Source organism: Bradysia coprophila, unplaced genomic scaffold (genome assembly GCF_014529535.1).
Source record: "Bradysia coprophila strain Holo2 unplaced genomic scaffold, BU_Bcop_v1 contig_232, whole genome shotgun sequence".
NCBI lineage: Eukaryota > Metazoa > Arthropoda > Insecta > Diptera > Sciaridae > Bradysia > Bradysia coprophila.
In genome coordinates, this window is record NW_023503493.1 from 2469048 (window position 1) to 2540853 (window position 71806).

At 38.6% G+C, this 71806-nt stretch overlaps 3 protein-coding genes and 2 long non-coding RNA genes across 8 annotated transcripts; 3 read left to right on the top strand and 2 right to left on the bottom strand.

The window, feature by feature from the left end:
- Nucleotides 1–5546: 5546 nt before the first annotated feature.
- On the bottom strand, nucleotides 5547–6588 carry LOC119075939. Its single transcript, XR_005087509.1, has 3 exons — nucleotides 6393–6588; nucleotides 5921–6063; nucleotides 5547–5769 (listed from the first exon to the last, which is right to left on the bottom strand). It is a non-coding gene; the product is annotated as an uncharacterized LOC119075939 (long non-coding RNA).
- Nucleotides 6589–8863: 2275 nt separating this feature from the next.
- Nucleotides 8864–36750, top strand: LOC119075893 (arrestin domain-containing protein 17-like). 2 transcript variants are annotated; one of them, XM_037182466.1, is made up of 9 exons: nucleotides 8864–9032; nucleotides 9098–9226; nucleotides 14672–14880; nucleotides 14940–15134; nucleotides 15204–15392; nucleotides 15460–15679; nucleotides 15733–15866; nucleotides 33442–33447; nucleotides 36738–36750. In XM_037182466.1, exons 1-7 carry the CDS (start codon nucleotides 8918–8920, stop codon nucleotides 15852–15854), a joined length of 1179 nt encoding a protein of 392 aa, XP_037038361.1. In that variant the 5' UTR covers nucleotides 8864–8917; the 3' UTR covers nucleotides 15855–15866; nucleotides 33442–33447; nucleotides 36738–36750. The 2 variants fall into 2 exon arrangements, with proteins under 2 accessions (XP_037038361.1, XP_037038360.1); XM_037182465.1 differs by lacking the exons at nucleotides 33442–33447; nucleotides 36738–36750 and having other exon boundaries at nucleotides 15733–15947.
- On the top strand, nucleotides 18542–38124 carry LOC119075867 (protein polybromo-1). Of its 2 annotated transcripts, none has more exons than XM_037182424.1 (17): nucleotides 18542–18911; nucleotides 19101–20037; nucleotides 23772–24313; nucleotides 24393–24691; nucleotides 24752–24887; nucleotides 24953–25170; nucleotides 25254–25409; nucleotides 25469–25655; nucleotides 25720–26558; nucleotides 26632–26752; nucleotides 26828–26879; nucleotides 26946–27121; nucleotides 29845–30405; nucleotides 35129–35403; nucleotides 35517–35659; nucleotides 37673–37757; nucleotides 37833–38124. In XM_037182424.1, exons 1-17 carry the CDS (start codon nucleotides 18804–18806, stop codon nucleotides 38053–38055), a joined length of 5058 nt encoding a protein of 1685 aa, XP_037038319.1. In that variant the 5' UTR covers nucleotides 18542–18803; the 3' UTR covers nucleotides 38056–38124. The 2 variants fall into 2 exon arrangements, with proteins under 2 accessions (XP_037038319.1, XP_037038320.1); XM_037182425.1 differs by having other exon boundaries at nucleotides 23793–24313.
- A 1360-nt stretch (nucleotides 38125–39484) lies between these two features.
- LOC119075883 (putative pyrimidine permease RutG) lies at nucleotides 39485–43046 on the bottom strand. 2 transcript variants are annotated; one of them, XM_037182451.1, is made up of 10 exons: nucleotides 42923–43046; nucleotides 42778–42866; nucleotides 41757–41849; nucleotides 41653–41682; nucleotides 41364–41423; nucleotides 41111–41311; nucleotides 40542–41047; nucleotides 40398–40485; nucleotides 39799–39942; nucleotides 39485–39737 (listed from the first exon to the last, which is right to left on the bottom strand). In XM_037182451.1, exons 2-10 carry the CDS (start codon nucleotides 42863–42865, stop codon nucleotides 39541–39543), a joined length of 1407 nt encoding a protein of 468 aa, XP_037038346.1. In that variant the 5' UTR covers nucleotide 42866; nucleotides 42923–43046; the 3' UTR covers nucleotides 39485–39540. The 2 variants fall into 2 exon arrangements, with proteins under 2 accessions (XP_037038346.1, XP_037038347.1); XM_037182452.1 differs by having other exon boundaries at nucleotides 41757–41854; nucleotides 42923–42957.
- A 5772-nt stretch (nucleotides 43047–48818) lies between these two features.
- On the top strand, nucleotides 48819–62588 carry LOC119075931. The gene is made up of 3 exons (XR_005087502.1): nucleotides 48819–48952; nucleotides 57580–57584; nucleotides 62578–62588. It is a non-coding gene; the product is annotated as an uncharacterized LOC119075931 (long non-coding RNA).
- Nucleotides 62589–71806: the final 9218 nt, after the last annotated feature.

A 71806-nucleotide genomic window follows, 5' to 3' on the forward strand; every position in this document is an offset into this window, starting at 1 on the left:
ATCAGGTTAGATTTCAGGTAAATTAGGTTATTTTCAGGTAAATCAGATTGGATATCAGGTAAATTTGGTTGGAATTGAGGTAAATTAGGTTAGATTTCAGGTAAATCAGGTTAGATTTCAGCTGAATCAGGTTAGATATCTGGTAAGTATCGTTAGGTTTCTGGTAAGTCTTGTAAGTCTGGTTTCTAGTAAATCAGGTTAGATTTCAGGTAAATTAGGTTATTTTCAGGTAAATCAGATTGGATATCAGGTAAATTTGGTTGGAATTGAGGTAAATTAGGTTAGATTTCATTTAAATCTAGTAGATTTCATGTATATCAGGTTAGGTAAATCTGTAATTTTTTAGCTATACCTGAAATCTGGCGTTATTTACCTGAACTTTTCGAGCCTTATTTAGTTTTAAAGTATCGCCAAGTGTTTAATGCAAAATCTTTTACTTCAATTGCTTTAGTCTTAATACAAAAATCTCTCACCTCAATCAAAATCACAAAAAATGTGTTCAGAATCGCAAACAGCAACTGCAGCGAAAATAATTTATTGAACCTTTTCGTAAACGTCGAAGCTTTATAGTAGATGTAACTGATTTGATCGATTTCGTCGCCCAATTGCCTATACAACCGATGTTTTATCTTACAATTCAAGTCGTTGTTGTGCACAACCGACAGGACCTCGGTTATTTGCACCGCTTTACTATTCAGATTGCGGTAAAACATTAGAATGAACAACATGCCAGCATAGAATATGCCCGATATGGTAATATCAGTGAGGTGCATGTAACTGATCAATGTAAATGTTAAAATGTCACTTTGAAACATGGTCGATGTAATTCGTCTGTATAAGCTAATTATGTACGTGATGGTGATCAATTGAACGAAAACTCCGGCTACCTTCGAGACGTAGCAACGGTAAAATATTCGGTCGAAAACCGGAGTATCATTCATCAACTGTCGTATGCTTCGATGTAAATGTACAGCGTCTGCGAGAATATTTCGGAAATTTTTACGATATAAGAATTGCACAATGTACACAGTGATCACTCTGTAGGCGGTTATCAAATTTTCGGCCGCGTAAACAAAGATCAAAACCACTTTTGTAGAGACGACGAAATAGGAGAGTTCCCACACAATTTTCATTATTAAAACTTGAAGCGATATAACGATCAACACGGTATATACGCCGCTATACGCACATAACATTGGTGAAATACTGTACGAACGATTGAACACTATCAATCCTTGCAGTTTTCCGATAAACAGCAGTATCTTTAACGGTAAATGAAAGAAATAATTTTTAATTTTGGACAACATTTTCGCTGAGAGCACCACTTCTGTCTGCCTGAAAGCACCACGTGTGTTTTATAATTTTGGTGGAGTCATTGTGCACAGTCATGGAATGAATTCACAGAATTAATAAATTGGTTTCATCGATTTTCGACCTGTAGTAGAGGTTACACTATACGAAATTCGATTGCATATTGAACGAGCACCCTTAAAGGTTTTTGAGAACCCAAAAAATTCTGAAGTTCTTGATCTGGGAGGCTACTGAACCATGGGGATTGATGGAATTTTAGGAACCAACCCACTACTTTGTTCATCATCCCTTTAGTACAGAAGAGAATCAAAAAAAAAGAGTTTTCCCTTAAAATTCCAGAGTTCTAGAACTGAGAAAATGCTGGACCATATGAAGTGTTTGAATTTAGGAACTAGTACACTGTCAGGTCAATAGTCCTAGAAGAAGCAAAAAAAATCCAAAAAAATGCAAGAAAGTCCTTTAAAACTTTCAGTTCTAGAATTTGAAGCTGAAGAAAGAAGCAAGAACTATACCGGTCTGTAATTCTTCCTTATTTAACTTGACAAATGGAGCACTTTCAAGAAATCCCCGAGAAACCAAAAACATGTGTCGCTTCCAACCCAGTTCCTGGCTATATCCCATCAGGATAATAAGCTAGGATGTCAGGGATTATTGAGGAATCATGAAATTTTGGGTACTTTATGCTGAAAAGCTTTCGAAAGTTCCAAATCCAGAACACATTCCAAAATTACACTGAAAAGTCGTAAAATTCCAGAGTTCTGACTAGTGGAACCTCTGGATGAGGAAATGGGGACAGCTTCATAACAGCAAGTTTCCTGACAGACTAAAAATTTGTCTTTAGCGAAAATCTTGAAAATTATTTTTTTTTCATTCTCAGCATTGTATTTTGCATGAGGGGAATGGGGAAAATCGGTTCCAGATCCGCCACCGTTAAAGATAAGGAAGGACTGCGATACCTTATTTCTATAGAGAATTTCATGGAAAACAAATCTCCTGAACATCGTTTCATTGTAAAAATTAAATTTGACCAGTTCCTCTTTCATTTGAGCTAAATATAGCTATGGTAGGAGTCATGGCGACCTCATAATAATTCCTACCGTTGCGCCGTAAACATTAAAGTGGTGGGAGGTTCTCACAGGGAAGAGAAGGGGAAAGGCTAAAATTTTGGGCTACACATCGCATTAGACTCTGTAAGGCCATATTTACCAATGGTCAAACTTTCAGACTTTTGTCAAAAAATGAACTGTGCAATCGCTAAGAACCCCCACTACTGCGTAAACACCGTTCTACCTATACATGGGGGAAACGAGTTTATTAGTACATTCTGTAGCAAAATTATTTTATTGCCCGCCCTACGCGAAAGTTGACTATTACAGAGCAATTTGCTACCTGCGAAAGTGACTCATTACATGAAGAACATTTTCGGTTTATTTTTTACGTTAACTTATTTCTGATAAATAATCAACTTTCGACACGACAGACAGACAACCTCAAAGAACTTTGTGATTGTCGTAGTAGACTCACTTGTGTGTTTAGAGCACCTTCTTCGCCGAAGTCACCGAAGCTTGGTGCTCAAACAACACACGAGTAATGATTAGATCATCACCACCGCAAGGTTAAGATTTTGGGTTCGTGTCACACCTCTGCACGCATTTTTCATTTCAAATTGTCATGTCCACACTACATAACACTGACTCATATGATCCTCCAAAGGTCCGTTTCCAACGCGTAACATTAAAAAATAGATTGTCCTGCTTTCGCAGCGTCTAATTCAATTTTAAAGAGATGTTCAACGAGATGTTCTGGGAGTCATTCCAACCGTGTATACCAGAACATAACTCGATGCTAAAAACCAAAATTGTCGACATGTATCGATTTTGTGAAAAAAATTCCAAAATCGTGCGACTCAACTCAATTTATTTCAAAACATCCCTGAACACAGCAAATGATTGATATGCCGTTCTGCATATCTGAAAAAGTGAAGCAAAGTTATGGTAATTTAATGACAAACATCCTAATGGCTGAGATGAAGCCCCTTAGCCACAATATTTTACATGCGTCGAAAACCGTACTTTTCATAGTTCAAGCACTACTTTCAACGCCCTCAGCATGTGGAATCCATTACATAACTTGGGATAAAAATGAAGAGTCTCGTTGCCGTGTGTATATTGACCTCGGCTTCGCCTCAGTTCAACAAAATTCAGACGAAAACTCTACTTTTCAACTTTTTATCCCTAGTCATGTATGCACCAGACAACATTTTAAACAAAAGTAGAGTTTTCGTGTGAAATTTGTTGATCCGAGGCGTAGCCGAGGGCAATAAAAACATGCTGAAGGCGTCGAAAGTAGTGCTTCAAAATGTAGCATGTAAAATACTATTTCTTCGTGCGGGGCTAAAATATTTATCTCATTCAAAAGTACCATGATAAATGACTCGTACGTCAATTTAATGAATCGTCCAGCAGTAACGATAGTGGGACGTTTGGTTCGTTCCAGAAAAATTAAAATACTTCGTCGAATTGCTGAAGTGTGATTCCGAATCGGTTGACCACGGTGTCCACAAGTGCAATTCAAATTGTACCATTCGCACAGATAAATCGAAGTGAAGAGGTTGGTGGACTGAAATCATTTTAGCGAAAAATATTTTTCAATTGTTAATGGGCCCGTGTATGTCTTTCGCTTTTTATTTGTCATACCTCATACTGAATCTGATTTCCATAATACGAATAGTAAAATATTTGATTGAGGAACGCCATCAAAATGATAGTCACTTCGAGTAACTGTTCGGGTTCAGCGAAAAAGTCGAGCTGAAAATAAGCATCGATGAATGGATGTTTAAGAGCAATGGACCCTTTGCAAATTTGTAGCCTATTTTTAGGCGGAAAAATTTTCGTTTTTTTGATGATTTCTCTGAACTAAAATCTTTAATTGAAAAAGTAGAACCATTAAAGCACGAGAAAATGTGTTACTTTTAAAGGGAAAATTGGTTTGTCAGTCATACTTAACCCTCTTGGAGAAACCTTTGCAGATTGTGTAAATTTTTATAATCTGAGCAGGTTTCTCAATGTGGGTTAAGTTATGACTCACAAACCAATTTTTTCTATAAAAGTAACACATTTTTTCGTGCTTTAATGGTTCTACTTCTTCAAAACAAGATTTTCGTTGAGAGAAATCATAAAAAAAAATATTTTCCGCCTAAATGTAGGCTACAAATTTGCAAAAGGTCCATTGCTCTTAAAAAATCTAAGCTCGATTAAGATACGTTTAAAAATGTCCGCGTCATCGTTTGAACCAATGTATGGATATTCTTAACAGAACATTTTAAATGGAGTGAAAGATTTAAGTGCCACAGAGGTATAATTTAGTGTACAGAGCAGAAATTGAGGGTCTGTCGTACGACTTAAATTTGTTGTAGAAACTCGGTAAGGTTCCACTCAAAATTATATTTCACCTCAGTTGATAGGAATCTACACTTGACTAAATTGTTGCCTACATTTGGGGGCATTTCTTTTATTTTGATGATAATTTTGGAATTTCAAATTTTGAGTTTTCTCGGAGTTAGGTTACACCACAAACATTTAAATTTTTACTGAAAGCTAACACATTTGAACACCAAACGATGGTCGTACTTTTCCCAAAAAGAATGCGAGTCCAAAATTATCATCAAAATAAAAATAATTTTGCCCCGAAATGTAGGCTCTTAAGAATGGGCCCTTTGAAAATTTGTATCCTACTTTTAGGCGAAAAAATATTCGTTTTTTGATGATTTCTCTGAACCAAAATCTGGTTTTGAAGAAGTAGAACCAGCTTTAAAGCACGCAAAAATTTGTTAACTTTAAATTGGTTTTTGAGGCATAGCTTAACCCACTCGGAGAAACCTGTGCAGATTACATAAATTCACACTTACAAAAATTGCCTTTAGCAAGACGACACAAATCGAGAATACCGATAAGCAGCATTGTGCAAACAAGGCAAAACTGAAAATTTTTTCGCTGTCTGCAATAAATCTGAAAAAAAAATTTAAGTACTAGATTACACTGGATGCTCATTACGTGAGGTAACCATTTTGTAATTTAAGCCATCTCACAAGTGTATTTTTGAGTAACAATCTTCTGTAACTGGCTTTTCAACGAGTGTAGAGGAGTTTGTACGCAACCACACTTTTTGAAAACGAGTTATCGAAGAAAATTGCCCAATAACACCACACTGGTTGTGTGCCCCATACAAAAGTTGAATATCACAAAGTAATTCACATAATATGAATCGAAAATATTCCTTCATATAATGGCACATTTTCGCAGGGGGCAAACTTCTATGTAATGGTCAACTTTCGTATGGGGTAGGAAATAAAATACTAAACCATATCAATGATCTGTTACTTATACCTGACCGTATCTGTGTGAAAAACCACTGCAGTTTTAATAGCTTTGAAGTTATCGATGCATTTGTAAAATGAACCTGCAAAGACACCGATAAATAAATGTCGACTCGAGAGCTGATTAATGTGAATCTACTCATAGAAAAAACCATGGTAAAAAGTGAAGTAATAGATTTATCATCAATTTCAATTTGTTAGATCAAATACGTCGACTACGTAGATGTTACTTACATAGCTTTTCACATTCAAGTCTCAAAATTTGCAATTTAATAGCACCACAGTGTAACAACGCAGCGATAACGATGTCCAGATGGACGCTTGTTTGAACAAGGTACATGGCGTAGATTAGTTGGTACGAGAACGCTATCCAATAGCTGTCAAATAGTTGAAGAATACCATCAAATGTTGTAGTCCTTTCAAAACGGCTATTCATCTCTACTATCTACAGCGGCGATTAAAAACATCGTTAACTTACGAAACATTTTCTCTAATAAAGCAAAACGATAGATTAAACAAATGAAGTAAAAGATTTTGTGTTAAAGACTACTCGTAAACTTAAACAGATGAAGTAACAGATTTAACAGTTTTACCAATATACGCTAGCCGTTTTTGAAAGGTTGAAAACACATCAACTACAAGCTCAAAAGTAAGATGACCCAATACATAAGACACACACACACACGTAATGATAAGCTAAGCATACCCCTGTAAGCTGTATTCATATCGCGTTTCAAACGGAAAGTAACAAAAGAACATCAGCTGGCGATTCGAAACCGTTGTAATGGCTACTGCAATAATAGCCAAATAACACACCGATAAGTACAGCCCAGAAGCCAGACGGATATGTCGCATTGTTTTAACCAATTCACCGTGGTACAAATGATTCCAATCGGTTGGCAACATCTGCTTATCTAAATAATTATGATTTTCTGTAGAGAAAACTGTAGAGGGGGTTGCGGGAATTCGCCATTCTTTAAAGAACTTAGAAAATACTCAACATAACCTCAAACTGTACCTAATCTCAGACACGTTAAATATTGAAAGAAAATTGTATTTCAATCAAAGACCGAAATGTAAATCCGTAAAAAATACTTCGAATTCCCGCAACCCACCGGGTGAACTTTCAGTAATCAAGACGAACCGTTTAATGCACCGATCATGGCGCTAACTTTATCTCGATGCGGTAAGAAGCCGGATAATTTACAACAAGCCACCAAGTAAATGCTAATAACATAAAGCAAGTCGGTTAATTGTTCAGTCGTCTCCAGGTACAACAAAGTGATGGTATGTTGAATGGCCATGAGAATCATTAGCAGGACAAATTGCGCCTAGAATTATAAGTGGACTCTGCCGATTAAAACAGCGTTCCGAGAAATGAACTTAAAGTTAATCCAACCGAGGCCAGCTTGGAAACGTTATATTTGTCATACACAAACACTCCGACTAAGCTCAACCAACGTAATTCGAACGCAATGCTATCAGAAATACGTAGAGTAGTCATTGCACTGTGGTTTGATTTACAGTAACTAACTCTCAATAAATTAATCGAGATCAAATGCTTATATTCTGCTTAAGAGACCCAGTGACAATGATAAATGTGGTTCGGAAAAAAGTCCATTTTATATGAACGGCATAACGAGTAATTGTTGGATTTTGTGTGTAAATAAATTGGTTTTTGTAAACAGAAACTTTTGTACAAACTTTTCCCATTACGAATCAATTAACCTTATGCGGTCGGCATTCATCATCTGTTAAACGGTTAAACGACAATGGGGACATAACTGAACGACGAATTCTGAGAGCCAATTTAGCTCAGCTAAATATCGTCTTATTTCCCTTGACTTAAAAGGTCAGGGTCTTACGACAAGAAAATCATGTTCGTTGAGCTTCATCATAGCACTGATTCTGGCATTAAAACTGAATTAACAAGCGTAACATCCATTTTCATTAAGAGTCATATCGCCAAATCTTAAGGCGATTTTTTAGACCCGTACGAAGTACTGGGGTCTTATAGGTTTACGCATACGTTTGTAACACGTCGAATTGGACTCCCTGAGTAAGGGGAAACCTATTGTGGTTGTCTAGAGATGCCAAATCCGCGAAAAAAAAATGTCCGTCTGTCTGTCTGTCTGTCTGCACGATAACTTGAGTAAAACGCATCCGATTTTGAAAATTCTTTTTTTTCCCGTTTGGTAATGTCAAAAGACAGGCTAAGTTCGAAGATGAGTGATTTTGGATCGACCCCTCCCGAGCTGTGGCCCAATAAGTGCTTTACGGTTTTTCGAAGATATATCCGGACATTTAAACGTTAAACTTGTAAGTGATACGTCAAATAAAAGGTACAATACCGATCGACAAAAAAAAAGTTTATGGAAATCGGATGACCGACTCGTGAGTTAGACCCCTTGGTGTGGAACAGGCACAGGGCGGCAAGCAGTTTTTGCTTGTAGGTCAGCCACATTTGAACATATGTCGTCTGTTTTAGCTTTATTAGATAGGTATTGACCGTACCAATCAGGGAAATGAAATTATGTTCTCCGGAGCGTGAGCTAGGTCTCTTGGAGTGAGCTCTTATCTGGCTACTCGGCCGTACAGTGAACGTGGAGTATTTTGTCAATATCTCGAGTAAATTTTGACCGAATTTCATTAATTTTTTTTTGTTTGAAAGGTATTAACGAATGTAAAGCGTCGGTACTATTTCCGGTCTCCTAACAAAATGGCTGCCGGCGCCACTTGTGACGCAATTTTTTTTTGTTATAATTTTCTTCCCAAAATTTTTTGGGGTTAATTTTTGTTGATAAAACTTTCGCGTACTTTCCTCATCAGCTGCCATTTGTGACGCATATCTTTTTGCGTGTCGAATCTGTAAGCGTCACCTACACCGATATCAGTTCTTTTGTAAGTGGATAACAGGACTTGCGTCACACCTCCACTGTAAGTGGTTTTGGGCGATAAAATATTTCCAGAAGACCATGCAAGTGACCTATTAACCGATCCCAAGTTCCACTTGGTACTCTCAGAACTTGCGTCACTTGATCACTCATGCTGCGCATGATTTACACACAAAAGAAATCGTAAACGTAAACGAAAGTAAAAACACACAAGGTCACAAAAGGAAAATGTGAAAAGCAACAACATTGCGAAACACCAGACGAAAACTGAAAATTAAACGTCAGTGTAAACAGGAATGCGGAGTGTAAATAGCGTGGAAATCAATTTGCTGTGAAAATGAGTTCCATGTCATGTCAAATTTATTTTGATAATTCAACCAGAGTGTTCTACGGCGGACAATTGCTTAGCGGTCGCGTTGTTTTCCAATTAACTAAGCCGAAAACAGTCAGAGGTTGATCGTAAACTATCACCGATCAAGACACTGCCAAAATGTTGAATCGATTTCCTTTTTTTCAGGGATTTATGTGAAAATTATCGGTCGCGCTTATTGCCGATGGACAACTGGATCGGGACATCACAGTAAAACGAATGTTGGAGAAGAATTCTATTTGAATGAAAAGACATTTTTCGTCGGTGGTGATAGTGGTACGATAATGACGGTATAGTTAGGTGTGGAAGTGACTGATGATCGAATCTTTTTGGCGAAACGAAAAATCACAATATCGTGACGCAAGCACCCACTACAAACGAAAGTATCAGAGAATATAGCTATGACTATAGCTATAACGTCTAATTCAAATTTGCTTCTGCATAAAACTAATAAACAAATCGTCCAAAACCACTTACAGCGGAGGTGTGACGCAAGTCCTGTTATCCACTTACAAAAAAAGTGATATCGGTGTATGTGACGCTTACAGATTCGACACGCAAAAAGATATGCGTCCCAAATGGCAGATGGTGAGGAAAGCACGCGAAAGTTTGATCAACAAAAATTACCAGAAAAATTTTAGGAAGAAAATTAAAAAAAAAATGCGTCAAATAAGGCTCGGAACGGGTTTGGGTTGACCTGTTTTAGTTCAGCTTGACCTGAACCGGATTCATGACCCGAACCTGAAAAATTATTTCGGGTTCAACCCGAACTTGACCCGAACTTAAATTTTCGATTTCGGGTTTAACCCGAACCTGACCTGAACCCGAAATTGTTCAACCCGAATTTGACCTGAATCTGAATTTTCAATTTCGAGTTCGACCCGAACCTGAACTGAACCCGAAATTTTAAATTTAATCAGGTCGGGTTCGGGTAATCCGAAATTTTGAGCGTTTATTACATTAAAAAAAGTCAAAAATTTCGGGTTACCCGAACCCGACCTGATTAAATTTAAAATTTCGGGTTCAGTTCAGGTTCGGGTCGAACTCGAAATTGAAAATTCAGATTCAGGTCAAATTCGGGTTGAACAATTTCGGGTTCAGGTCAGGTTCGGGTTAAGCCCGAAATCGAAAATTCAAGTTCGGGTCAAGTTCGGGTTGAACCCGAAATAATTTTTCAGGTTCGGGTTAAATCAAGTTTGGGTTTCGGTCTGACCGAACCCGACCCGTTCCGAGCCTCAAAAAGTGGCAGTCAAAATTATAAAAAATTTTCCTTCCTCAACATCTCCCACTTATGACGCAATTTTTTTTATAATTTTCTTCCTAAAATTTCTCTGGCAAATTTTTTGTTGATAAAACTTTCGCGTACTTTCCTCATCAACATTCGTGACGCATAACTTTTTGCGTGTCGAATCTGTAAGCGATATAAGTTCTTTTGTAAGTGGATAACAGGACTTCCGTCACACCTCCACTGCAAGTGGTTTTGGACGATATCAGCTCTTTTGTAAGTTGTGACTTTTTAGAATTTGGTCACAGATAATAGACAATCGTATTGTGCAGTTTGAACGAAAATATTCTTCTTACAAAACTGTATAACTTTCTCTTTGATCTGAAACTTCCAACTTTCATTTGACGAAAATCGAAAATTTGACGAAATTCAAAAATTTGACGAAATTCCAAAATTTTACGAAATTCAAAAATTTGACGAAATTCAAAAATTTGACGAAAATTGAAATTTTGACGAAAAACGAAAATTTGACGTACTTAAAACGCTCATAGCTCTCAAATAAGCGACTTTTTAGGGAAACCATCGACTAGAATGTGAAACTCTATAAAATTGTCTTTTCAACGAGGTTTCTATCTGCCATATTTTCTGACTTATAGGTCCCATAGCTCAGTAAAACGCTCATAGCTACGAAATTATAAGCTTTTATGAAAATTCCTTCAAATTAGTTTCTTAGAATTACGTCTTTGACATACCCTGAAAATTTCAGCCAAATCCACCGGTAAATTCAAAAGTTTCGTTGCAACAGAAGGACAAAGTGACAAAGTAATGAATTTTGAGCTCGACATGAAATCAATCGGCCATACGGTTCGGAAGTCGTGCATGGAAATAATGTTTTCTTCCCGGTAACCAAGTCAAAACTTCCCGGTATCCGAAAATTTTGACAAAAATTTCCGGTGTCGGGGAATCTCGCACACGCGATCATAGTATGCGTCCTTTTACGACATGTAACGAAAAGTCATGACTGTGCGAGATTCACCACTTAGAGGTGAATCTCGCACACCATGAATTTGTGTGGTGTGCGAGATTACCCTACCCCAAATTTCCCGGTGGGTCGCAATTAACTTCCCAAGCCCTTTCTAGTCTTTTTGTGCAGATTTAAGTCTAACATTAGTTTTAACAATGCTAAAACCTTTTAGTGACCTTCTTCTGTATGAATTTTCACTCATCAATATGTAGAAGAGAATGTTTGTAATTATGCTAACTGCACGAGTCCATCCTTTGATAAAACAGATATAAACTCATTGGAAAATTGTCTTATGGTCTAATCTGACAGATATGTTGGGCAAAACAATCTTTTCGAAATTCTGCCTTAATTTACTTAAATGAAAGAAAGTAAGTCGCGAGCGGAGCGAGTGAAATTTTACTTTTGATGATGCAAAAATGGTAACCATTCTTTGAAACTGTACAAACTCAAAATTCTAAATGAAACTTTAACTTGAGCAAAAGCGCCGCAGACGAAGTTTTTTAATTCTTAGTTTAGTTCGTTGAAGAGAACTTAGAGTAATTATACCTAGAGAGGAAATGTGTACGACGAAATGTGGTCCCAACATCAGTTTGTATAAGATACATATTTCGTATAATTTTACACCAATACATGTTCGCTTTTGATAGTTCAATTTGCCCTCTTAATTAAGAGGGCAAACACACATACCAATAAAAATTTCGTATTTGATGTTGGGACCACATATTTTACGTAATTTTGTTCGAAATTTCCTCTCTAGGTATAATTACTCTTAGGTAGAATAATTCATCAGGATCGGGATAGTGACGAAAACTTCCTGATAAACTCTTCCCGTTGATAAAAATTTCCCGAGGAGTACTTCCCTTCCCGCTGATAGAGACTTAACACTGTCCGACTTCCCGCTGAGCACTGACAAGAAACAAATTTCTCGCTGATAGACTTCCCGCTAACAGAAACTTCCCAATAAGTTCATCCCCGTCGGTAGAAACTTCGCAATAGGTTGTTCGAGCTGATAAAATTTCCCGGTGAGTCCTTCCCAGTGACAGTTATTTTCTGAATTCTTCCCGTTGATAGATATTTCCCAGTGAGTACTTCCCGCTGATAGATATCCCCTGGAGTGAGTTCTTCCCAGTGATAGCTGTTTCCGATTTCCCGGTGACAGCTATTTCCCAGTGAGTACTTCCCGCTGATAGACATTTCCCCCGGTGAGGTTTAATTTTTACAGTAAAAAAAAAAGAAAATCGCCTTAGGCGAAGGCTAAATTTCCCAGTATCCAATTTTTCGCCCCGATGACTTCCCGGTATCTAGGATACCAGGATACCGCATTATTTCCATGCACGTCGGAAGTTATTGTGGAAAAACTGAAAAGCCATTAGAGAAAACGACGAAAAATGCTGATTTTACTGAATTTTTTTTAAAGCTCAGAATTCATAACTTGGTACTGCCTTTCAGGGAAAAAAAAGTTTTTCAAAATCGGTTCAGTAGTTCCTGAGATATCGGAAATATGCCCTTTAGTCATGTTGCCGACGAAATGTTCCTCAGTCCTTCGGAAAAAAAAATTGTCAAATTTTTCATTGTGAACGGACTTGCGTCACGGCACTTCACTAACGTCGGGCCATGATTAGCCTTCAGAGAAAAACTTTTTTTGTAGCATTTTAGTCGTTAATTATCAAATGCGAATTCTTTAGTTTTGTTATTGTAGGAACTAATTCTAATCCCAACAAAAATCTCTTCGAGAAAAGTGTGACGCAGTCTTTGAAATACAATTTCTAAAATGAATGATATCGCTAGAGCTGACGCTTTCAGTTTCGTTACACAAAAATTAAATTTTACACCCAATTTTAGTTCAAACAAGCTGGCTGAACTAATTGGGTGTAAAATTTAATTTTTGCGTAACGAAGCTGAAGGCGTCAACTCTAGCGATATCATTCATTTTAGAAATTGTATTTCAAAGACTGCGTCACACTTTTCTCGAAGAGATTTTTGTTGGGATATCAGTCGTTTTAGAAGTGTAGTCAACACTGCTTTTTATAACAGTTTACAGTTTTAATTCAAAAATTTTACGAAAATCGAAAATTTAACGAAATTCGAAAATTTGACGAAATTCGAAAATTTGACGAAATTTGACGAAAATTTGAAAATTTGATGAAATTCGAAAATTTGATGAAATTCGAAAATTTGACGAAATTTGACGAAATTCGAAAATTTGACAAAATTTGACGAAATTCGAAAATTTGATGAAATTCGAAAATTTGACGAAATTCGAAAATTTGACGAAATTCGAAAATTTGACTAAATTCGAAAATTTGTCGAAATTTGACGAAATTCGAAAATTTGACGAAATTCGAAAATTTGGCGAAATTTGAAAATTTGACGAAATTCGAAAATTTGACGAAATTTGAAAATTTGATGAAATTCGAAAATTTGACGAAATTCAGAAAATTTGACGAAAATCGAAAATTTGACGAAAGTAATTCTCTATCTGCCACCATTCAAGAAATATCTCCAAAACCCCAATTGACCCACCCATTTCCAACTTTCGACATTTTTCACATATGCCCCCTGTTCTACTCGTAAAACTCTGAGACTTTGCCGAAGAAAGTAACTCTCTATCTGTCACCATTCAAGAAATACCTCTAAAAACATAATTGACAAACCCATTTCCAACTTTCGACATTTTTCACATATGCCCCTCTGTTCTACTCGTAAAACTCTGAGACTTTGCCGAAGAAAGTAATTCTCTATCTCTCATAACCCAAAAAAATATTAGTCCTTTCATCCTACGCTCGAGTAGCTCAAAATTTGGTCACTCTAATCACTCTAGCTCAAACGAATCTGCCCCGATTTTTTAAATTATTTTTTTGTTCGAATCGTGTTACGAATACCTTTCTTTTGATGGGTCGCACGCCTCTGTAGGTTTCAATACAGCTAAGCTACAGCCGAAAACGCGTTCCCGACCCTCGAAAACCACACTCAGAAACCACTTCGAGGCCAATAAAACAAAATTCTGGTTTTTCCTGGGGTAATGGCGTATCACATTTTCATTTTTATGCCCACCCTGAGGTTCCTGCAAAATTTCATGGAGATTGGCTGACTAGTTTCCGAGATCGACCGTCGATAGATAGACAGATAGATAGATAGACAGATAGATAGAAACATACAGAGTAAGTTGAAAGATTTTGATTGTTTGGAAAACGTTAATTTGGTGCATTTTCTATCAAAATGACCAACTTCAAAACGATGTATCCCCGGCAATTTTAAAGTTACATAGTCGAGTGATAGCTCGTTTTGCTCGTATTTGAAGCGCGAATAAGATAGAATAGGATTTGTGGTGATACAGGCCAAAGGAAAGAAATTTAAATTCTCGCCTATAGTTGCCGCGTCTCAAAAAAATTTCTTCGTTCTTTTTTTGGAAGTTAGACTGCGTCAAGTCCTCCGCTATCGCTCCGGACATGATTCTGTTTTGTCATTTCAGGAGAAGTGGTACTTTCACCGAGAGAATACAATTACACATTTAGTTGCATGCTACCGGCAGACCTACCCACATCGGTTGAAGGAAAAATTGGATACATTCGTTACGTGGTTCTCGTGCACGTGGATAGACCATTATGGTCAGATCGACGATTTCAAGAATGTTTCACTGTACTCAAGGTGCTAAATCTAAACGAAGGGATTGTGCTTAGAGTATGAACGGGCCACTTCGAATTGTAAATTTGATAATTTTGAATCGCTTTTTACCACAGGCTCCTCTTGTGAGAGAAGATCGCAAATCATATTTCATTTGTTGCCTGTTATGTTGCTGTACATCGGGTCCGCTGATTGTGAAAGGAAGTATACCGGTTGGTGCGTATGTACCTGGCCAAATTATCGACGTTTTTTTGAAAATCAATAATGGCAGCGATCAAACATTTACAAATTTTATTATTCAAATAATAAAGGTCGGTTGTGGACGGTGACGCCTTCTAAAAGGATGACGGTTACATTGTTTGAAAATGTTTTTTTTACAGCAAATACAGTACCACACGCATGCTAATAGCTCGACAAAAAAACTTGATACGGTTGTGGTAAAAAGTGCCAGTTGCAATGGTTGCCCCAAGTACCAGTCCAAAACGTACAGATTACCGATAACCGTTCCAGCAATACCACCAACCGATGAATCAACCAGCAACATTGTTAAAGTCAGCTACCGATTGCAGGTAAGCTGTTCAATTCGTGGGGTTCAGAAACGTGTAGCATCGAATCGCAAAAATTTCCATGTAACAGATTCAAGGATCGGCCGGCTGTTTACGAAATGATCCAGTCCTAATTTTTCCGATCAAAATCGGAACTTTTCCGATTCTGCTGAACCACACAGCTATAACTCAGCAACCAACAGTGCCAAGACAGACAATCTTTGTGAGATTGCCTCCATTACCAGCAGATTCGTTTAATTCATCTGTTCCATCTGCAGATGCTACTTGTGGTGGGGATGCTCATGACATAGGTACATAGCCTTACATTTATTTGCAGGTCACTTCAATGAAAATAATTTTACAGATCCTCCCACGTATGAGGAAGCGATTTCCAGTTTTTCCGGTGATGTTCCTGGAGCGGCCTTTAGACCATCTTATCCAGTTTTTCGAAGAACTCCTTCGTACACTACAAAAACAGACATTTAAATATTTCACACCGTCGACAACACAAAACGTTGTTTTTTAAAGATCAGACTTTTGTTTTGTGATTAAGAGACAAAACATGAGAAATAAAGAAATTTATAAAAACAAAAACTAAACAACACAAACGGAAAGAATGCAAGCCTCACAAGCAAATTCGTAATTCGTAATGGAGCTCGATCGTCACATTTATCACCAAACTCCCTTTTCACTTCACTGCACTTTCTAAGTCATTCACTGCCATTCCTTTTCATCAAAAATCCACTAACAGAGTTAACACTCTTCCTGTAATGAACTACCTCCGCAGCACCCAATGTATATAGCTTTACTTTACTAGTGAGGTAATGTGGGCTTTCCCTCACTAGTGAAGTCCCTTTCCCTCGCTCGTAAAGTAAAACGCCATACTTTACACGTGAAATAATTTGATATCTCGTATCCAGATGAGTAAAAGTATCCGAAGGCTTCACTGGTATAGTAATGTACTATTAATACATTCGCCTCCGGAAAATTTGCATTACAAGTTTGTACGAGCCCGAGGAACAACTACGAAAAAAAATTAACCGAAACAAAAACGACAAAATGTGAAGAAACGCCATTTTTTTTCGATTTGACTTGGGTGAGGGAATGAAAACAAGAGCGAAACAACAAGAAAATCTCTTGTCGTTGTCAACCAAAAAAATCTTTGGAATTTTTTTTTTCGAAATCGCCAGAAAACTAAAGCATATCCTAGAAACTTTAGGGGAAAATCCTAAAAATCTATGAAATTCGTTAAAAAGGCAAGAAAAATGGTAAAGAAAATCCTTCTAAAATCATTGAAAATCATTGAATATTTCTCAGAGTATTTTCTTCTTGAAACAACTATGTCAACTCGGTTTATAATTATTGTTTGATAAATGATCTCTTTTATTCATATTCAAATGAAAGATTTTACAATTTAAAGATAGAAAATTTCGCCGAGGTTTTTCGATTCAGGTATTGTACCTAATATCGAAACAACATTTCATTTTTGTATAGCTACACTTATTCGTTGAATTAAGTAAGATGTTGAGCGCTTTTCGTTTGTTACATCGGCAATTTTACTCCCTATTTTCTTTATCAAATTGAGTGCAAGTTTTCCGAAAATTCCAGAAGTTTCAGAGGCGACCGGCACGAAAACAAATTGATTTGATAGTTCGGAATAGTGATTGATTTTGTCAACTTCTGCTTTCTTGGCTGCATGTCCTGCATGTTTTGATGTTGAGCTCAAATATGATGGAGCGAAGGTGTCTCTGCACGTATAATCCCAGAGCAATGATTTGCCCTTTGCCCAGGGTATTAAAGTTAATCCGTCTGGCTTCTTTCCATCTGGTCTAGAGCAACCAGGTGGTTCCAAAATTGCAGGTACTTCAGCTGATCGTAGCTATCGTTGAAGGATATTGTTCACCATCGCATGTCTGACTTTTTTACCTTTGGCTTTTGAACAAGATAGCCCATGTCGTCCGAATTCGGTTACTTTTTCTCCACAGATGCACTTATGAGGCTGGACAATGGTCGTACCAAGACGAAGAGACATTGCGATTCTGAATTCGTCATTAGACAAATGTGTTCCCAATTGTGGCGATGGTAATACTTGAAGCCAAGCGCCGGTTTCTGTTATAGAATTAGCCAAGAATCTTGCTTTGTCTACTGTTTTCTCAAAAGATGTGCTCAAGGAATCGATTTTGTTTTTGATTGCGTCCAATTCCCAGATTTTTTGAAAACGTCGTAATCCCTCTTCTGGCAATTCACCAAACTCTTCACACCAAAGTTCTTCTGCTTCAGATTTAGGAGGATCAGTTTATAATTATTCAATTCTCGATAGAAAATTGGAGAGTGTAACTTGTGACGTTTCTATTGTTTGAGCCGAATCACATCGAAACTTTCTGTTTCAAAGTGACAGTTTTGACGTTTACATTTTTAACGTTGTCATTTTTGACATTTGAAAATTCGTCATAGCCTCAACTGATACGAAAATAAGAGTGTGTACAGTAATGTCCGGTCAAGTTCACTGTGAAAATTTTTGACAGGTACACTTGTCAAAATTCACTGGTTAAACTCAACGAAGAATTGCTGTATGCGCCCAAAGTTTCGATATAGACTGTTATGATCAGAGCGAGAGATCCGAAGACTAGTTAATTTAACTTGCCTTGGGGTACTTGTCAAAATATTGCTTTCTCTTTCAACGTGTTACGTTGAGAGCGAGAGGACCGAAGACCAGTTTATTATAAGTTGCCTTGGGGTACTTGTCAAAATATTTCTATCTCTTTCATCATAACACTCTATGGCTCGGCTATTAGATGACTTTTGAGCTCGTACAGTAATTCTTCGTTTAGTTTCACAGTGAACTTGACCGGACATTACACTTTACGCACTCTTTGCACTGGCAACCGGACGACTGTGAATTCAGACTCTCTTATAAAAGTCAACGACATCACAGGGGGTGAATTTTTGTATGAACTCCACCATCTTATAGTCAACTGTGGTGTGCCACCCGCGTATCTGTATCTACGTGACCTCCCCAAAGTTTACAGCTTGCGAAAAGTCTCAATTTTCAATTTTATTTCTAAACTAACAGTGTATCAATATGAACTGAATGTTTACCGCGCATTTTAAGTGCCATCTACACAACCGGACCACAAACTATGCCGAACACAGTTTGACAGCTGCGATAGACATTTTGAAACAAAAAGGCGTAATGTTCGCTGTTGTACGACTGTCTTTGCGGCTTTCTTTCTCTTAAAATTAAAGTAAATTCCATAAAATAGTGCAACCAAAGTGAAAAATCGACGAAAACAAGAATATTCAAAACGATTGTGGTGTGTGGTGACTGGAAATTTCGCATCGATTTTGTATTGTGATTCGCCAGAAATTCTGTTTAATGACCGCGTAACCATTGGTAGCTGTGTGCTTCCAATGCAATTGAAATATTACGAGTAAATGGATAGAAGAAGTCGAGCGATTTCGGTAAATAATCGCTCGGATATGGCTGACGACTCAACGCCAGAACAATCGCCCGTTCCGAGGAAGCGAAAACGACAAGATCCGGTGCGTATTTATTGTTAACATTTTGTGAGGCGTCCCTTGCAATCAACCATTTTGTAGACGAATGTCATGTGTCGTGTGGTTGTTATTACTACACGGTGAAGCTTTCCTCCTGTTCTCTCTTTTTGAATGAAAGGCCGTCCCGGCAGGAACCAATTTTTTACTAAAATTTTATTCCTCTGCCCATTCCAGTCGGAACTGTGCCAGCAACTCTACGACTCGATCAGAAATGTGAAGAAAAGCGACGGATCGATGCTGTGTGACACATTTATTCGGGCGCCGAAACGCAGACAGGAACCGTCCTACTACGAAGTGGTCGAACATCCCATCGATCTGTTGAGAATTCAGCAAAAATTGAAAACCGAATCGTATGACGACATTGACGACCTGGCCAGTGACATTGAACTGTTGATCAAGAATGCGAAAGCGTTCTACAAACCGGGCACATCGGAGCATCAAGATGCCGCACTGTTGTGGGACACATTCAATTCGAACAAGGCGAAATTGATGGATTCGGTGGAAGACGACGGCCCGGTGATGAAGGTGAAACGGATCGGACGGCCGCGTAAATCGGCAATGGATGTGGACGATGCATCCGAAACGTCTTCGCTGAAGGCGGACGATGATTTTGAATTGTTCGAAGAGCTGTTCTCGTCGGTTATGACGGCTTGTGACGAAAATAATCGACCGTTGCACTTGATGTTCCAACTGTTGCCGTCGAAGAAGTACTATTCCGAGTACTACGACATCATTGACCATCCCATCGATTTGAAATTCATTGCCACGAAAATCCAGACGAGCGCCTACACGTCACTGAACGAGATGGAAAAGGATCTGCTGCAGATGACCAAAAATGCGTGCACGTTCAACGAGCCCGGATCGCAGATCTACAAGGATGCGAAAACGCTGAAGAAGATCTTCACCGCCAAGAAAGTCGAACTGGAGTCGGGCAAATTCAGAGCCACCGCAAAGCCGAAACGGAAAGGAATATCGTTGAGTGCGGCAACGGCAGCGCTGAAGGAACCGGTCGATGATTCCGATGACGACAATGATGACAGCATGGAAACGGATGGCGACGGACCGCTGTGGCAACTGTTCGATCAATTGTACAATACGGCCAATGCGTCCGGTAAGTTTGGTTTTTGTTGTGGTGGTGGTGGTTGGGTTACGTGTCAATTTGTGATTGTCTTTTATTTTGTGTGCTTCATTTATTTGTCAATTCATCCTCATCTCATCGATGTTTTGCTGGCTGGGATGCTCGGCTGGATTTTACGGATATGTTGGGATGAACAACGCGCGGTATTTTTTTAGAGAAGGAAATTAATCTCGAATTTGAAGGACAGTCTGTAGTGGGTCAGGGTAGTCTAGTCATAGTGACTAACGCCAGCCATTTATTATTTGTACTAGTTTCGACAGATCAAACGATTCACACAACGCACATACACATGCTAGTCGCTCGTTAGAACCTAACGAATAGATTGTTTAAAGAGAATGTCAAAAAGTGTGAGCCCCCATGGAACTCAGTTAATTTAACTGGTTTGTTCTTAATTAACTGGACTTTTACGTACAACGTTAGACATGGCACACATCGAGACCAGTTGAATAAGTGGTCGCTTTTATCTCTTTTCCCGCTCTTTTACTAGCCTGACTTTTTTTAAATTAATTCTCAATTGGGCACCACAACTTTTACTAAATAAACACTAGGCTTGTCCTCGTTAGGGCGCTTCTAGGCTCAAACATAAAAGTCGTCGAACCAAAAATTTCTTTCGCATCTTCTCGATACAATCTTTTGATGTAATAACATGACCGTAACCGTGACCCCTATAAAACAATCAAAGTGTCTTGGGACACTGGGTTCTATACGGGACATTCCAGCGTATCGTGTCAGATTGCGAGACATTTTCATGAAATCCCTGACGCAAAATGATCAAAAAATTGAAAGTTTCGACTGCTTAATGAGGTCCATTCGGTTAAATGGTTCAGGTGGCACGACTCAAATTTGATGAACGACAAAATAGAAGAATTTTTTTTTAAATGTCTTTCTGCCCGTGTCACAATCGTGGACACAATGTGGCCAATATTTGAACATTCTCAACATTTGTTTGACAGTTTATCTGTCAAATCGAATGGTAATTTTCATATTGTGTGTATGCTACTCATATTGTGAGCGAGGGGCATTAGCACCTATAAATGTAGCGATAAACAATGTAGCGTCAAACGTTGTAGCGCCACACTTTACAGTACATTAAACTGTATCTCCAATCATTGTAGCTCATTGAACTGTACCGCAAACTAAAGGTGGAATGAATTCCGTTCCAGGAAACAAATATTTATCGAAATCGAGACCATAATTGACCGAAGCTATGTGTCGATTATTCTTCGAGCGAGGTTGGTCTGTTACGGCCAAACTCCAATCTCTCCCTAGCCGCCAAACCACTTGACCGATTTTTGGAAACTTTATTTTTATTCTCTGAAAGCTACAGTTGACACATCTCTTAACGCATATTTGTTGGCATCACCAACATGAAATCTCTTGAAACTTATACCCGAACAACGAGACCGATTTTGTGGGGGACATTACTCCGCGAGTCTTTGACATGTTGCCAATTTTGCTCATTCGACGGTTTCATTTTTTCATTTTAAGGCTCAATTCAGGTCATACAACTTGACGCTATAACTTATTGATAAGGGTTTCACTTTGTATCGATTTTCGTTAAAACTTTTTATTTTTCATAATTGGCCTGCCAAAAACATATTTCGTTAAGATTTAACGTTACGAGAAAAACGTTGTCATTTTACGGTATGGATTAATGTTACGACGAAATCATTTTTCGTTAAGAGGCATATCGATGCTTTGCTGAAAAGCATACATTTGGGCGTGTTTTAAATGCTGGATTTTAATTTACTTTTGATGATATTTTTCCACCAGAATTCATTTCCGAAAAACGACCGCAATAACGACCACGAATGTGTGAGCTTTCAACAGAAAATAGATTTGGTTGTAGCAGTTTGACCGGCTCTGAGAAACGTGAGCAATTTATGAAAATTTCGTTGAACTGCTCCCGTTTCTCGAAGCCGGTCAAACGACTGAAACCAAAACTAATTTTTAATTAAAGCTAACACATTCGTGGTAGTTATTGCGGTCGTACATTTTTTGAAACAGGATTCTGATATCAAAAATGAAAAATGACACGCAAAGTAGGCTACAATTGTAGCTAAGCATCGATGCCTCTTAAGGCGGACCAATACGTCACATTCTCTCTCCAGATAGAGAACCAAAACAACAATTCTTTCTCTCACTTTTTTCGTTCCCAGTCACGTCACTTTTCGTGTCCAGTTTTGTTGTCACGACACTTTTAGTTCCCATCCCAGTTCCCAGTTATGTCTGTACGAATGACAAATTAAATGTTGAAGCAATTTCGGATATCATTTGTTGTGAAGAATTGAGTTAAGAGCAATGAACCCTTTGCAAATTTGTAGCCTACATTTGGGCGGAAAGATATTTGTTTCTTGATGTTTCTCTGAACCAAAATCTTGTTTTGAAGAAACCAGCTGTAAAGCACGCAAAAATGTGTTACTTTTAAATTGGTTTGTCAGACATAATATAACTCACTTGGAGAAACCTTTGCAGATCGTGTGAATTTAAGTAATATTCCAGTCACTCTTACAACAAGTACGAAGTCCTTTTTTGAGTGGAAATCAAGCCCTAAGTATGGTGGAAACTTTCCACTCAACAAGAGTACTTTATCAGAGAGCAAGCTGTCAAGTAAACAAAGCAAAAGTTGAAAAAAATTCAATTTTGTCCCTCACACCGAGTAGTTTATTTGTAAGTGGAAATCAAGCCCTACGTTGTGGATCGAAAAATAATAATTTTGTTTACAAAAATCGTTTCATTTTACAAGTTTAAGCCTTGATTTCCACTTGCTTCGTTTACTCTTTAAACAATTAAAAAGTGTCGTGGTGTAGGTAAACGGAGGCAAAACGGCGAAGAAAGTACTCCGTGTGAGAGACAAAATTTTTATTTTTTTTATTTTTTGCTTTGTTAACTTGACAGCTCGCTCTCTCACTTGCTCTTACACGAAGTACTTTTTGTTGAGTGGAATGGACACTTAAGTGGCGTCACAAAGACATTTTGATTCTGATGGTAACGTTACACTTTTCCGGTTTTTGTGACGTTACGCCAGTGAACGAAAAAATAACGTTATGACAGAACCCTGCGCATGAAGAGAATGTATTGGGGTTGGGGGAGTTTAATTGCTTTCCATTACACATCACTGTGTTACGCATGTTTAATGTGTCAATCTCGAAGCAGAAACAGTTAACTTGTCAAGTTAAACCTGAAGCTGACCCAAAGGTCATCTGAAAACCTCTAAAATTCTCCGAATTTTACGTTCTTCCATTGGTGACCTGATTATTCTGCGATCGCTCTAAAAATTGCTCTTAACACGTGATGTGTAATTTAGCGACGATCAGTCTGATCGATCTAAATGTGTGGCTTATGCTCCGTAAGATTGAGATTTTAAGAATTTTTATTTTTTCAATTTCTAGCCCGCAACGCAGGTTTCACTTCTTTTTGAGTCCGATAATGCAGGTTTGGATTTGACCCCGGCAAAGCCAATAAAAATTCTCAATCGTAGTCAGTCCGAGATTAAAAATGTGAAAATTGATTCCAACCACTGGATGTACACCACCCAGTGGCACCCAGCTAATTGTAAAACTAAATTGTACACTGAAAGCCAGACATTGTAACAAGAGCTCCAATACAAAAGACAGCCAAAGAAAACGTCGCTCATGTTTTTATGATTTCACCCGTTCGTCGCTTATGATTTCTGTTTCGTTTCTCTATGAACCACCAATTTATAGATCATCCTAATAATGCCTCAGGCACGCCACTCGGTGAATCATTGTGGAAACTGCCGAACAAGAGATTCCATCCCGAATACTACACCGTCATCAAAAAGCCCATTTCGATGTCGCAGATCCGCAAAAAATTGAAATTGGGCAATTACACGAACATCACCGACATGACCGGCGATTTGTATCTCATGTTGGACAATGCACGGAAGGCCTTTCCATCGGCGCATAAAGTGCACAAAGATGCGGCCAAAATGCTGAAAATATTGAATCAGAAACTGGTCGATGCGGCAGTCGATCAAGACGACAGTGAAACGGAAGACGGTGACGCTTCGTTGGCGTCATTGGCATCAGCTCTGTCGAATTCGTCACCAGGAACGCCGAAACCGAAAAAGGGAAGACCTCGTCTGTTGGCTAACACGGTAACACCGGCACATGGTGCACATGGTGGAACGATGTCCACGCCGGGACTGATCAAACCTCGGTTGAATAACGCGCTCACTTTGAAGAAGAAATTATTAAGTCTGCAGAAGTATCTCAGCGATTACACGGTAAGTGGTTCGACGGATGCGTACGAATTTCCCGTTTCTCATTTCCTGCCATTGCGAAACAAAACAAAAAAATTTTCAGATCAATGACCGAAAACCGATGGCACTGTTCACCGAAAAGCCATCGAAGAAATTCTATCCCGACTACTATCAAGTCATTCAGCATCCCATCGATATGAACACAATCGAGGCGAACATTCGAAGCGATCACTACAACACACTCGACGACATTGTCGGTGACTTTCGGCTGATGTTTTCCAATTGCCGCAAATACAACGAGGAAAACTCACAGATCTACGAAGATTCAAATGTGCTCGAGCGGGCTATGAACGATAAGCTGAAGGAACTGTCGAGCATCGATCGGAAAGCCACGCCAAAAAGGTTAGTCCACCGTTTCTCGAGGAGCCATGGGACTCTAATTTAATCTCTGTTCTCATGCAGTGCTCGTCGTAAAAACATACACTCGGCACCGGTGGACACCAAGCTGAAACAGTTGTACGAAGCCATCCGCGATTTTCGTGATCCGAAGGCGAACCGTCAGCTGGCATTGATCTTCATGAAACTGCCATCGAAGAATGTAGGCCGACTTTGACGTTCAGGTTCTCAGAGCGGTTGGGTTAAATCAATTTTTTCCATTTGCAGGACTATCCGGACTACTACGACATCATCAAGAATCCTATTGACATGGAGAAGATTGCGCACAAGCTGAAAACTCAAGTGTACGAAACGGTCGACGAAATCGCATCGGATTTTATGCTGATGTTCGAGAATGCGTGTAAATACAACGAACCGGACTCGCAGCTGTACAAAGATGCTCTGGTTCTGCAACAGATCTGCATACAGACGAAGCAGTCGTTAAGGTGAGTTGGTTGGCAATAGATCGATCAACACCGATCACCGCGCCTTCGTTTGTTTAATTGAACAATTTCCGATTCCCATCCAGAGACGCCGATGAAACCGTACCTGATGTGCCTCAGGCCGTGCAAGAATTGCTGATGTCTCTCTTTACATCCTTCTACAACCATCAGGATGAAGAGGGACGATGCTTCTCCGATTCGCTAGCCGAGCTGCCTGAGTACGACGAAACCGAGTCCGGAAAGTAAGTTGTGTCCAGCCAGTCAGCCAAACAAATGTTTCATTCTCTCGTCACTTTGTCAGGGTGCGTGCCATATCATTGGATCTACTGAAACGGCGTCTGGACAAGGGCCTGTACAAGCGTCTGGACACATTTCAAGAAGACGTTTTCGCCTGTTTGGATCGTGCTCGACGACTGTCTCGAACCGATTCACAGATCTTCGAAGATTCCATTGAATTGCAGTCGTTTTTCATTCGGAAGCGAGATGAGGTTGGTATCGTCATCATGCCACTGGTGCCATATCAATACGTTAACTCTTCGTTTTATTCTCCAGCTGTGCAAAGACGTTCTCAACTCGCCGGCCATCAATTTCACTTTGATGCATCTGACTGCCGCCGCTGAGACCATCAAACAGTCAAAACTGTTGCAAGAGGAACACGAAACCGAAGTGGAGAATGAAATATCGACGCAACAGGGCGAAAGCATGACCATCGATCAGAAAGTGTACTCGCCCGGCGATTACGTCTACTACGATGTGCCGGAGAACAAAGTGCCCGGCATCATTTACATCGAACGATTGTGGACGAACACCGAAGGTGTCAAAATGATGTTCGGCAATGTGTTCCTGCGCCCGTTCGAGACATTCCATGTGACGACGAGAAAATTCCTCGAAAAAGAAATCTTCAAAAGTGAACAGCACATTGCGCTGCCGTTGACCCAACTGGGTGAAAAGTGCTTTGTGATGTCGGCCAAAGATTACATCAAATACACGCCGGAGGGCTTCGTCGAAAAGGATGTGTACGTGTGTGAATCGCGCTATTCGATGAAGCTGCGTCAGTTCAAGAAGATCAAAAACTGGCCGTTCAACAACACGGCCAAAATGATACCGCGTGAAACGCCCTGGGAACCGAAACGGGTCATGTCGGTGTTCAAGGAACGCGTGGAGAAGCATAAGGGTGAACTGGCCGAATTGCAGCTGCAAGAGGCGTTGGTGGAAAAAGAGAAACCGAACATCCAGTTGACGGTGACCAATGCCGAAGAGGGTCACGTCCACTATCAGCAGTACAACAGCATCTGTAGCGGTGTGGTGAAGACCGGCGATTATGTGTACGTGGCAACGGAGAGTGGAAAACAATCAATCGCCCAGATCCATTCGATATGGGAGACGAAAGAGTGAGTTTGTTGTGCACGGTGGTGTGGTCATGGGAGGAGATTTTTTGATTGAAAAATTGTTTCTCTCCGTCAGAGGCAAATCATTCTTCCGTGGACCGTGGTTCTTGACTCCTACAGAAGTACCGGGAACATCGGCCCGATCGTTCTATCGTCAAGAGCTGATGTTGTCAACAGTTCAAGACACCAGTCCAATGGTAAGAGCACAACGAGTTTCCATTTCGCTTGATGCACCCGCGACAAAAACCATTTTTGTTTCACTTCTGTCTTAGGTGGCTATCGTTGGCCGATGCGCTGTATTGGAGTATCGCGAGTACTCAGCATGTGAGTATTGAACGAACGTCCCGAATGAAAATTCGTTTTTGATCGACGAAAATCTCTTCCACCCAGTTCGTCCGACCGAAATCGCCGAAAGTGATGTGTTCGTTTGCGAATCAACGTACGATGAACTGAAGAAACAGATTCGACGCAATCATCCGGGCACTGCGCTGCGGAAATTCAAGCACAGTCAATTGGTGACACAAGACGAAATCTATCATTTCAAGCGGCCCATTGCACCAGCTAAGGTAACACAGTCGGAACAATTTTGTTTTGTTGGTTTTTCCGTGTATTCCATTCGCACAATATGTTGTCTGTACAACGACTTAAAAAGAGAGAGAAATTGTCGCTTCCGAGTCGCCCGTTTTCGGAATACAGTTTTAGTCTCACGCAGCTAGGTAAATTGATGGGGAAAACATTGCAGACAAATCATGTGGACGGAACTCTTAGTCCAGGTACTTGTGTCGAACGAAAAATGGCTCCGTGTGCCTTAAGTTCCTAGGGATTTGGCTTTGTTCCATGGTGCCACGAAAAGTTGGGGAAGAAAATTGTTTTTCCCGAAAAATGGAAATTGGGTTTTCCAGCCACAAAAGCCATTCTTATGAAAACCTTCAAAGTCCCCGATGCTCAAAATATTTTTGAGAAATTTCTTCTGTTCTGGGAAGTGGGGCTCATCACCGATATTTCATGGGAGATGCAGGAAAACAGGAAAAGTACTGATCGTCAAATCCGATTTTCTGTTTCTTTCCGTCAATACCTTTGGTTTGACACATCACTCACCATTTTTGAGCAAAAACTGTTGGAAGTGGAGTACTGGCTGCAGGATATTTCAGTTTAAGCAAAGATTCGTTGAAGACTCACGCTTCATTCAAGACAATCTCACGAGTTGCGATTTCTATTATATCTGAGTATGCGAAGGTGAATTCTTGATTCGAAACGACAAGAATCTCAATGTAAAATATGAATTGCCCCTCCTCCTTTCATTAATGAAAAATATTTCGTGCCTTTAGTTCGTCAGTGTCCCGCATTACCTAATCAACATCGATTTCAATCCAGTTTTCTAAATGTTTTGTGTCATTTCGCGTTCTTTAAATGAACAGCTAAGTGCAGAAAGAGGACGTGTCACATCAGTGAATTATAAGAAAAATAAAATTTGTATTTTTTACTGCTACCTGCACAAGTAGATCTATTTTTCACTTCGATTGATAATCCTAAATGTGTTTTACTTACACCTGTACTTTAAGAGAAATTAGCAAAAATTTAAATTTCATTTTTCTTATAATTCGCTAATGTGACACGTTCACTTACTGCATTTAACTGTTCACATATTCTCTGAACGAATATTTATCATATCGATTCTCTGCAGAGAATGACAAGACTTGTAAGCGGGTTAACTCTTTATACGCCGTCTTCGCGAGTGCGAAGACTCACACAAAGTGTGATGATTTGGTGTGAAACATAAGAACGAAACTAATAATTCCGACGTAGAACCACAAGGTGTGAAACCACTATATTGTTTTATGCTACCTAAGACGACACTTGCTTGTTCCGGCACTTCTTTTTTAACGCACAAGAAAGATCCTAATGAGTGAGTCCCCACCAACCATTGTATGTCTCCACTGTTAAGTTGCGTCGCATTGAGATAAAATTAGGGTCGAAGGGATGGTATGGACGCCAAATACAATTTTCATTGACTGGTCTGTCGTGCTAGACAGGTCGAATTTTATAATTTTTCATTTTGTCAGGTTCGACAGACTTTTTGACTACAGTCGACGTCAGTGAAATTTAGATCTGCCTCAGCTGGTCTGCTACTTATGGCTTATGGCTTTATACTGTTGAAACAGTGAAATAACACCTGCGTTTTATTGATTTAACTGTAAAACGCCGTATGATCAGTTTTGTTTTCATTTGACCAACTGAAAAACAGCTGATGCAAATTCATGTCTAAATTTCACTGGCGTTCACTGTAGGAGTTTTCAATTCACATTTCGTTTCACTGTGACACCAATTTGATTTCTCTACGATGCCAGACTCACTCAGGTGAGAGACAATAGGATAAGGATTAGGATAAAGTGGGTGAGACCCAAGAGTCTCTGCACCTGGGCCTCTAACTGTGAAAGAGACACAGTTCAGTATACTTTAGCTGTAGTAAATCGTTGTAACTTTGTAACTGTTTTTGGTCACTGCCTAAAAATGATAACTTGAACAACTGTGAGAATCGATGTTAGCCGCCACGGACTGATTATACATTTTCCTTTTTGATCTAATATGAATTTGACCGATCCTTTCAGAGAATAAAGTATTTTCAGACGACGGAATCAGTCGACGCCTACCTACAAATTGTGCTTATCAATCAGTAACATTTCACGTCTCATAATTTGGTGAATGTCTGTTGAAGCTTAAGCAATGCCTTGGATCAATTTCACAGCAATATTCTAACGAATTTCAATGAATTTCAGTTTTGATCGATGTAGAGCTGTACTTCTGGGCCAGACGTTCTGGCACACTTGGTATTTTTGAAGGGAAAAACTAACTTAACGAAAACACAAAATTTTCGTCAAGTTGGTTTTTTTTTGTGAATAAACCAGGTGTCCCAGGAGTTGACAGCTCGCGAAGTTCCCTATTTAAACACACAGACAGATTATCTCCAGAGAGATGCTAATGTGACGACTGGGACGTCGCGTCGTTTCGACGGAGAGAGGGAATATGTCGAGAGACAGTTGGTTTTTTGAGAGAGAATTTAGTACATTTTCTCTCGACCACATCCAAAGTCAGTCGACACATTCCCTCTATCCGTCGAAACGACCCAGTCGTTATATTAGCATATCTCTGATTAGCTCAGATTTGAGTCAATATTTTCATTTAACTCGTTCCGGCCCAAAATTTTCATTGTCAATGTCGATCCGTGCCTTTCTTTTAAACAAACCAAAAAAACAAAACTTAAACCTCCCACCCCACCACCAAAACTCAGGTTCGCGGTAGTGAATTGATGAATGCACACGATCAGATGAAGCAACCACCACCGATGACCACCATGATCGAAATGGATCATCACATCAAAAACGAACCGGATATGCTTCTAATGGAAGATTCGCTGGACGGCGGCCCATCCATTGGATCGGATATAGTTCCATCATCGCTGTCATCACCACCACCGGTCACCATGACACAAGCCCATCATCAGACGCCGCACGGCAACCATGCCATCGTTTCATCCGCAGCATCGACGCCGATAACGGTCAAGAAAAAGGAGAAAGAGAAAAAGGGCAAACTGGTCACCGGTTACATACTCTATTCGAGCGAAGTGCGCAAAGACCGTGCCCAGAGCAATCCGGACTGTTCGTTCGGCGATATATCGCGTCTGGTTGGCAACGAATGGCGATCGTTGCCGGCTTTCGAGCGCCAGATCTGGGAGGAGAAAGCGCAAAAGTATAACGAAGAGAGTGCATTGAAATTTGCCGAAGAAACTGGTTGCCCAGTCAGTCCTGCACCGGCCCAGTCTTTTTTTACCGCCGAACCGTTGCCAAATCAAGTAAATGTCTAACCAAAACAAAAATCAAATTTTAGTAATCAGAGAACGCTTTAGCGAAAAACAGTAGTCAAAAACGTGAGAGTGAGCGAAACGTACTTAATGCGACAATGTTGTAATAGTGTTGGGGAGCGTAACCGTATTTCCCAAATTTTTATTTTTCTTTTGTTGGTTGCTGTTGCTGTTGTTGTTGTTAATACCGATCATTTTGAATTCGTATCTACCGAACATGCAAAAATTAGTTTAGCGAAGAAAGAAAACTCTCTCGACCAGTCGACGAATGAAAGCGGCCCTTGTCAATCAGGAAATTATGTGGCCAAAAGAGCGAAAATATTTTTTTTTACTAAAACCGTTGACCTAAGTCCATAGTCTAACCTTAGCAAGTAAGATACATTTTTGACATGAATCACACCCTTCGAACGGATAACGGACGTATGTGAACAGTTTTATGACTACGTCACCGTTGGTGGTGTGTGGGACGTACAATTTTATACATGTGAGACGTAGAAAACCAGTGCTTTGTGGGTGGTAAGTATGTTAAGCGAATGTGTAGCAATCAACGTCACACAAGTATATTATTACGACGAACCGACCGGTGACGTAGTCATAAAACGTTTTCATTTAGTTCTTAGTGCTTCCCCAGTAGGTGTTTGGTATGAATCTCTTTATCTCTATTCTCACTATGTTTATGGAATATCGGCAATTTATCCAGAGTATCTGAACACTGAAGGTGAAATGCACATCTTTAGCGGATCACCAAACATGCGGAAGCCAAGTTTCGGTTGAATTTGACTGCAGTGTCGTATTTCTTGCGTTGTAGCGCTTTAGATGGAATGTGTGGTGAATATGATCCGAACTGCTCGTACACATAGCGATGCGAAAGAGGCCTAATCCAAATTTTTCTTTTGTATTCCAGTCAAACTTGGCTTGGATTACAACAGAAAAATTTGGATTAGTCCTCTTTCGCGTCCCTACGTGTACGAGCAGTAAGAATGTGTGAAAAGTATTTCAACAGAGCGAAAATTCGAAATCGTAAGCGCTACAATGAAGTGAACTTGCGCTGCATTCGAAAATTGAGTTCTGTATGTTCTTCGTGGACTTGCGTTACCTTCAGTGATTTAAATACTCCGAATTTACCGACCTCATTTACTGTAATGTTAGTGAAGCTTTAACTTATATATTTGCATGACGCTTTCATTAATATCCAATTATTGTTGACTCTGTTACTACACCGGATTTTCAATCGATTTTACTATTAATGGGCACTTCGAGAGATTGCACTGAAAAATCGACGACACGATAAGCACCGACTTTGTCAAGAAACGGAGAGTTCCTGAAAAAGAGGTGAATAGTCGACGATTCTTCGTGAACTCACCATTTCTTCAGAAAGTCGTCATTTCTTTTAGCGACTTCCTGAAGAAAAGGTGAGTTCTTGACTACTCACCTCTTTTTCAGGAACTAGCCGTTTCTTCACAAAGGCGCTTCACGTGTCGTCAATTTTTCAATTTTTTTCTCTTCGAGAGCCGTGAAGTGTCCTAGAATCGTGATGTCTTCCTGTCTTCGCTGAAATCAAAGGGTTAATTTTTTGTTGTTGTTTCGTTTACTTTCATTAAGTACATCGTTTAGCGCTACTCCCATTTTTACTGCAGTTATGGAATTAACGTTACATTTACGGTCCAACTATCGATGTGGAATTGTGACTCTGTAGCAGTTGGTGATACGCGAAGAAGAGTATTTTGATCACCCACCGCTTCGGTGAATCAGCTTGGTGCGAACTTCGAAATGTGTCGAGCATTTTCGAAAGTTGGTCTAGGTGCTTCACGAGTTAGAGGCTCGTAATTAAGGGAGAAATCACATTCTCCATTGTTAGATTGCTAGATTTCTACTTCGGAGAACTTGAGACAGTTAGAAAGATATTTTATTGCCCGCCCCATACGAAAGTTGACCATTACATGGCAGTTTGCCACCTGCGAAAATTATCATTATTATTATTATAACCTCACGTAAAGAGCAGCATCCAGTGTAATCTGCTATACTATATCGACTTCGTACATAGCCTATCGTACAGATATCCTAAAAAAGATAAATTCAACGACTATCGGCTTTGTATGCAAAGCTCAGATGCGGCTTCGGAAAATGTTTTGTTTTAAATTTTTCTTACGGTACTTTCCTCTGTAGCGTAATTGCAGCGTAAATTTATCTTTTTTGTGATAGCTGTAGCATAATATGCCTCACCGCAGCACTTGTGACCTTATCCTTCATTAAAATTGAACTCAACTCTCAAAATCTATCCATTCTGCAAACCTATTGTTCATTCAACGTTTCATGAATCCACCAACCAGTTGCACCGTTAATGACGTTAATTTCCGCACCGCAAACCTTTCAAATTCTTTATTTGTGTGGTGAACGTTCCTTTGAACGTTAGGTCTTGAATCAAATTAATTTTATGTTTCTCTCTCTCGTTAAAAAAAAATCAATCAAAATTGAACAAAATGGAGAATCAAATTAAAAATCGGTCGGTGTGGGACTGGCGCTATCGATATGGATAAAACCGCTATGTGTGATGAGTGATCACACAAACTCAGAAGCGAAAAACCGTTTGCTATGAATATTGTAAACGTTCGAACACGCATCAACAATTGAACGAAGAATTTTCCAGCAAGAAATTGGAACGCGTTTTTTTCCTTTTGTTAAACATCGAAGAAAGTGTAGACACTGTACACTGTAGAGCGTACTCTTTGCGCATAGAAACGAGGACACTTTAACTACTGCAAGCATGGCAATTATTTTTAATATTTTTACAAAATTATTTTCAGTTTTTTTTTTCGTTTTTTTGTTCTATTTTTTCATTAACTCCATTCTAGGGTCAATTCTAGTTGTATGCATACGACGATTGTACTCGCAGATTGTATTTTATAATATCGCGGAACTGTCAACTTCTCGAACGCTTGGTTTATTTACAAGAAAATCCAACTTGACGAAAAACTATAATTTCCGTCAAGTTGGATTTTCATGTAAATAAACCAATCGTTCGAGAAGTTGACAGTTCCGCAAAGTGCTATATGGATGCTGCTTTCACACACAGAACCTAAATTTCGATTGAATTCGAGTGCAGCGCAAGCCCGCTTCATTGTAACACTTATGAGTTTAGTAGAATTTTTGGCAGTATTACCAGTACCACATTCCATCAATTCTATCGAAATCGTTAGCGCTACACCAAATGAAGCGTCAATTAAAGCGTCAAACTGCACTGAAATTCATCCGAAATGTGGATTCCGTGTGTTTTGTGATCCACTGAAGATTTACCTTCAGTGTTTATAGACGTTGATACTGAGGTGGGTTCGGTGAATTCATACAACTACGTACACCAATCAATGAACCAGTAGTTTATAAATTACTAGGCAACACAGGTTTTGTACACCAGGTGTCGTAGTGCGTTGGATAGGTATCGATTCCCTGAGTACGAAACATGTATTCGATTGATGTCTGTCGTTCCGCTGCAGCCACTTCACAGCAACATTTAAAAAGTAACGCGCACGAGGCAGTTATTGGTTCCCATGGTTCCGCGAGTTCAAATCTGCACTCCAAAGGTCTTCACTGCCTATCGTTAGTACAATATCGAATGAAGACTTATCCATGTCTCTCTTGGATATTGTACTAACGATAGGTAGTGCAGATCTATAGAGTGGTCATTTGAAGTCACGGCACCCTAGAAACCAATACCTGTCCCGTTCGCATTACCTTTTAAATGTTGTAGTGAAGTGGCTGCAGCGGAACCACAGACATCATTGGGACCAACGGATGCGTACCTCCTATTAGTGGCACCGAGCCTATCCAACATGCCACCATTTCGTGTATGCTCCAAAAGTTTCAAATTGTTGCCTGGTGATCGGTAGATCGTATCTTTGTTGCATTTTGATAACTGACGGGTGGACGGGTTGGTAAATTCTTTTCTTTCGTAAATATTTAATCAGATGAACGGTAGTTTTGCATGAATTAATTTACTGGACCTAAAGTCAATGAAAACCGATACACAAAACTCCATCGGAAGCAGAGGTCGATTAATTAGGACAACAAATTAAAAAAAATATCTTTGACTACCACTCAGCGATGTGACGACTGTTTCCTATGGTATTTGGTGTTTGACTTTATTCGGTAATTCAAGTGACTCTCCAATTAGTTATAGATGTAGCATTTGAGAGACGATGAAGCGAAACAGATGAACTAGCAACACAGCTAAATTCGTCTTGAAGATCTCATTAAAATGCAAACTGAGTGCGTTACATAAATGCCTTTGAATTCCTTGACATTGTAGTACCTTCTCACTGCGTCTTACTAACCAAACCAAATTTCGGGAATAGTTTCCTTTCCAGTTGCAAGAATTTGCGGTAGTTAATAACGACTGGGTTTAGTGCAGTGACTAAAAATATTTAGTTTGTTTACCCGCATTAGAAGCCAAAGAGATCTCTGTTCTGACCGTAGAAATATTTGATTAACCCCCCCACAAAATGTCCCGACTAATGTCTCTCTGCTGACAACGACGACAAGCTTCCGTAAAATTGTCTCGAGAATATTGAAGAAAATGATCGGTGTTCCCAACAATGAAAATGCGTTAAGTGTGTGTGTACAGAATCAACACCTCCCAACACTATGTTCTTAAGTACGCGTTCGTCACGCCCATCCACAATGCACTCTAATCGATGGAATCCATTTCTCCATTTTACAGATATTCGAATGTTGCTGGGCCAAATGCGATTGGCAGTTCGAGGATCCGATGGACTGTTTCGATCATTGCATTGCCGAAGGAACGGGCCATGTGCAGACGTACTACGCCAATCTGCCGGCCGACGAAGCGGCCGAATACGTGTGCTTGTGGCGTGGATGCATTCGATTGAAGAAAAGTATGCCAGCATTTCCGCACATGCAACGGCTGATCAAACACGTTCGTGAGGTGCATATTAACAAGAGTGGAAAAATCGTTCAGCCACATGATCGCAGCAAGTAAGTAGACAATTGGTTTTTGTTGTGTTTCAGTCGCTGTCTTCAGCGATTCCTTCAGCGCATCATTTGTCTCATTCATCCTTTTAACCGAATCTTCATCGATCGATCGATAGAAATTACGTACCGCAAACAAAACAAACCGTCAGCTCACAACCGTCAGCTGCCAGTGTTCCGGCAAATAATCAAATTTCAGGCGCTGAACAAAACACTGCCACACAAAGTCACACGGATGTGTCGGCCAGTCTAGGACAACAAGGTTTCTGGCCGATTCAAAATGAATTCTTTCGTAGAGTTGCTGGCTTTTGTAAACTGAAAATCCTTTCCCACCACTCCTTCCCCCATCAGTCTGTTGTGTCATGTTTAGAAGGCGGTCGTTGTTTTTTGATACTCATTTTTGTTGATTATTTTAGCTTTGGTTTGTCAATGTGTGCGTGTGGTTTTAATTAGAATTTTTTTTTTCGTTTTTCTTTTTCCGTATTTTGTTTAGAAATCTTATGCCGTCCAAAAAACAGTCTGTCGTCACACAACTACCCCAACCTACAGCTGCAACACCAACAGCTCAAGGTTCGACCACAACCATCAATACCACCACAGTCCAAACAACTTCAATTCCCACTACTTTGCATAGTGAGTTTTGTAATTATTTTTTTCCGATTATATTTGATTGCAGTTGCGGGTCCTACTATTTCTTCGTATTGAACGTATTTGAACGTAACCTCAGTTTCGATTGAATTCGAGTGCAGCGCGATTGCATCTCATCGCAACACTCACGATTTCGATAGAATTTTTTGAGTGTGGTGAAATACTTGTCCAACAGTCATTGTGACATGTTCACCATACATTCCAACAATTCTATAGAAATCTTTAGCGCTACACCAGAAATATGACGTTGCTATAAAACGCACGCAAAACTTAGGCTCCATATTTTTGGTGATCCGCTGAGTGGTAACGGCAGTTATGCTGAGTTTTCCATTGTTATCTGATATTCACCACACATAGCTTGTGTGGCTAGGTGATCAAAAACCGAAAATTTGCTTTCTTCTCACAGAAATTTCTCCAGGTACACGAGCTGTACAGGGTCGTGTGGGGTGTCATTGGAAAGACAATTGCATGTACTTCCGGGTCTTATTGGGTGCAAATTTCATCCACACTGATTTATATGCAGTTGAAGGTTCCAACCGATAAAGACTGAAAACTCACACTTTTCTCACAGAATTTCTCGTGTACCTCGAGAAATGTGCATGGTCGTGTCATTAGAAAGGTAATTTTATGTTGTTTCAAGGCATTTAGAGTCTTACTGAAGTGTGATAGCGTCTCTTATGAAATATGAGAAGTTTAAATATTCAAGGGCTCCTATTTCATCGTAGATGCTGTCAAAATTCCGTAAGACTTTATTTGCCCTAAAAGTACGTGAAATTACATTTCTAATGACACCCCACATGACCATGTTCGTTTCGTGTACCTCGAGAAAATTCTGTGAGAAAAGTGTAAATTTTCAGTCTTTTTCGGTTGGAAACTTCAACTGCACGTACCTCAGTGTGGACAAATTTTAAGCCCAATAACTCCCCATTCGCCCTGAAAGTACATGCAATTACCTTTATAATTACACCCCACACGACCCTGTACGACTCGTGTAATTGGAGAAATTTCTGTAAGAAAAGTGCAAGTTTTCGGTCTTTGACTTTCGACAGTGCTCCAAGGAATTTTTTTGAAAGTGGTTTTGGGCACATGCAAAAAATTCCACTGGAAAATGCGTCCGATTTCGGTCGACCGTTTTTCGTAAGAATCTTTCGGATTCCGATATTCACCACAGACTAAACAATGGGAAACGCAGCATAATTGTCAAACCTATCAACAATTGTGCTGCGTATTACGCTACAAATCAGATTACAATGAAACATACAGCATAATTGTCGATCCCAGCCACGCAATATGCGTCGAGTGGTTTCGGCCTTGTTTCTTTCATTGCATCTGCCGTACAACGCATAAAAACCTCAGAGAGGCGGATTTGTGAGAGAATTTTATATATTTTCTCTCACAAATTCGCCTCTCTAAGGTTTTTATACATTGCATGGTAGTAGCTAATGTCGTTGTCGATGTAACAGTGGTAAAGAAATAGTAGACCAGCAACATTATTTTGTACATGTAAGGCAGTCGTATAGCAACAATTAGTTTCTTATTGATGTTGTAGTTTGATAGGTGTTGCTGCACGTTCTGATACGTCAATGCGTCGACTCAAATTAATATTTTTTTAAAACCTAATTCTCAGTCCCATCAAACGCCCCAGCCGAACCACTATTTGTCGTCGTGCCACCTCGTCCACAACGTGTATTGCATTCCGAAGCTTACATCAAGTACGTAAATCTCTGTCGCTAAGAGTTCCGTCAATTGTCATCTCACCATTTACTTCTCTTTTCCCATCATAACAGGTACATTGAGGGTCTGCAAAATGATACGCGCTTCATAACGCCCTGGGAGAAAACGTTGCGAACGACACAGGAAACGGCTCCGGCTGTTGATTTGTCCAAGCTTCCGATCAATTGGCTGCACAAGTCGGTGCAAAGTAAACCGGAAGAGGCGGTTAGCGCTTTGTGGCGTCTGAGGAATTATATGATGCGTGACGTTGTCCAATTGCAACGGCATCAATACTGAATGTCACACCCGCAAACATTTTATTTGTAAATTTTTAAGCACGAAATATAAACGTTTTATCGGTTGAATTAAGCAGCGGAGTGTTGTTCATACAATTCGTGTCTCAGAGGCGGAGTTCGACGGTAGTCAATGACTAGGAGTCATGGTTCTCTATCCAGAATATGTCCATAATACGAAGTAAGAAACAGTTGGTATGCAACGAAAGAGAGTGAGAGAGACTTCTGAGAGTAGTAAAGAAAAATAATTGTAGCGGTAAGTGGTCGAAAGCGACAGTATCCATAGACTATATCCACTAAAGAGACTTAACGCATCCACGCACTTACGCTCTCCATTTAAGATGAGTACACAGTTCGTGAAAACTGGTAAAAAATGACTGGAAAATAGCATATGGTCCACTGGCTGAATCCACGCGTTTAGTGGTATGGTAGAAAGTGCTGCATAAAAAAGCGGTCGAATCCGATATTTTGAATTTCTGTATGAGAATTCACATTCAAACGTTGGTATTTCTCCTGTTTTTGCAGCGCTTTCAACCATACCACTAAACGCGTGGATTCCACACATTATTCAGTCAGTGGACCGTATGCTTTCGTCAGTTATTTTTCAACCAATTTCCGGGAATCTACACTACACTACACTCACCCACCGTACAACGCATAAAATCCTTAGAGAGGTGAATTTGCGAGAGAAAATATATGAAATTCTCTCACAAATTCGCCTCTCTGAGGTTTGTATGCGTTGTACGGTAGTGACTGTTTAAGCTATAACAATGGAATGAGAGAACGGTTTTCATTGTTTTTTTTGGAAAACGGCGACCAAAACGTACTGCGAGTCGAGCTTTAAGTGTCCATTCCACTCAACAAAAAGTACTCCGTGAGAGAGCCGTGAGAGAGCGAGCTGTCAAATAAACAAAGAAAAGCTTGAAAAAATTCAATTTTGTTTCTCTTTCTATTTGTTGCAGCGTAAACGTTGACGGCGAGTAAACTGAGTGTGTACCATCTCAATAAAAATATGGGATTACAATTTTTAGCTTTGCGGGGATTACTTTCAAAATGTAATTCTTTCGGGATTAGATTTTTAATCTTCGCTAAAAATGGAAAATTGTAATTTCTTTAGAGATTGACAATAGAAGTAAGCAATAACATCAAGGGTTTGAACGATGATACTGTTGCAAAGAATTTTCCGTCTATAATTTGAGTGTCCTTCGGGTGAGGGTTTGGTGTAGCGCTAACAATTTCCATAAAATTGATGGAATTTTGGAAAAGCATTTCAACACAGCAAAAAGCACTCCTTGTGAGAGCCGTGAGAGAGCTGGTGTTTCAATTCAATTTTGTCTCTCACACGGAGTGCTTTTTTGGTGAGTTAATTGTCGATCCAATTAATGCAAAATCGTGTGTTTCCGGCCTGACCGAAAGTAAAACCAATGCACTTAAACATTTCCTTTAGTTTGGTTTATTCTATTATTTGTGTAAGTGGGAAAAGAGCGGCCTATATAGCTGATGTTGCCTGTTGTTCCTCAGTATTCGAGTTTGATGGCTTCGATTTATACCTAAAGAAGTCTCTGATACCACTGAATCCAAATAAGATTTGGTACAAAAGAATTGCGGAATATGTTGCCAAGCCAATGCCATCCAACTGAAAGTTTCCCCACTGCAGTGTTATTTGCATAGCAGCTCCAATTATCACTAAATTGACATTAAACGGACTACATTCATGTATTGGTTAATTAGGACTCATTGCATTTACCAGGAATGCCAGCCACCAACATGTTCCGCGAATCTTTGAAATCAACTTGATTTTCCACCCAAATTCTAGCGCCGGACACAGTTATCAAACCGAACAGTATAATCGACAGTCCACCAAATACCCCGTTAGGGATTGTATGAATGACTATGGAACCAAAACGGATTGTTTTAAACTGTCTCGCTGACAAACAAATTTTATTGTCTACCCCATGCGAAAGTTGACCATTACATGACAGTTTGCCCACTGCGAAAATGATCCATTACACGAAGGAATATTTTCGGTTTATTTTACGCGAACTCATTTCTGATAGTCAATTTTCGCATGGCACAGGCAACAAAACGGATTACACTGAATGCTGCTGCGTAATTCATTAATTCGAAAACAAAACCTTCTGACGTCAGCAAGCTCGAAAGCTAAATTGTTTTTTGACCATTCTAGTTCGTTTACCTTCGGCTCGGAAATACAAACCCTACACTTGTCGAAAAGACAGATACCGAAGCTTCCTGCTCGGTTGCTTTTGTTATATAACCGTTACATCCTGTAATGATCTACTTTCGCAGCATGCAACGTAATCTGCCATTTTCTCATTGACAACTCACCAGCGCCGATTTTTTGAATGAAACTCAGAAAAATGGCAACAAAACCAGCGATTAGGAATATCAATGACGAGAACATTTGCGTGACGGCCTATTAAAGTGGAGTTTATCTTCAATGCCGTCCTTATCGATTCAAAACGTATCTACCATCACTCCGATGTTCTCAGCATATGTCGTTGTGCCAGGACCTCCTCCTGAAGCAGATACGATTGTAGCAACCGCATCACCTAATATCGCACGTCCCAAATATTTATCAAGCGGTCTGTCAACCATAACAGCAACCGCCTTCAAATGTCCCAAATTTTCCGCCAGCAATACGACACACACTGGAACAATGATGCTAATCGCCCGGCCTTCAAATTTCGGACCAGTAAAATGTGGAACGCCAAACCATGGAGCTGTTTTAACTGCGGTAAAATCAATGGCAGTACCATGACCGGCCACTCCGATTATCAAATTGGTTACATAGCCGACGACTAAACCTGTTAAAATTGGCATACGTTTCAGCATACCCGGCGCATACACACTCACAATCGAAACGGACATTATGGTTACAAATGCCATCCAAGCATCGAATGATGTTCCAGTTGCATTTGTAAAGGCTGCTGACGAAAGATGAACACCGATGATCATCACAACAGTTCCCGTAACCACTACGGTGGAAAAACATAAAATTGAGACGAAAGTCAGGTCACATTGACACATTTCCCTTTTACCCGGTGGCATAACCGCCTCGATCCAAGTGTGTCCAACGAACATAACAATGATGCCCATTGCAGCTAACACTAGACCGCACACAAGTATTCCGCCAACAGCGACATCTAAATGTTCGTTACGTATGCCCGTCTCGTAGTTATAGCCAGTAGCTGACACAACCACACCAATAAAAGCGAAAGACGAGCCAACGAATGAAGGAACTAGAAATTCTCGTAATTATTCACCTGAATCGTAGCTTGATTCATCGCATACCTCTGCCACCAGTGGCAACGTAAAAGATAATTGTACCGAGGCCGGAGAAGAATAGGGCAGCTAAGAAAGACATTCATTTCGTTAGATTGCTTCTCTTGTTGAATTGCTTAGGCCGAAAACACACGAGCAACTTTGCGTTGTTGAAATCGACAATTATGCTGCATTATCCACACTGTAATCCGACTAGTAGCTTACTTTAAACAATGAAAAACGGAGCATAATTGTCAATTCCAGCAGCTGCAAATTGCTCGTGTGTTTGCGACTTTACAATTTAGGAGAAAAGGATTACTGTTCGTGTCAAATCCCATCAAAAGTGGAGCTGCGGGAATCAGGTAAAGAAGACACAGATAATCTTCATTTCTAATGACTAAAATCAATAAAATATCGTGTTACCAATGAAGGTGGCACCAAATACGGCCAATATGTGCTGCAAGCCCATCAGCAAGCATTGGACGGCAGATGGTCGTTCATCGATGTTTATAACGCCTATGCTAGGTCCGAAGATATTCAAATTAATTTAATTACAGGGCACGTCAATATGGGACAAGTGATGGAAATGGAGCTTCTTGTGTGATGGCTGACACGACACAAAAAGCTCAATTTCCATAATTTGTCCATGACTAGTTTTTTTAAAGAATTAGACGTAATGTTACGCCACCGTGCACGGCCATGACTTAAATTTAGCTTTTCCTCGTATCGTGTTGTTAAGCACATGACTTATCAATGGGACAAATGATGGAAATAGAGCTCGGATTCGACTCGGATCGGTATAGTTCACACCAGAAGTATACCATTTGTTCCATTTCTATAAGCAAAGTCTATGGCCGATCACACACGATCACATTTACGATGATGGGATCGACAATTATGCTGGGGTTTCTATTGTTCCACAGTCTGAACAATGGAAAACACTGCATAATCAGCATAATTGTCGATCCCATCAACATCAAATGGCTCATGAGTTTTTCGCCTAATGCAGCGGATCATCAAAAATACGGTACACCAAGTTTCAGATATGATTTTCAGTGTAGCGTCATTTTTGGTCTGTTGTAGCGCTAACGATTTCTTTAGAATTGAAGGAATGTGTGGTGAATAGCATGAATGTTGAAGAAGTATATTCAACACCGCGAAAATTCTATTGAAATCACACCAGTGCGACAATTGAACTTGCACTGCACTCGAATTCACTCGAAACTTTTGATCCGTGTGCTTTGGCGGATTAGCATTATCTTCAGTGATTTATTGACATTAGATATAAGTAGGGTGAAACTACCAAATACGAGTCTCAACTATTGACTATAATACGAGCCCACCATTGGATTTTGTTAGTTTGAACAATCAAAAGAGGGAAAAGAGTACTCGAATAACACTAGTGGTTCGTCTTTGGTAATTTCACCCTACGATTCGTTAATACCTGATGACTTTACTGCATAGCGTGGAAAGTAATTGAGTAGATATTGCTTCGAGAACACGGTTGACGTCCTATTTGCTCCCGGACCCATTCTGAAACTCTGACTGTTATAAAATGTTATGCGAAAAGTTTCAATAACATCGCAAACCTGTTGATATCGCACAAAAAACAGTGTCAGTGTAGACGTAACCGAAGTAATGAACTTGATAATGCATAAAGTCGGTGAAGCAACGGTCGGTTTTGAAGTGAAGCAACATGAGAATGAAAATGTTTTCGCAAATTTTCATGAAATTCGTAGACTTTCAGTGATTCACTAAAAATCACTAAATTCATGAAAATTCGTGAAAATTTACGAGCATATTTTCGTTAATATACCCAGCAACTGTTGAAGATATACAGTTTTAAGCGATGACCATGACCGATACCCTCTCTAGCATCCTAACTACCCTAACTACATTCATTAAGTTGGTAAAAATGCAACGCAGTCTTAAAAACAAACTTCAGGAGAAAAGAATTTCAACGAACGTAAACCTAAACGTCAACAAATTTCTTTGTAAATTTTTCGTTAAAATTCTCGTCAACCTGAAAGTAGATGCCTTCTGTGGATGAAATTTGACATTTCGAAATTGATCCCTTGACCTTGGAACAGACCAACGCACTTCAAGCAAATTTACATGAAATATACCCTATTTAGAGTACCACTCATGCTGGAAGTGCGTTGAACCAATAGAAACATCATGTCCGGAGCGATAGCGGAGGACTTGACGCAGTCTAACTTCCAAAAAAAGAACGAAGAAAATTTTTTGAGACGCGGCAACTATATATAGGCGAGAATTTAAGTTTCTTTCCTTTGGCCTGTATCACCACAAATCCTATTCTATCTTATTCGCGCTTCAAATACGAGCAAAACGAGCTATCACTCGACTATGTAACTTTAAAATTGCCGGAGATACATCGTTTTGAAGTTGGTCATTTTGATAGAAAATACACCAAATTGACTTTTCCCAAACAATCAAAATCTTTCAACTTACTCTGTATGTTTCTATCTGTCTGTCTATCTATCGACGGACGATCTCGGAAACTAGTCAGCCAATCTCCATGAAATTTTGCAGGAACCTCAGGGTGGGCATAAAAATGAAAATGTGATACGCCACTACCCCAGGAAAAACCAGAATTTTGTTTTATTGGCCTCGAAGTGGTTTCTGAGTGTGGTTTTCGAGGGTCGGGAACGCGTTTTCAGCTGTAGCTCAGCTGTATTGAAACCTGCAGGGGCGTGTGACCCATCAAATGAAAGGTATTCGCCACACGAATCGAACAAAAATAATTAGAAAAATTGGTGCAGATTTGGTTGAGCTAGAGTGGTCAGAGTGACCAAATTTTGAGCTACTCGAGCGTAGGATGAAAGGACTAATATTTTTTGGCTTATGAGAGATAGAGATTTACTTTCTTCGGCAAAGTCTCAGAGTTTTACGAGTAGAACACATTGGCATATGTGAAAAATGTCGAAAGTTGGAAATGGGTGGGTCAATTATGTTTTTAGAGGTATTTCTTGAATGGTGGCAGATAGAGAGTTACTTTCTTCGGCAAAGTCTCAGAGTTTTACGAGTAGAAAAGAAGGGCATTTGCGAAAAATGTCGAAAGTTGGAAATGGGTGGGTCAATTGGGGTTTTGGAGATATTTCTTGAATGGTGGCAGATAGAGAATTACTTTCTTCGTCAAATTTTCGAATTTCGTCAAATTTTCGATTTTCGTTAAATTTTCGAATTTCGTCAAATTTTTTAATTTTCGTCGAATTTTCGAATTTCGTCAAATTTTCGATTTTCGTCAAATTTTCGATTTTCGTCAAATTTTCGATTTTCGTCAAATTTTCGAATTTCGTCAAATTTTCAAATTTCGTCAAATTTTCAAATTTCGTCAAATTTTCGAATTTCGTCAAATTTTCGATTTTCGTCAAATTTTCGAATTTCGTCAAATTTTCGATTTTCGTCAAATTTTCGAATTTCGTCAAATTTCGTCAAATTTTCGAATTTCGTTAAATTTCGTCAAATTTTCGAATTTCGTCAAATTTTCAAATTTCGTCAGACTTTCGATTTTCGTAAAATTTTTGAATTAAAACTGTAAACTGTTATAAAAAGCAGTGTTGATTACACTTCTAAAACGACTGATATCCCAACAAAAATCTCTTCGAGAAAAGTGTGACGCAGTCTTTGAAATACAATTTCTAAAATGAATGATATCGCTAGAGTTGACGCTTTTAGCTTCGTTACGCAAAAATTAAATTTTACACCCAATTAGTTCAAACAAGCTGGCTTAGTTTTTCTCATCATCTGCCAAATAATTTTTACCAAAAAAAAATTTGACTGGAAACAACCAAAATTTTACCAAAAAAATCTGCGTCGCATGCGGTCTGTTCCTGAACATTTGCCACTTTGCGACGCAGATTTTTTTGGTAAAATTTTGGTTGTTTCCAGTCAAATTTTTTTTTGGTAAAAATTATTTGGCAGATGATGAGAAAAACTAAGCCAGCTTGTTTGAACTAATTGGGTGTAAAATTTAATTTTTGCGTAACGAAGCTAAAAGCGTCAACTCTAGCGATATCATTCATTTTAGAAATTGTATTTCAAAGACTGCGTCACACTTTTCTCGAAGAGATTTTTGTTGGGATTTTTATGTTAAAGCCAGATTATGGTCGCACATATCGCACAGATGTAAGCTGGCATAGCCTTAAAAAAACAGTCGGCTCAAAAGTTACTTTAAATTTTGAAAACTTAAAAATTCAAGGCAATTCAAGGCAATAAATTAAACTAAAAGCAAGGATGAGGGTGAAGGATGGATCGTGTGAAATTTATAATTACGAACTGAAGAGAAGGACAAGAACTAAAACAACAAATAGGAATTCGTGTTGGAAACTGTGGAACGAATGAAGTACGATACTGTTATTTTGATGGATTTGGGTTATTTTCGACATTAATGAGGTGTTTCAAGGTTGGTTCCTAAATTTTGGGATGAAAGATGATTCCTCTGGCACTTCCTAACTTCCATCGGATTTTTCGATGGATTTGTGTTATTTTCGACATGACTGAGGTGTTGAAAGGTTGATTCCTAAATTTTGGGATGAAAAATGATTCCTCTGGCACTTCCGAACTTCCATCGGTCTTTTGATGGATTTGGGTTATTTTCGACATGAGTGAGATTGGTTTTTGAGATTCAGACTGATTTCTCTAGATTTTTTTAAATTTCCATAAGGTTTTTTGATGTTGTCGAAACGACATACTTACAAAAGTGGTGATATCAGTCAACAAACCCTTAAATGGTAAATGTGACGCAAGTCCTTTATCTTATAAAATAACTGATATCGCTGAGAGTGACGCATTGTGTGCCGTACGAAAAGGTTTTATCAACAAAAAATTATCCCAAAAAATTTGTAAAAGAAAATTGTATCGTAATTACGCTTACCGTAATTCGACAGAATGGAAGGCCTTTTCAGAAGATACGAAAACCTCGTATGGTATACCGGTTGCTTTTATCAGAAAAAATGGTCGAATGATGTTACACTATAGTTACCAATAGCGCAGTATTTGTAAGTGTAAAAAGCCACGCGTTTAGTGGTATGGTAAAACGTAAAAGATGCAAACCTAGCAAAATCTGGCTCGTATTCTTTTAGAAACAACGGAGATATCAACGTTTTAAAGCAGATTCCAATACAAAAATTTAAAATATCGGATTCGACCTCCCTTTTATGTAGCGCTTTCTGCGATACCACTTAACGCGTGGATTGCCTGAATCTATCTCTGTTTTGAATTCCTGTCCGATAATCTTAAGTATGGTTTCCACTCAACAAAAAGTGTTCCGTGAGAGAGCGAGCTGTCAAATAAACAAAGGAAAAATTAAAAAATTTCAATTTTCTCTCTAACACGGAGTACTTTTTTGGTAAATGGAAATAAAGCCTTATAATCGATTGTTGTAGCTAAGGTAGATTATAGTGTGGAGGTAAAATAACATTCAGACGGGCGGCCTAGTACATAAGTTCGATACTAACGACATCTTGTTTTCAAATGGTTGACTATGATTTACTTTTGTTTTCACAAAATATTTTTACTATCTCACAACAGATGGCTCGAGTTTCTATTCCATTTTTGTTTTTGTTTTTAACGATGGTAGGCGTTTGCATCGAACTTTCGTGCCACCGCACATCTGATACGGTTATATATGGCATTACCTCCTCACTATATTTACCTTGATATTTTCGCTATCTCACAAGCACTGCCTATGTTTGAGAAAACTTTTCCAGACAATTTGAGAAAAGTCAAGTAAATTTTGGAAAATTTTTTAACTGAGCGGATCGCATTTTGTGCTATTTCGCTAATTGCGCAGCAGCCTTGGTGTATTGGTATTGGTGGTATCGATTGTAAGACGATGCAAGTTATTCATTTACCAGTTATATGAAATCTGGCGCCATTCAATTCTTTCGATAAGATAAATTCAATTGGTCGCTTCCGTCAAAATGCAATGATACAGTCTTTTCAGTATACATCAGTCTCGTTTATACGTTTCAATGATGCGACAATTAGTTTACTTTTTCGCTACAATAATTACGTTGGTAGAGCTTTCTACATCGGAACCTTTACATTGGACGTTTTATTCGAATCCCGATTATACCGGTGAAAGCGTTCATTTTCTGCAGTCACACAATTACAGCGACAGCACATGCACGAAATTAGCTATAAATGCTACTTCAATGTGCTCTACGGGATAGTAAGTACAGACAAAATTCGTTTCTCAACACTTAAGTGAAGTAAAATGCTTTTTTTTAGTTGGAATTTCGTTGGGTCTGGAGTGCGAAATACAGTAAGTTCGGGTTATAGAGTTTGCAGACAAGCCAGCGATTTCCATAGAGGCCCCATTGACCTAATACATCGAATCGGTCCAGAAGACACTACCACTCCGGCATTAGTGTTAGATGTTTGTTGCCCACTAGCGCATAGACTTATCGAAAAACACGCTGAAGCCAACATCGAAGAAATGCCAAGCGATTATTCCATAATTTCTTACGGTCGTTCTAGTTGGACTTTGTTTGAGAACACTGATTTCGAAGGTGAATACACATGTTTTGCTGCTAGTGACAACTGGATGCGATCGACATTACTGTCATCTTTAAACATGACATCAGTTCGTTCTGCAATAAGAAGTTGTACTTTCACTAAGGAATACGTAAATCAATTACGCAATGAAGGTCGGAAGGGAGATAGTCCATAGATGCTAGCTGCTGGTTTAGATAGCTATGTAAAGTTAACGAAAAATTTCTTTTGTTTGCAGCACTTTTCGTATTGTCCTAAAATGTCAAACTTGCAATTTTCTTTGATTGCTTCGCTTCAATAGAGAAAATTTAGAAGCAAATGCAAGTTGACATAAGACAATGTGAAGAGAGATTCTACCGTACAATGCATAAAAACCTTAGAGAGGCGAGTTTGCGAGAGAAAATATATGAAATTCTCTCACAAATTCGCCTCTCTAAGGTTTTCTACGTTGTACGGTAGAGATGCAAACAAAAGAAATTTTTCGTTAACTTTACATTGGTTCGTAAGTCAAGTATAATGCTTACTTTCCTCTTACCAAAAAAGTACTCCTTTGGGAGACAAAATTGAATTTTTAAAATTTTTGCATTGTTTATTTGACAGCTCGCTCTCTCACGCCTCACGGCTCTATCACGGAGTACTTTTTGTTGAGTGGAATGTACACTTATTGCTAAAATATGGTTTCCACTCAACAAAAAGTACTCCGTGAAACAGCAGTGAGGCGTGAGAGAGCGAGCTGTCAAAATTTTGAAGAAAAAAATCAATTTTGTAAATAAATCGAAATCAAGCCTAAGAGTAAATGGCAGATGATTCAATTTACCACTTAAATAAGGCTTGATTTCCACTTAAAAAAACCACTCTGTTTTGCATCCGCTTAGCTAAACGACGCTTCTTTTATATTGTTTAAATAGTAAACTAAGCGCTTTTTTCTTAATTGGAAATCGAGATAAAGATGAGTACACAGAACGCCAATTCTCGTGAATGTAAGAATTCATAACTTGACAGTTGTCACCTTCATGCTAAGAGTGGTCCATACGATTCGTAACTTTTAAGGTGACAGCTGTCAAGTTACGAATTTTTAAATTCATGAGAATCGGCGCCCAGTTCCTGAAAAATGGTTGAGAAATAACCGAAAAACAGGTCTGTTCCAAGGCCATACGAATTGTCAAATTTCATCCATAGACAACATAACCTAAACAATTGGTCATGAAAAATGAGCTACCGAAATTAGCGCGAAACAGCTTCAATACGTAAAATTTTTTGAAAGTTGTCACTATAAGTATACGCGGCGCCTCAGCAAAAAGCAAATGTTATGTCGTCTATGGATGAAATCGTCGTGGCTCGGCGGGTTGTCAAAGTTCGCGTTTACAGTTATTTGGAACAAACCTTTAGCACACGATCCACTGGCTGAAAAAATGTGTGAAATTACAGTCCAAACGTACCAATCCACGCGTTTAGTGGTATGGTTTGTAGTGCTGTATAAAAAAGCGGTCGAATCCGATATTTTGAATTTTTGTATGAGAATCGACATTCAAACGTTGATATATCCGTCGTTTTTGAAGGATAAGAGCCAGATTTTGCTAGGTTTGCATCCTTTATGGAGTTTTATCGAAATGTTGAGTAAAAATTTGTTTCAAAACTATTTCACATAAATGAGTATGCCAACCGATAAAACTCCATAGAAAGATGCAAACCAAGCAAAATCTGTCTCTTATTATTCAAAAACAACGGAGATATCAACGATTGACTGTGAATTCCCACACAAAAATTCAAAATATCGGACTCGACCGCTTTTTTATGCAGCGCTACAAGTCATACCACTAAACGCGTGGATTGGTAACTGTGGACTGTAATTTCACACATTTTTCAACCATTTTTCAAGAACTATGCACTCGCCTCACTGAAAAAAATGGAAAAATTTGGTTTTTGTTCGGTAGATTTGCGTCACGGCTCCATTCTACCGTGGGCCATGATCTCTAACAGTGTAATCTAAATGAGTTCAGTTATATCAATCAATAAAAAAGTGTATCTGGACAGAGTGGCTTTTCGAAGTGAATTAATTTATTGATGTGTAGGTCTCTATCTCTGGTGTTTGGACTGCACGTGTCGGGTTATATTCGTGTAAAGATACTTCATTAGTTTGAAGCGTTTTGTTTGTTTGCAACGAGATCTTTTACTTCATTCGTTGTAACATTTTTCTATAATAAGAGAATGCTATTTTGTGGGATTCGCTTATTTTCCCAATCGTTGTTGATAACAGATGACTAAGCATCCGTTTCTGAAAGGTACTTCAAGCGCTTTGACCTTTGAGCTTGATAAGAGGAAAACGTTTTGTCTGGACGGTTTGAATGCGAATAAGTTCTATTTGCGTTGGAACAATAATTGTTTTATCTTTTCACTCTTACTTGTTGGATCTATGCGCGTTTTTCGTCTAACGAAATGTTTATCGACTTTTCGGGTTGCCGTTTTCTCTCCAATCGAGAGAGTGACACATTCATTCAAATTAAAGGTGTTGCTGTACATACACGTAACATGAGTGGCTCTAATACACATCATTTATCTCTATACGCTATATCGTCAATACAAACATAAAAGATGAAATTAAGTTTTTTTTTGTCCAAATTATACACCGTTGTCATGTAATCATAAAAAATGCGATTGGATTAGTGGATTACATTCGATGCTGCGAAAGTAATTCATTATTTATGAGGTAACAATTTTTGAGATAAAACCAAATTCACTCGTGTGCTTTTGAGCAACAAGCTTCGGTAACCGATCTTTTCGACAAGTGTTGAGTTTATTTATCCGAGCCGAAGGCGACACTTGTTGAAAAGAAGTGACAGAAGAAGCTGCTCAAAATACACGAGTGAATTTGACAGTGTCACAAAGTTCTTTCCGATAATAGCGATACAGTAAACACATTTGGCAGTTTCTTTAAAGAAGCTTGGAAGTCTTCGATGTTCCCAGTAAATAAAGGGTTTCCTGTCGATGACATTTTGGCCCAAAATTTGAATACGACTTAGTCAATTTAAATTTTGCGCCAAAATATCGTAGACTGAAGCAAAAGTAATTCTGAATTCACAGTCATCCGTTTTCATTCCGTTTTGCCTCCGTGTAGTACACTAAGAGTAATTATACCTAGAGAGGAAATTTCGAACAAAATTACGTAAAATATGTGGTCCCAACATCAAATACGAAATGTTTATTGGTATATGTGTTTGCCCTCTTAATTAAGAGGGCAAATTGAACTATACAAAGCAAACGCATACATGTATTGGTGTAAAATTATACGAAATGTGTATCTTATACAAACTGATGTTGGGACCATATTTCGTCGTACCAATTTCCTCTCTAGGTATAATTACTCTAAGGTAGTACATGACAGTAACAGTTGGCATTTCATACAGTAGAGCACATTGTTTGAAATGACAACTGTCACATACACGGAGGCAAAAAGGATGACTGTGAGGCCACATTACATAAGATATTTGCAGCAATGTTAGTAAATACCATAAATGTTTGGTCACTTACGTATTAGTTGAAACTTGAGTGCGACATGCCAAATCAGAATATTTAAATGAAAAATTGAGGGTGCAAATGTCAATCGTCATCCACAGATAAGCCAACACAACCTCATTTTGAAATCGCGGTTATGTTTACTTCTGTCGATGACGATCAGTTGTTGTCGGCCTGTCAAAATTCGTTTTTACCGTACGATGTGACAAGCCTATAAGACTTTACAACCATAAAATATGACAACAGCCTGTCGAATGGCTTGTGCGGCACGAATAAACACTTTAGTGCAAAGTAGATGCACGATTTTGTGAGAGAATTTCATTCGTTTACTCTGTCAAAATCTTGCATCTCTGTTACACTAAGCTTTTTATGTGTTGATGGGTATGCGTAAGTGTAAATCTGTTTGACATACGCATGTGAACTTTAGCTTCTCAATTACATCTCCGAAATGCCGGTGTATATTTAACTGATATGTCATTGACCCGCCCATGTCAAAGTTGATTCCCACAAACGAATTCACGTGAAATGAACCGAAAATATTCCTTCAGGTAATGGATCATTTTTGCAGCTGGCAAACTGCCACGTACTGATCAACTTACGCATGGGGCGGGCAATAAATACATGTGCAATTTCAACATCTCCAGCAAAGATGTTCAATCTATTTGGTGGTTACAACTACCTTGATAGCAAATTTTAAAAACTAGAATTTTTGCTTTTGCTCATTTTAATACTGTCGCTTCGCTTAACAAATATTTTACCCAACAATTTCCGCTTGTGATGAACTTTTACAAACAAATTGAAGTGTTTTGTGCAGATAATATTTTTTTATCACGTCAACGTGACTCACTTGTAAGGTGTACATACCTATAACTGCCGCTCGCTTAAATTCTTTTCAGATTGTACTGTTTACCAACATTGACAGTCATTGAGATGTTTTGGTGACATTGTCGATAAGTAAGATTTTCTTCGAACAGTTTCGCTATGGCAACACCAATTTTATTTGACGTTCCTGCAGTTGTATCGAAATGGTGATCCACTTTTCTGCACTTTTGTCGCAATGATTTGCAGGATTTTATTGTGAGAATTCTAGCCTGGGCGCAACTTTTTCGGGCTGAATCTTTTCTTCGTTCTCATAATTTCAAAGTTGGTAAAATCAGTAGCATATGAAAACTGACGCGGTCCTGCCAGTATTTACTATCCCACAAAAACCTCAAAAAAAAAGGAAGAGGTGACGCTTCTCGACGAGAACTTTACCGATGAGATTTTACAACGAAAGTTTAAAAAAAATGCGTCACAAAGTGGCAGATGATTATTGTCGTATAAGCGGTTTCGTCAGCATCTGCCACTTGTGACGCATTTTTTTTGTTGTAAAATTTTCGTTGTAAAATCTCATCTGGAAACTTCTCGTCGACATATTTTCTTGTTAAAATTTTCTTGGTCAAAATCGATTACGTTGCGTCATGTCACCAAAACTGATATCAAATGTTTTGGAAGTTTAACTTTTACAGTACTAGCGTCACCTCTTCCTCTTTTGAGGTTTTTGTTCAGTTGTTTGGGAAGTTTTGGGTAATGCTTTGAGTTAAGCAAGCTCTACAAACGACACTTTATCCCAACTCTCAACATGCCGTATAGCCGAAAATATCTCAAAAATACGAAATTTCAAGATGGCCGCCATTTTCTTGAAATGCCGGAAAAAGTTTTTCGCCAATGAAACTCTATGATTACCAATTTACGGCAACTCTGTATGTGCCATGGCATGCCATATAGGCCTAAATACAAAAATTGAATAAGATTGAATAAATGTAAGTTTTAGCAAAAGTTCCGATGGGTCTGTGTGAACGCGTATATCAAACCCACATGAAACATTTCTATTGACTCGAATATGGCGAAATAGCTGAAAATCTGTGAAGATGCTTCAATTTCAAGTAGTGTTTTCTCCGGATGTAGTTAACCGTTTGTAATGACCTATAACTCGTTGAACTCGCATTGAAGAGTACTTCCGTTTAAACATAATTTTTTTATAGGTTCCTTAGTTGTCCCGTTCGTTCCCCATTTTTTTAGGGAGGTCGAACTAGCGTCACAAACCTCCGCTATCGCTTCGGTTCATGATGCCGTGTTGTTACTATTCTATCCAGGGCTATGGTTGTTGATAAGAGAACTTTAAAATTCTTGAATAAAATTTGATCTTACACTGAGAACGGTACAACATTGTGTTGTATGATGACTAAACCAGCAGAGGAACGAATTCGTTTCTTTATTTTTTTCTCAGTTCTTCCATAAAATTGATACCTTTGACTTTGACGGACACTTGTCACCAGCGTTCGATAAATATCCCGTCCCACAGAGGAAGGTATATGGAGATGACCATAATGGTAGCCAAGATTTATCAGACAAATGTATAAACTGAGCATAATTTGCAACAGGTTTTTTTAATTCTTTAAATTTCATTGTCTGCGCATCTTGTTTTTCTTTGGCTATGCGCTGGTTTTCTAATGAATAATATTATATGGTCAATGCAACGCAACCAAGTCATCTTTTTTCTGCGCTTCAGTTCCGTTCAATATTACCGTGGGCTATTAGGTTTGCTGTCGGATTTGTTCTAAGGCGACAACTTTGGTAATTCTTATCCGATTTTCTCTTTTGAGAGATAAATTGTGAGTGGGAGCTACAAAACTCGATAAAATCACGCAGAAAATGAATGGCAACAATTGAGAGAAAAGTGCAAGAAAATCAACCAGTCAATTTGACTTACGGTGTAAGAAATGTAAGAAGTTCAACAATTACAATTACAATCCAATGGACGTTATTCATTCCACATGTGATTTACACGTACGTAAATACATACGTAAATGTCGTCAAGTTGCTAATGCATGTGGAATGAATAGCGTCGATTGGATTGTAATTGTTGAACGTCTGTTATATCCTAGACTGTAATTTACCGAAAATTAAATTTGGTAAATTTTCGGTAACTTTTAGGAATTTTTGTTAAAATTCAATAAATGAATTTACTGATAGAAGGCACTGCACACCACCTTCGTGCAGGTGATCGGGTGATTTATACCCAAAATTTTTAGAGGTGTGACATGACCAAAATATTATATGCCGCTCACTGAACGTAACGCAAGTTCCAAACAACGCACGGAATCCAAATTTATGGTGAATTCGAGGATCACTTTATTGTAGCTCCCGCCCCACATTCCAAGATCCCCACGATTATATTCACCACAAATTCCATCAATTGTAGTAGAGATTGTCAGCGCTAATATGTGAGCGTAATATGCTCTCAAATTCACCCGAAACTTGGGTTTCGCATGTTTTAAATCCGCCTGAAATTGGCGTTACCTTCAGTGTTCAGTGTGATCTGGGTCCTCATTTTTAATTTTCGCAAAAAAGTGACGTCATTTTCCAGGTAGATTCATTTGAGTGTTGGACATGACCAGAGCGGGAAATAATTATTTGTGTGCCGAGGGAAGAAAATAAGAAATTCCAACAAGAGCAATGTTTCGCCAGCATTGCAGTAGTTTAGGGAGCGTAGTATGTTGAAGGTGATCATATCGTACGGGGCCGCTGCTGCACCACAATCGGCTTGTTCTTATTTTTTTCTTCTCTGCATATTCTTTTGATCATCGCATCCTCTACTTCTTGTTGCAAATGAAAAACAAGAAAACATTTCAAGACCGAAAACAAGATTAATAATTTATAAAGTTCGATGGAATGAAGATCACGGTTTTTACAAAATTTTATATATTTTATAAAAATCCAACAAGATGATCTGCTCTGCTATACGAATCATTTTGTATTTAAAGAGGAGGCAAACACAGAACGCAGCAGCATAATAATACAAAAAAAAGAGAAGAACGAGGAGAAGAAGAAGTTAAGTATGGAAGAAGAAAATAAATAAATTAAACAGCCTCCAAATGCATAAATAATATCCGATCGAGCTATTTATGGTTAAATGTGTGCATAAAAGAATGATCGCAATTGACAAGTTTTTCAATATAACGATGATGATGATGGGAAGAAAAGAAATGAATTGTAAGGCTCTCCTCTCTGCCCATGCCCATCTATCTGTATATAGATATATGCTACTGATGGTTCAGCAACATAGAATGGTTGGATTGGATATATGCGTTGATCATGCCCGCACGTTAGTAATCGGGCGTGACGCAAGTCCACTAACACAAAAGTTTTTAAAAAATGTGTGGGAACGGCGGAGCATATTTACAGCAACTTTTTGACTTCTCCACCTAGGCTCCAATGACCACCAATGATATGTATTATATCTAGAATCTAGGAATCCATACGAGTTCAACGATCTATCACACGTTCCTGCAGCTTCAAAATTGGCCGAGATATTGAACTTCGAAATATTGATGTTCAGATATTGCAAATCACCTACGTCAGTTAGTTCCTATGGGAAAATGGATCCAGCAACTCCTAAACGTTTCTATAGATTTTTCTGAAGTATTTGTTAGAGGGCCATTATTAGGGTCCAAAAATAGGAATGGAATGGACAAGGGTGAGGTGTTCCAATATTGGTTCCTAAAGTTTGGGTTTGGGATGACAGATGATTCCTCTGGCACTTCCTAACTTCCATGGGATTTTTTGATGGATTTGGGTTATTTTCGACATGAGTGAGGTGTGCCAAGGTTGGTTCCTAAATTTTGGTATGAAAGATGACTCCTTTGGCACTTCCTAACTTCCATGGGATTTTTTGATGGATTTGGCTTATTTTCGACATGAGTAAGGTGTGCCAAGGTTGGTTCCTAAATTTTGGGATGAAAGATGACTCCTTTGGCACTTCCTAACTTCCATGGGATTTTTTGATGGATTTGGGTTATTTTCGACATGAGTGAGGTGTTCCAAGGTTGGTTCCTAAATTATGGGATGACACATTATTCCACTGGCACTACCTAACTTCCATTCCACCTGGTTTCTAGATTTTGGAATTCAGACTAAATTCTCTAGAATTTTTTAATTTCCATCAAGTTTTTGATGCTGTTGAGATGACATACTTACAAAAGTGGTGATATCAGTCAAAAAACGCCTTAAAGGGTAAAGGTGACGCAAGTCCTTTATCTTACTTACAAAAAATAACTGATATCGCTGAGGGTGACACATTCTGTATTGCGCCTGTATGCAAACGGTCCATCAACAATAAATTGACCGAAAAGGTTTTAGAGAGAAAATTGTACCAAAAAAATGCGTTGATTCGACTTACTTCCGTTTAAATTCTTTCAGTACATTTTTTAACCGTTTTCCTAACAATACTTTCCTCAATATCTGCCGATTGTGACGCAATTTCTTTTTGTAAAATTTTCTTTCACAAATTTTTTGGGTCAATTTTGTTGATAAAACGTTTGCGTGTTTGCGTATTACAATGCGTCACCCTAAGCGAAATCAGTTATTTTGTAAGTAAGATAAAGGACTTGCGTCACTTTTACCCTTTAAGGTTTTTTTTTTGACTGATTCAATATATGAAACGAATTAAGTCAACTGTTGAGGTTCATTATTGTAAACTTTATGTTTGGTATAAAGGATTTATTTGCAGTGACAAGAATATTAGTAATATTAAGATTTAGCGTTCTTATTATTTGTCTTTATCATTTTAGACCATAAATATTATGGGAATTTATCGACGGTAACGGGTAATATGAAAACCAATTATGCGTCGCTCAATCTGGTTTTCTCTTCCATTATAATATGGCGCGGTAGGCAAAACAAAAACCGCAACAAATGGGAAAAGAAACGATTTTGCAAAAATACTTGATTTATTTAACGAATGAAAAATTATCATTTTTAATTATGCGAATCGATGTCTCAACAATTAATGATGATGTCGACATTCTTCGGACAATTTCCCTCGGGTCTTAGAACGTTTAAAGCGAACTTTCTGTGTTGCAATTTTTCGCTGGGACAATTCAATGCAATAATTACATGTCGAAAACCGCTCTATATACTTTTATCCACATGGTTACGACCAAAGGTATAAATCACTGACTGAGAAGAAGAAACGGTCAGAATGATATTCAAAACGGCGGAGCAAGTTTCGCCCAAGTTTCGGATGAATTCGAGCGTAGCGCAATTTAGCTGCATTGGAACACCTGTACGATTTACAATAGAATTTTTGGCAGTGTTGAAATACGTTCCTCACATTCATGTGATCATATTTACGACACATTTCATTAATCATTAGCGCAGAACATACCTGAAGGAATGGTATATGCGACAAAGTTGAATTTTTGTGTTACAAAAGAACGTGTGTTGGTAACACTTTTTTTTATTTGAAAATGACTGGGTATATTTACAAATTAATTAACGAAAATATTGCAAAAGTTTATCACAATTCGAAATTTAAATATCGACCGTCAAGTCGTTCAACCAGGTCAACGCATCAGCCGTTACCGAATGTGTTTCCGCGATGTTTCCTTGGAATCTGTGTATCACGCACTCCTCCACCAAATGTTTCATAGTTTGCACTTCGCCGCACTGGCAAAGTGGAGATTCGATTATGTTCCATCTATGGAGCAGGAAAGCGCAACATCCTTGCCCAGTTCGGATACGGTTTAGACGCAGCCACGTACGAAGGGGTAAGTTGAAACCTTCCACCTCCATTGTCGGGTCGGCTATTAACTCTTTGTTGTGCACCGTCACATCGCTCCACCAAACTTTCCACCGAGTCATTCGATCGTTTTGACTGTCTGCGTTACGGAAGAAAACCCAGAATGGCGAACGTGATCTTAGTCGTAAGTTAGTAGGAGCCGACTCCAAGTCATCAAAGATAGGCAATTCTGGGTTGAGTTGAATTTTTCTGGCCTCCCTCAATGCCGACTCTTCCCGTAGTACTTGTGCTGGCGCAATGTTGCTAAGAATGCGCAACCATTCCACTTCAGTCGATTGTACGGCCCCGCAGATCAATCTCAGTGCAACATTGTCGACGAGTTTGGTGTGACATCTCTTCATCCAAACTGGCGAGCAGTAATCAGCGACCGACATTATAATCGATTGTGTTGTGATCCTCAAGGTTTTCGCTGAACAGCCCCACGCTGTTCCCGTCAGCTTTTGCACAATGTTGACTCTGGCTTTCAGTTTTTTCCGTGCACCTTCAAGGTGTGGCCGGTAAGTCAGACTGCGGTCCAGGATAACTCCGAGGTATCGAGGGTATTTTTCGTGCTTAATTTTCCTTCCATTGAGTCTCAGTTTCAGCTTTCGATTCGCTTGGTGATTGTTCAAGTGAAACGTGATCGATGTGGTTTTGCTTGCGTTTGGTTTCAGTCTCCATTTGGCGAAATAGAAAGACATTTTCTGTAGGTCTGACCTGAGCGCTTTCTCTATGTCCTCGAATTTTTTATCTTGAGCAGCAAGGGCAATATCGTCAGCATAAATGAACCTTCTCCATTTCGTGTTCGGGATATCGCTGGTGTAAAGACAGTAGAAAACACACGACAGGACCGATCCTTGCGGCAGGCCATTATTGAGTATGCGTTTGCGGCTGATCTTATCGTTGATTTCGACTTGAAGACACCTGTCACTCAGCATGTTCGAGATCAGAGTTAGCGTTTTCTTACATTTGATCACTCGGCTTAGTTTCATTAGTAGTCCCTTCTTCCAAACCGTATCGTATGCTGCCGAGAGGTCCAGAAATACCACGCCAGTTTTGAGTCCTTTCTCGAAGCCAAGTTCGATGAAATTTGTAAGAGCAAGGACTTGATCACAACAGCTGCGATTTTCTTGGAATCCCGCCTGTTCCTTCGGGATTGTAGTGTTGATGGAATTTCCAAATCTAGCCAAGATCGCTCGCTCGAAACAACTCAGTTGGTAACACTGCATGTCAAAGTTGTATGAGACAATTTAGAGCCTACAGGAGTACAGCGTAACTGTAGATTACACATATCGACGCGAGTTACTGTGGATTTACATAGCAACGTAAAAGTGACAGATGCAAAAATTTTCTCATACGGCAACTCGAAATTTCATTCATAATTTTAATTTTATGAATGAAATTTCGGGTTGCAGTATTTAAAAAACATTGCATCTGTCACTTTTACGTTGCTATGTAAATCCACGGTTAAACACAAAACTCTTTTGTTTTCCAATTGTTTTGAAATGTCAAACTTGCGAAAGCTATGCAATTTGGTCGATTGATTGACATATTTAAAGCTGACGATAACATGGCGGATTTCATACAAAAATTCACTGTCTTTGACGATTCTCGTCGCCGTGACGATGTGGTGAATTTTTTTTGTATGTAAAAACTTCAAAAGTGGTGTGTTCCCGCGTATCTAATAAAATGACGATCTGCGTAACCTCCGATCTGCGTAATCAATCGAACCTCCCCAAAGTTTACAGCCTTGGTCTATATGACTGAGTCCTTCATATATACGTATGTACCGAGCAAAATATGGCGCTTCACATAAATTCACCCGAAACCATCGTTTCGCATTTTTGTGGTCCGCTGAAGATTGGTGTTAACTTCAGTGTTTTGTTCACATACTTTGGCTGCTACTCCTAACTTACGAGATCTCACCCAAAGTATTTAAACACGGGAGGTAATGCGCAGGTACATATGCTCGGATTCACACTGTCAGGTGAATTTAATTTCGTTATGTTACACACTTATTGAATTCGTTCGCGTCAACTTGCAGCTAGTGGTGAAGTGAATTCGATTCTATACAAACTTAGCAGGTGCAACAACATTAGTCACTTGAAAGATGATGGCAACGTGATAAAAATGAAAGTCGGGATCCGTAATTTCTCTGATCTTTAGTGTTTTTACACACATTTTCTCAGCTAGTTTTTTGCGGGGCCGTACCCAACTCCATAACCACACTGAGTATTGACTTGCGTCAATACATCTTGTTTCCATCGATCCGTGTCTATATTGCTATTAAGTGGCTAGCGTCCACTCTATCGATATATAATGCCAAAGTTTCCAAAATGACAATACAAAATTTTGCTTTAAGAGCAATGGACCCTTTCCAACTTTGTAGCCTACATTTAGGCGTAAAAATATTCGATTTTTGATATCTCTTAACCAATTTTTTTTTTTTGAAAAGGTAAAAAAACCATTAAACACGCCAAAAGTGTTGAAGGAAAAATTGGTGTGTGAGTCATAACATAGCCCACATTTACAGATTGTGTAAATTTACGTAATCTGCCGGTTGGCCGTATTGTACCTTCGACGAAACATTGGTGACTGGAAGGGATATTCTCCCCGCACTCGTAGTGCCAGACATCGCCGTTCTGACTACCCGTTCAGCGTTCAAGTTTATTCTGACTTTATTTCGTACAAATGTCTCGTATCTTTACCCCAAATCGCGGGTAGTTTGATTTGATGCTTTTCATTTCAATTGAGAGCTTCGATGTTCTGATTTTCTGACAGTGAAATCACTCGCCGAACAAGTGTGTTAAGTTATGACTCATAGCTAAGCACTTCAAGCATGAGTAGTACTGTAAATAGGGTACTGAAACTTGACAGTGTGTCAAACAACTGTAAAACACTGTAAAAAACCATTTCATACAAAATAGTACTCTATTTGACAGCTGTCAACTATGATCACTTTTGCTTGAAGTGTGTTGCTCACATGTCAATTTTTCAAAAAAAAAAGATTTTTGTTCAGATAAATCATGAAAAACCAAATATTTTTCCGCCTGAATGTAGGCTACAAATTTGCAAAGGGTCCAATGCTCTTAACAACTTATTTTGGATTCCATTGGAAAAGTGGAATATTCCAGAATACAAAAGAAGCTTAAAGCTCTCGAAAGCTTTTTAAAAAGCAATGACACAGAGTTAGAGTGACAAATAATGAAGTACGAGTGTGACACCGCTTTTTACAGGAATTGTTGGAAATGGACAGCGTTGAATGGTTTGTTCTGGTGAATTTAAAACGCAAGATTTCTGTACGTTTATGATTTAATTCACGTAGGTTGTGGAAGCGAACTAAATGGAATGGGAGTGTTCTGTAATTTACAGTTAACAATTATTTTCATATCAACAGTTTCAATCAAATATTAAAATTTATGACCAACCATCGCAAGGTAAAACCATACTTTTATAATAATTTATAATAAAAAAAACGAACCCGAAGAATTTCCCCTTTAACGATTCTGTAACTCGTTTGCTGTGCACATAATTACAGGATAATCAATTTAATAGTTTCTTTAAGAACAACCGTTTGTATGGCATAAAAATTGCTTTTAATTAAATAGATCGATTCAGCGACATGATGGGTATGCACCGCGCTGTTAACTTTTATGTTTATTAAACTTTACGACAAATGTTATAAAATGCAGAGAGAAGGAGGAAAAAAAACATTATCGCTAAACAAGCACTTGGTTAGATCTATTTGTGCGAACCTGCGCTAACCTACCATTAATCTCTGGAAATTAATTTCTTTATTGCAATATGATAGTAGATTTGACAGCCGCGGTGCGGACTGATTTTGTCCGAGGCAAGTCACAAGGTTGTGATTGAGAAGGTTACGGTGATTGCCATTATGTTATCGAAAAAAAACATGGCGGCTTTCGGTAACTCTAACAAGAAATGTTTCACTCAGTTGACTTTTGATGACAGTTCTCTCATTGTTTCATTACCAATTTCGGCTGTGAAACAATGAGAGAACTGTCATTAAAAATTAACTGAGAAAAACCATTACATTTCTTGTACGCGCCCCAGTGTGGTGAACATGGCAACATGAACGTGAAGCGCTGCACTCGAATTCACATTTAATATACTTTCATTACCAGTGCATCTGTATTAATATTGACGCTACCTCGCCATTAGTTTGTCTTACTTGCCCTAATTTCGCTCAAGACAATCCTTACAGAACGACTGACAGACAGAATTGAATTATAAGAATTTTGTCAGTCCGCATCTGGCGTTCAACGGCTCTCCTGTCTGTCTCAAGAACACCACACAAAAACGATTGGTAATGCCAGTTTTGCTCATAAATTTCAAAACACCAGTCACTATCAGGAATAATATAGCTGGATGGTAATACACGCGAAAATATGTGGCAGAAATTAAAAGTCACTTTGATTTTCTACCATCTTGATCGCAATCGATCACAAAATCAAAAACCAGTATTTTTTATACCGAACGGAGAAGAACGCATCATATTCTTATATAGTCAACGATCGGTTTTTTGTGTCATTAAAATTCATTTAAAAAAAATCGTCCAACATGCTACCACACGGCACTTGCATACCTTAGTCAGGAAAATTGTTTTTTCCAAGATCTTCCATTCTGAAATAAATTTTTAGTTCTATGGGAGAGAGAGAAAGAGGAAGATGATAAATACAACAGAAAATAATTAAAATTACATTCCCATTATCGTCGTCTTGTTGGATTTGATTTGAACAAAGCTTAAGTAAAAATAAAGAGCCTGACGCCGGAAAATGAATGTTGGCAAAACCATTTTTCTTAATGCGGTGTCGGTTACTAATTCTTACAAAAAGCTTCAAACCACGGTAAGTCCAGTAGAAAATTGTTTTAAATTTAGTTAAAACTTTTCCACACTTCCCTTAGCATTCGTTAAAGTCTTTTACCCACATTTCATCTTCGATTGAAAAAAAAATGTTGCGAGCGTCAGGAATCCCTTTAAAATTCAACATATCGACTAAATCCTGCCCAATTTCGACCAAGGTATATAAACAACAAACATATGTACTGAATGCGCAAAAGATACGGACCCCAAGTTTTGGGTGAATATAAGATTTAGTGGTATGGTAGAAAGCGCTGGATGAAGCGGTACATAAATGAATATACCAATCGATAAATCTCCATAAAAGATGCAAACCTAGCAAAATCTGGCTCTTATTCGTGAAAAACAACGGTAAACGTTTGAATGTGAATTCCCACACAAAAATTTGAAATATCGGATTCGACCCATTTTTTGCAGCGCTACAAACCACACTAAACGCGAGGGTTCCTGAAAAATTGTTAAAAAATGGCTGAAAATAAGGAATCCTGAAAATTAGCTGAAAAATGTTTGAAAAATTTTAAATTCACTTAAAACATAGAAAGTAGGGCCCGATGTTAATATAGTGTGGAGGTAATGTCATTCAGACGCGCGGCCTAGCACAATAGTTCGATGCTAATGACACCTTTTTTTTAAATGGTTGACTATGATTTGCTCGTGTTTCACAAAATGTTGTGCCTATCACAAAACACATGGCCCAGGTTTTGTGATCTTAAAGAAAGCGAGACATGGCGTTTATAGCGAACTTTCGTGCCACTGCATATCTGATTCATTACCTCATTATGGCATTACCTCCGCCATTGGTAAAGCCGAACAGATATTTTGAAAATTGGCCTGTTTATTGACGATTTGCAACAAAGGGTGTGTCAAATGAAGTTAGAACTTTTTCTATTCAAAATCGCTACTGCTGCATCTGCCAATGAAAACTAGGACCAAAACATGTTTTCAATGTCTCGTTTGTTTTGAGCATTACCTTTTTACAAAGAATGTGGCGACAAATGTTTAGTGTGTGAAAAATTCACGCCGTAAGTGCGGTCGAAATTCAAAATGGAAAGTGCGGAGGTCTTTCTAACGTAGCGTCATTTTCATACGATGAAGCGTTGAAATGCATTTTTCGGTTCAATTTTTCGACAAATCGTTCACTTAAAATTCAAATTTTAGGCACACTTACGACGTGAATTTGAAAATGATTAGCTAACGTCCGACACTCAAATATTTCGACATAGAAAGTAGATCAGTCTCTCTGGAAACTAACGTCATTTTTGGTACAAAAGTCTCGACAAAAGTGACGTCATTTTCCAAGGAGATTCATCTTCCATAATTGAAAATAGGGACCCTGTTGAACGTGAAAATAGCGAAAAGATTTTGGGTTCGTCATCGTACGAGGTCAGCATGTTTGTGTGTCTGAACTGGTCTTTTTTGATAGTTAAATTTTTTTGTCCGAAGCTGTCAAATATGCTGTGTGGCAAGAACAAACTACTATTCAGTTTGCTGGCCTCATGGACCACACTCATGCACCGTTTAAATATTGTCGTTTAATCGTACAAGAATTAAGCGAAATTCTTTGCCGTACTAGTTCTAACAACGTGATTCGAAGTTAATTGCATAAGATGGACAATTATTTGATGGAAATAAGTCGTTGCATTACGCAGTTAAAACGAACAGAGATACTTTTCTAGAAAAATATAATTCGCAAAAAGACTTGTCGACGGAAAATTTTATTTCTTTTTTATCTCCAAGATTTTGCTGGAATTGTAATGAATGTAAGAATTCCAGTATGAGATGCACGTTGTTTCGGATCCAAGAATGGGATGTTGCTTTTTATTCATTTTTACCGTCAAGTTTTTCTCTTCCAATCTCTGTTCAATACAGAGCAACAGGTGTATCCTGAACAACCGACATTTTATCTAAAAGGGCATAAATCATTGCATAGAGAAACACAGTGCGCAAAAATGCCAAATGAATAAATCGAAAAGTCATTATTTTCCATATAGAAATATCTTCATAAAGAGCGATAATAATAAAGAATAAAACATGCCCCGGATCGCCGTGCCTCGATGTATATACACATACATACAATATATATAGTTCATGTGATTGGATTGATCATGACCGCACGTTAGTAAGCGGGCGTGACGCAAGTTCTCTATCACAAAATTTTTAGGGACTAAGGAACGTATTTACAGCAACTTCCCTCTTCTACCCACAAACTTCGATATTTGGAATCTAGGCATCCATACGAGTTCAACGAGCTATCACAGGTTAAAGTAGGTTAAGATTTGCCCAAGATATTGAATTTCGAAATCTTGAGTTTTGTATGAGCAAAATTTCGTATTTTCAGTTAACTGAAATAGGTTACGTTAGTTAAGGCGAGTAGACAGTTTCTGAAAAATGGATGAAAAATGATTTTCGGTCCAATTGCGTGAAAAATGTGCTATATAAACACTGAATGTAATGCAAACCCTCAGCGGATCAGAGATAATACGGATTCCGACTTGGAGGTGAGTTTACTATGCATTCAATACATGTATTAACAATATAGATAGAAATGATAACAGATGGCACTGCCCTGATGAGGTGGCAGCAACGCCATCTGTTTTCATTTCTCTGACAATATATTGTGCGTATGTGTAGCGATGTGCACTAACTTCACTTCAAAGTCTAGATCCACGTGAAACTGCGGATTTCCATTACCTTCAGTGTTTATTTACTTTGGAGATTTCAGTGTGATGAATGTGGCAACACGAATGTTGGAGAAGTATTTCAACCAAGAAAAAATTCCAATGAAGTTGTGGGGGTGCTACAAAGAAGTGAAGCGCTGCACCTTCCGTGGTTAATATACTTTGAGTATCCGTGCATCCTGCATATGTTCCTGAAAAATGGATGAAAAAAGATGTTCGTACCACAAGTTGCAAAATGCGTGAAAAATGGACTAATCATAGTCCAAAGTTACCAATTTACATTTTATTGGAATACAAACTTTGCGCTATTGGTACCTATGCCGAAAATAATTACCAAAAGCGCTGTGTTTGGATCCTAATAAAATATAAATCATTAACTTTGGACTGTGATTAAGCACATTTTTCATCCATTTTGCAACTTGTGGAACGAACATCATTTTTCATGTATTTTGCATGCATTTTTCAACAGCCTTATTTAGCCTTTAGTTAAGGTGAGTACAAAGTTCCTGAAAAATGGTTGAAAAATGACTGAAAAATGGCATACGATCCACTGGCTGAAAAGGGTTTGAAAAATGTGTGGAATTAATAGTCCACAGTTTCCGATTGAGATTTTAACGATATACATCTACTGCGCTGTTGGTAACATTGGTGAAATACGATTACCAATGGCGCAGTATTTGTATACCATTAAAATGTAAATTGGTAACTTTGGACTGCAGTTTTATACATTTTTCAAACCTGTTTTTAAACCTTTTTCAGCCAGTGGGTCGTATGCTATTTTTAAATTATTTTTCAGGAACTGAGTACATTTTGTTGCGCGTGATAAAAACCTGGTTTTTTTAGTACTAATCCTCAGCTTGTCCTAACGAGGCGGAGCCTAGTAGGACAAGCTTACGACGAATCATCTGTCATTTGTGACACAATTTTTTTTGTAAAATTTTCTTTCACAAATTTTTTTGGGTCAATTTTTTGTTGATAAAACTTTTGCCGCCAGAATGCGTCACCCTCAGTGATATCAGTTATTTTGTAAGTAGAAAGGAGGACTTGCGTCACACTTTCACCCTTCAGGGTTTTTTTTTCGACTGATACGTTTTAACATCAAATCGTTGCATTTTATTAAATAATATGGAAATCTTAGAGAGATATTCAGGTTCCACAATATACACATAGAAGGATCGATGCAATTAATATTAAAGCATTTTGTTAACTGAGTGAGAAAGGGAGAGATCAATGCTTCAGCTGAAAAAGATCCTAATCGACAAAATTTATTTGACGTGCGGGATATAATGTAATATGAAGATTTAGCGGGCGATTTCAATTTTAAAATTATTTCGCAATATTTATCTCTCTATCAATTTCATGTGCAATTAGATAAAACGAATGGTCATGATTTTAGGTAGGTACACCGTGCTATGTAAAGCGCAGTGCATGCATAGGTATACTCTTCGATCGAACACATTCTCTCGTAATATGATTTATTGCCTACCCCATGCGAATGTTAATCATTGCATAGCAGTTTGCACCCTGTAAAAATGATCCATTACATGAAGCAATGTTTTCGGTTAGGTTTAGGTCAATTCGTTTGGAATAGTCAGTATTCAGACTGCGTCAGATGTTGCTAAGTAATTCATTAAATCAGAGTTTTCGTGGAAATATTTTTAGAAAAATGTTCGAAAAATTAAACCCATGCAAAATGATTGAAAAATGTTGACATAAAATGTATGAGCCTTCTGTCAAATATTTTTCAGGTTTGATGTAAACGCATAAGAGTTCCTGAAAAATGCTCAAAAAATGACTGAAAAGTGGCATACGATCCACTAGCTGAAAAATGTTTGAAAAACAGTCCAAAGTTACCAATTTACGTTTTTACGTTATACAAATATTGCGCTCATGATAATCATATCTCACCAAAGTTACCAATAGCGCAGTATTTGTATACCATTAGAATGTAAATTGGTAAGTTTGGACTGTAATTTCACACATTTTTCAAACATTTTTCAGCTAATGGACTGTATCACAGCCCTGCTTCTAGCATGAACATAGAAAATATTCGGAGGCTGATGAAATCACAGTAGGCACTGAGTTTCTGTTGTACAGATGGTGTCGGGGAATCTCGCACACGCGATCATAGTATGCGTCCTTTTACGACATGTAACGAAAAGTCATGACTGTGCGAGATTCACCACTTAGAGGTGAATCTCGCACACCATGAATTTGTGTGGTGTGCGAGATTACCCTACCCCGTACAGATAGATGACCTGCTTTCGTTGTATGAGTTAAAACATACAATACAAACAATCCTAAGCGGTAGCTCGTATCACTAAAGCCTCCAAATTTGACACTTGTCAATTCAGTGTTTATGCTAGTAGCAGTGCTGTGCTGTATGCTATTTTTCGGTCATTTTCATAATTCCGTCACCATACATCTTCCGAGTTGGAGTCATAATAATCAAACCATTTATATGGTCGTTTGATTAACGGTAAGCATGTAAAATCCCTTCTTATGATCAGACAACAATGGAATCCATGGATAGTTTTTCGGTCGCGATTGAGTGAGTAAAGATTGTATATTGTGGGAACTTACTTTCTATTACCCTAAAGTTTCCTAAAATGAAAAGGCTTTTGAGATTCCGGCAAATGCTAAAGTTCTTGATCCGGCAGGATACTGAACCATGGAGAATGATGGAATTTTAGGAATCAACCAACTACTACCTTCATCATCCCATTAGGCCAGAAGAGAATCAAAAAAAAAAACTGAGTTATCCCTTAAAATCCCAGAGTTCTGGAACTGAGATGATGCTGGACCGTGTGGAGTGTTTGAATTTTAGGAACTAGTACTCTACCAGGTCAATAATCCTAAAAGTACCAAAGAGCACCCAAAAAAATTCAACTGCGTCCCTTAAAACTTTCAGATCTAGAATTGGGAGCGGAAGAAAGAGGTCAGGCCTCTGTAATCCTTCCTTATTTAACTTGACCAATGTAGTTCTTTTCTTTCTTATGAAAGTTCTTTCAAGAAATCCCTGAAATATCAAAAACATGTGTCACTTCCAACGCTGTTCCTAGCTATATCCTATCAGGATAATAAGGTAGGATGTCAGGGATTATTGAGGAATCAGGAAATTTTTGGAACTTTGTGCTGGAGAACTTTGGAAAGTTCCAAATCCAGAACACATTCAAAAATTACACTGAAAAGTCGCAAAATTCCAGAGTTCTGACTGGTGGACCCTCTGGATGAGGAACTGGGGACATCATTTACAACAGAAACAAGTTTCTGTATGATACCAGCAAGTTTCCTAACAAAATAAAAATTTAACTTTTGTGAAAATCTTGAAAATGGTGGGAAAGCGGAAAGCGGAAAATTGGTTCCAGATCCGCCTCCGTTAAAGGTAGGAAAGAGTGTGATATCTTATTTCCGTAGATAATTTCATGACGAACAAACCTTCTGAACATCGTTTCTTTATAAAAATTAAATTTCACGAGTTATCCGAGGAGTTATCTCATTTTGAAACTCAACTTTTTTTCTGACATTTCGGAAAAGCTCGGAAAAGTCCAATCTAAATGGAAAATTTGGAAAACCAAAGTGTGTCAAAAAAAACTTTGGACTTTCCTCTTTCATTTGATATATATATATATATATATAGCTATGGTAGGAGTCATGGCGGATACACAATAATTCATCAAACGTACCTCTGCACCGTAAACTTTCAAGAGGTGTGAGTAGAAGGGGAGGGGCTAAAATTTTGGGCTTTACATCGCATTAGACTCTGGAAGTCGTAAATATGGACTTCCAGAGTCTAATGCGATTGTCAAATTTGTGACCTTTTTGACCTTTGCCACAAAATGCACTATGCAATTGTGTTCTGTATGGCGTGGAACCTCTACTACCATTCAATCTTTTTTGAAGAAAAAAAAACAGGTTAAGATACTCACGAAGGCAGCTGACATCCACAAAATCACTTCTAAATTGGAAACTGCCTTTATGATCATGTCAGATGTGAGCGAACCTGCCTTTTCAGAATTTTGATTAACGCTACGTAGTGCTTCTTTAACTGCTTGGACACGCAAAGAATGTGGTGCCACCACAAGCAATCGAATACCAATCGAAAAAATCAAAAATGAAACTGAGGTTGCTAGTTCACTGTAATGTTGGAAGTGTGGAATGTAAAAGAAATGCATTCTACAACCCGTAGCATAATTGAACATTTTTCGAATATTTTCCTACGAAGCCGAGTTGGACAAGCTTCCGACGTGTCCTAAAACATTCAGCTTTCGCCACGAATTACGAACCATGTTTTTTGTGCCTGAGTAACATAATGATACGAGACCAAAACGACGAAATTAATCGACAACGATTACAGCCTTGAATTGCCTTGAAAACTCGATCGCGGTCGTGAAAGTAACTTTTAACAAATATCTAAATAGGTTTGTTCCAAGGCTGTATGAATTGTCAAATTTCATCCATAGAACCATAACCTCAATAATGTTTGTGTGTAAATCGCGTGTGCAACTTTGCCATATTTGTATGAAACATCTCATAAGCAACGTTGCTGCTGATGAAATCATCGTGGTTCGGGTTGTCAAAGTTCGTGTACGGCTCCATATGTTTTGATTGTGACAACTCGTCGTTCAGATTTTTAGTCGAAGTTCTAAGAAAATGGCTAATCCAATAGAGGTATTTGGAAGTTTCTTAATTGCTTTCTGTGAAGGAACCCTTGTACATGGAGAGTACTTGGTAGTATAGTAAACATAAATATAGCAAACATAATCCGAATCGAAGTCACAATCAATTATATTTCTGCCAGCAAGATAATACAACATTGACGACCGTTGATGCAGCTGATCAAATACGAGGTGGTGGAGACATTCATCAATATTTCGTGGCGAATGCTCTAGTGGTTGATCCCGGACAAAGTATAGCTTGTGACACGAATGGAGCAACATCAATATTATCAATTAATTGCAAGGTCGTTGGTAAGCGTCGAAAACTAATTGTTCTCATCGACTGGAACCTGCATATTATGCAAATTCTCATCGTTTAAAACACCTGTGAGAGAATGAATTTATTTTGTATCTTGATGTCCCCGCTGCGGGTTAATAAAATTGATCAGAATCATAACGCCACTTTCCGCATTGATGCTGAACGCTTTGTCATTGCTTGAGCCAACCAGAAGATAGTGAACTCGCCCATCGTCACCAGCATCTTTGTCTGTGGACACTGGTTGCAATCTCTGCCGATTCCGAAACCTCGAAATGGAACACCAGCTGCACGAATCTCAGATAGAGCTGGGGGCTGCAAGTAACCACAGTGCAGACAGTATTTGCTATATTGCTGTCGAGTACATCAGAGCGCTGATATTACTCACGAAGTGGCATGCATCCAAGTGCAAAATGCCAAAAACGGACATCAAATGGCAGCAAGGTTTTTGCGTACAGAACCACCAAGTTTCATGTTGCCGGCGAATGTGTTCGAAACGGAAGGGGAGCGTATTTGGGAAATCTTGGATACGCGCAATTATATACGAACAAGATATCTTCTCGTCGACTATTTGGATCATGCACTGGAAATGTTGCTTGACTTTTTTCAGACGGGGAATAAGTACATTTGGCCCGGTCTCATCGATCCGAAAGATTATTAGGACGCAATGACAGCGTGTCGGTACAGTGAAGGAAGTGAAGATCATGCCCAGGAATCCATTCAATACTATTACGAGGCATATGAGGAGACGCCTGATGCAATTCAGATGATCAAAGAAATGGTCGAACTGTAGACTGTGCGAAAAAAAAAAATCTGACTTTTCATTGCGTCGAATGAATTCTGAATAATGGATGAGTGATGTTCGTCATGGTCAAATAAATTTCTAAGAAACAAAATAGTTCTGTTGTCAATTGTTTGTGGCACCTCCTTCCTCTTCATTTTGTATATAAGTTCCGTTCCCCTCCACTTTCGGTCTAGTAAGTTGGTCCGTTAAGGTCAGTTAAGGACGCAAGTGAGTATCACTGTAAAGTTGTGGTCCTCACATTCATAATAAATAATAATTTAGTCAAATAATTGCATTATTGAGGTGGAGGTCACAGCCCTCGTCAAAGTTCACCTACGTTCCATCGATTCTGAGAAATTTTTCGGAAGTCATTCGGCCGTTTATCATACAATTTTTTGAAATTAATATTTTCCCCGAGAGTACTCGACCGCGTGTGGAAATTCACGCTACCCGCGGTATCCTGGATACCGGGAAGTTTTCAGAAAAATTCTTTCGAAAAAATTGCGAAAAATATGTGGCGAA

Bases quoted from the DNA above. Each gene is read 5' to 3' on its own strand.
- LOC119075893 (XM_037182466.1), top strand. From the start codon at position 8,918: ATGAGTTCCATGTCATGTCAAATTTATTTTGATAATTCAACCAGAGTG. The intron at 9,227-14,671 runs GTACGATAATGA...TTGTCATTTCAG, and splicing joins TTTCGTCGGTGGTGATAGTG to GAGAAGTGGTACTTTCACCG. The intron at 15,680-15,732 runs GTACATAGCCTT...ATAATTTTACAG, and splicing joins TGGGGATGCTCATGACATAG to ATCCTCCCACGTATGAGGAA.
- LOC119075867 (XM_037182424.1), top strand. From the start codon at position 18,804: ATGGATAGAAGAAGTCGAGCGATTTCGGTAAATAATCGCTCGGATATG. The intron at 35,404-35,516 runs GTAAGTAGACAA...ATCGATCGATAG, and splicing joins CAGCCACATGATCGCAGCAA to AAATTACGTACCGCAAACAA. The intron at 37,758-37,832 runs GTACGTAAATCT...CCATCATAACAG, and splicing joins CATTCCGAAGCTTACATCAA to GTACATTGAGGGTCTGCAAA.
- LOC119075883 (XM_037182451.1), bottom strand. From the start codon at position 42,865: ATGGGTCCGGGAGCAAATAGGACGTCAACCGTGTTCTCGAAGCAATAT. The intron at 41,683-41,756 runs GTAACACGATAT...TGATTCCCGCAG, and splicing joins ATTTGGTGCCACCTTCATTG to CTCCACTTTTGATGGGATTT. The intron at 41,048-41,110 runs GTAAAAGGGAAA...TTTCCACCGTAG, and splicing joins CGAGGCGGTTATGCCACCGG to TGGTTACGGGAACTGTTGTG.